The following is a 72,089-nucleotide window of genomic DNA, read 5'->3' as shown; positions in this document are numbered from 1 at the left end:
CACTTCATTGCTTCCTACAATTGTTCATGTTCTCTTGTGATTTTATTTCTGAGTTCTTTAAACGTATACTCATTCTTTTGAGTTCTCTATTTGGAGTGTTATGTATTGCACCCTCACTGGAGGGTACTATGGGGTGGCTATTAATTGTTCAAGGTGTTACATTGTTATCACATTTGAGTTTTTCTATTGAGATGTGTACATTTGGAGTTAATAATTGTTCAATGATTTTATTTCTTTAAAGATTTTGTTTATTTTAGCTTACCTTGTAAGTTTTAGAGCAAGTGTTTGCACTTTTTGTTATATTTGATATTGTTGCTATTTTTAACCTATCTATCTATCTATCTATCTATCTATCATCTATCTATCTATCTATCTATCTATCTATCTATCTATCTCCATAGTGTTACTAATGTTCCAGGCATTTGACAAATATTTGGTTAGATTTAATTAGTGAAAAAGAAATCCTTTTGCGTCTCCTTGTCACAGTTCTTCTGAGTGCTAGCATCTGATTCAGCACAAAGATGTCAATACAGCATTGACTTGATTCTGTTCTAAATCAAGTCAAACACTACATGGTGTCAGATGGAATTCAGTAGAATAGAGCTTGGCATGAATGAGTTGCAGGCCTGCAAAGAGGCTTTCTACCAGGCAGCCTCAATAAGTTAGCTTCAGATTAGCACACAGTAAAGATGTTCTTCCACATTCACCATCTTGATAGCTTCAGCTTCAGTGTGCTGCCTGGTACGGATGGTCTTGGCAAATAGGAAGACACCCCAGATTCTGTTGAAGGTGAAACTGTTAGCCATGTCCTTGTCATTCAACTTGAAGGCAAAAACCTGAAAATCCTCATACATGCTGGTTTGTGGTACAGACACAGGGATCACCACCATATTTCTCTGTATATAGAATTGAATCAGAAAAATCAGATCTTGAGATGGAGTACTCTGATACTTTGTAGAAATCTTGTTATTCCTTGAATTATCCAATAATGATGTGACCTCTGATATGGCCTTGTATCTAAATGGAGAGGCCAGGGGGTATAAGCTATACAGGTTATCTCCCTGAAGTAACCATACACGATATGTTTGTCCTGAAAGAGGTCTGAGTGATAAGTTTCAGTCCCGGTCTCACAAAGAGCCATTCAGTCTGGAAGTGGCTGAAGTTGGAGATGCTCAAGAATTTCCCAACATGCACCCAATACATGTGTTCTAACTACCCAGGTGTCCAAGAATATAATTTTACAAGGGAAAAACTTGTCCTTATTGTCTTTGGGAAATAATTCTTTCCTAGTTGGATATAGTTGTCTCCTGTGAGGCTATGCCAGTGCCGGGCAAATACAGAAGTGGATGCTCATAGTCATCTATTGGATGGAATACAGGGTCTCCAATGAAGGAGCTAGAGAAAGTACCCAAGTAGCTGAAGGGTTGTGCAGCCATATCGGAGAAACAACAATACGAACTAACCAGTAGCCCCAGAGCTGTGTCTCTAGCTGCATATGTAGCAGAGGATGGCCTAGTTGACCATCTGTGGGAGGAGGGGCTCTTGTTCCTGTGAAGGTTCCATGCCCCAGTATAGGGGAATGCCAGGGCCTGGAAGCAGAAGTGGATGGGTTGGGGATCAGGGGGAATATAGGGGATTTTTTGGAGAGGAAACTGGGAAAAGGGATAGCATTTGAAATGTAAATGAAGCAAACATCTATTAAAAATAAATATTTCTTTAAAAAAGATGTGATTATCCCAGGCTGAGAGCTGTAAGACTCTTGTGTAAGGCTCCCATCAACAGTTTTCTTTCAAAGAAGCTATACCAAAACTCTCTCATAAAGAGAAGGTGTTCCAACTTCTAGCCTTCTCCTAGATCTTCTAGGAGATGGATTTTCCCCCACTTTATTCTTGTTATAATATGCACATATGCAGTATGTGTGATACTAGCCAGCATCAGTGGCCATCTTCACAACTTCAGCTCCCTTAACATGGTATATGAAAGACTTTCAATTACTCTGGCCCACAATGGATAATTTGGTCTTGGCCGTCAGTTTGATGGAGATTGATATATTTGCTGGATATATGCATAAAAGAAACTGCATGTATGCCTATTCTTAACTGCACTGTTCAAAGGCATGGTGTTATTGTAGATCTGTGGAGTTGTTGAGTTATTTTCCTGTGCTAGAATGGTAATAGGCTCTCAAAGCTTGACTCAGTGTTCTCTGTTTTCAGTTTTATCACCCTGAACTTTATTTGTCATGAATATATTAAATGCTATTTACCAGATAAAACAACTCACACACAGATAAAGCAGGGTAATCACATTGCCCAAGACAGCTACAGGGTTATGACACACAGAAGCTTTACAGTACTGGAGTGGCTAAAAACTGACTGATATTCTATCCTCATCAATGCTATGGGTTAGGCTGGAACACACTACCATACAAAGAATCTTCATGGGTTTTCCAGTGGATCTGAAGCTTAGACAAAGAAATTGAGCTCACAGAGGCAATGGTCTGATGTGGAAATTAACAAATGTACAGTTCTCACCAGAGATATAGGCAGTTTTAAATTCTCATGAATAATCTGCACTGATGTTCTACATTTGATCTGATCCACCAGGGTGACATGCACTGGGCACTGGGTTGAAGGGCAGGAATCTCATTTATAACTTGTATAAACTCTTAGATATGTGTAATAAATTCATGATTTATACTAAAAGAGTATTTATGGTGTATTATAAGCTACTCTATATAAGTAATGTTAAATGGAAATGAAATTAATCAAAATTTTCAAATTAATGAAATGTGGTTATGTTAGTATGAAGTGATTCTATTTTATAGTGGGAAAAGTGAATTGCTAATGCAAAAGACAGTGTGTTGAATTCGTGTATATTTCTGTTTCAATCTGCATGGTACTGATGTTTTGTTTCCATAATTCAATTGGTCAAACAGTGGATATTTTATAGACTTTAGCATAACATATTGGGGAAACATTTTAATAGTTAAAAAATTATGGTGGTATGTATGCATCAAGGACACTTATAGATATAAAGGTTTTTTTTTTTCCTGACTCAAAGCACTAGAAAAGATATGAGCCCTTGATTAATTAGAATATTTCATCAAAGTAAAGTTTAAATCACAAGATTTTTTTTAAAAATATTTTTAATTTGAACTCAAAATTCATTTTCCATAGAAGTAATAATATATAAGTTGGCAATATCCATAGTGTAGCCCACATGGGACTCTTTAACCTACAGTAGAGCTAAAGTGTATTTATAATTCATCTACATAAAGCCATATTCATAATATTGCTATAGGGAATTGAAGGCAGAGTTTGTTTTTAATGGAAACATTACAAAACATGACTCTCAAGGGACTTGAGCCCATGTTCTTTGGTGTTCAGTACAGTATAGATAAATCTATATTAAAATGTGTGTGGCTTTTCAGCCTGTGCCTTCTGTTTGAGCAGATCACCAGCTTCTCTGATCTTCTGAAGACACCACAGTCTGAAGGCATCCCATGAGTATGGCTGCATGCTGGGCAACCTGGTATGGGACCCTCTCAACAGCCACAGCAGCTGGGCATCCTGAAGAGCCCAATGGAATCCTCCTCATTACCCCATAAAAAACATGCCACCTGAATTCCATGGCCCTTCTGTCCTGTGCCTTCTGACATGGCAGATCACCAGCATGTCTGATCCACTGAAGACACCACAGCCTGAAGGCCTCACAGGAGTTCTGCTGCAGACAGGGCAACAGACCCATCAGTCTGAAAGTGTCTCTGGAGTTCAGATGCACACGGGACAGGAGGTTCTGTAGTCTGAAGGCCTCCCTACAGAACAGCTACATGCAGGTCAACAGCTTGTCTGCTCCTCTGAAGACCCAACAGTCTGATGCCCTCCAAAAAGAGCAATTGCAGCCAGGGCAATAGGTCACTGGAATATGCAACCCTCGGAAGACCTCACAGTCTGAAAGTCTCACAGGAAGTCTGCTACAGTCAGGGCCACAGGCCTCCCAGGAGACCTGCAATAACCTGGGACATAGGAAGCAGGCTCCAGACAGAGACACCAAGACCAGCGAACACCAGGGATAACCAGAAAGCTAGAGCCAAGTGCAAGACCATAAGCAACAGAAGCCAATGTACTTTGACATCATGAGAACCCAGTTCTCACACAAAAGAAAGCCTTGGATACTCCAACTCACCTGAAAATCAGGAAGCTGACCTAAAATTCTATCTCATGAATATAATAGAATCCTTAAAGGAGGATATAAATAACATACTGAAAGAAATAAAGAAAATACAGGTAAACAGTTAGAAGTCCTTAATGAGGAAACAAATAAATCACTTAAAGAAATAGAGGAAAACCCAATCAAACAGGTGAAGGAATTGAACAAAGTGGTCCAAAACTAAAAAGTAGAAGTAGAAACAATAAAGAAAACACAAATGGAGGCAACCCTTGAAATGGAAAACCTAGGAAAGAGGACAGGAATTACAGATGTAAGTATCACCAACAGAATACAAGAAATAAAAAACAAAGTCACAGGTGTAAAAGATACTTTAGAAGATATTGACATGGCTGTCAAAGAAATTCAAAACATAAAAAAATCCTAACCCAAAACAGCCAGGAAATCCAGGACACAATGAAAAGACCAAATATAAGGATAATAGGAATAGAGAAGAATGAAGATTCCTAGCTCAAAGAACCCAAAAAAAAAAAAAAGTCTTTGAAAAAAAAAAAAAAAACATAGAAAAAAACTCTCCCAACCTAAAGGAACGGATAGCCATAAATGTACAAGAAGCCTATAGAACACCAAATACATTGGACCAAAAAAAGAAAATTCTCTTGTTACATAAAAATCAAAACACTAAATGCACAGAACAAACGAAGAATTGTAAAATCTGTAAGGGGAAAGGACCAAGTCACATATAAAGACAAACCTATCAGAATTTCACCAGACTTCGCAACAGAGACACTAAAAGTGAGTAGAGCCTAGACAGAGGTCATACAGACCCAAAGATAACACAAATGACAGCCCATGCTACTATACCCAGCAAAACTCTCAATCAACATTCATAAAGACACCAAAATATTCCAGGAGAAAAAAAATTCAAATAATATCTACCAATCTAGCCCTACAGAGGATCCTAGAAGGAAAATGCCAAAACAAGGAGGGTTCCTACACCAAAGAGAAAACAAGATTTTTCTCATGTCAGAATAAAACCAAAAGGAGAGAATCACATACACGTTATATCACATATAACAACAAACATAACAGGAGCTAACAGTCATCTGTCTTTAATATCTCTCAATATAACTGACTTAATTCCTCAGTAAAAAAAAACATAAGCTAACAGATCCTGGATATGCAAACAGTATCCAGCATTTTGCTGCATACAAGAAACACACCAAAATAACAAAGACAGAAACTGCTTCAAACTAAAAGACTGGCAAAAAGGCTTCCAAGCAAATGATCCCAAGAAACAAGCTGTAGTTGCCATCCTAATATCCAATAAAATAGACTTGTAACCAAAAGTGATCAAGTGAGATGGGGTAGGACATTTCATATTCTTCAAAGGAAAAAATCCACAAAAACAAACTCTAATTTCTGAAATCTGGGCCCCAAAAGCAAGAGAACCTGAAAAACAAACAAACAAACACTTTACTAAAGCTCAAAACATGCATTGAACTGCACACAGTAATAGTGAGAGACTTCAACACCTCACTCTCACTAATGGACAGGTCATTTAAACAGAAACTAAACAGAAACACAGTGAAATTAATAGAGGTGAAAAACTAAATGGATTTAACAGATAACTTTAGAACATTTCACACTAAAATAAAATATGTCTTCTTCTCAGCACCTCATGGTACCTTCTCCAAAACTGACCATAGAAAAGGTCACAAAAAAGCCTCAACCAATACAAGAAGATTGATATAATCCCATGTATCCAATCATATCACCATGACCCAAGGCTGGTCTTCAATAACAACAAAGACAACAGAAAACCCATGGAAATTGAACAGCTCTCTATTCAATGATATATTTGTCAGGGAAGACATAAAGAAAGTAATTAAAGACTTCCTGGAGTTCAGTGAAAATGTTGACATAGCATATCCAAATTTGTGGGCCACAATGAAAGCAGAGCTAAGAGGAAAATTCATAGCACTAAGTGCTCTGGTAAAAAATTGGAGAAATCCTACACTACCAACATAACAGTACACCTGAGTGCTCTAGAATAAAAAGAAGCAAACACACCCAAGAGAAGGTGATGCCAGAAAATGGTCAAATCCAGGGCTGAAATCAACAAAGTAGAAACAAAGAGAACTATACAATGATTCAACAAAACCAAAAACTGGTTCTTTGAGAAAATTAACAAGATAGATAAACCCCTAGCCAAACAAACTAGACAGCCCAGAGACAGCATCCAAATGAACAAAATCAGAAATGAAAAGGGAGACATAACAACTGAAAGTGAGGAAATTAAAAAAAAAAAATCAAATCCTACTACAAAAACTTTTGCTCAAGTAATCTAGAAAGTCTAGATGAAATGGATGATTTTCTAGACAGATACCACATTCCAAAGTTATGTCAAGTGCAGCTAAACTATCTATACAGGCCCATATACCCTAAGGAAATGGAGGATTTCATTAAAAACCTCTGAACCAAATAAAGCCCAGGGCCAGATGGCTTTGGTGCAAAATTCTACCATACCTACAAAGAAGAGCTAATACCAATACTCCTCACAATATCCCATAAATTAAAAACAGAAGGAACAATAGTTAATTCATTCTATGAGTCAACAATTACTCTGATACCTAAACCACACAAGAACCCAGCAAAAAAAGAGAACTTCAGACAAATTTTGCTTATGAATATTGATGCAAAAAATAGTCAATAAAATTCTTGCAAACGGAATCCAAGAAAATATCAAAACCATCACTCACCATAATCAAGTAGGCTTCAGTCCAGGAATGCAAGGTTAGTTCAATATATGAAAACCAAATAATGTAATCCACTATATAAAGAAAGTCGAAAAATCACATGACCATCTCATTAGATGTTGAAAAAGCATTTTCCAAAATACAACACCTCATTCATGTTAAAAGTATTGGAGAGGTTGTGAATTCAAGACCCATACCTAAATATAATAAAAGCAATATGCAGCAAACCAACAGCCAATATCAAATTAAATTGACAGATATTTGAATCAATCCCACTAAAATTAGGACAAGGATGCCCTCTCTTCCGATATCTATTCAATATAGTAATTGAAGTTCTAGCTAGACCAATAAGACAACAAAAGGAGATCCAGCATATTCAGATTGACAAAGGAGAAGTCAAATGATCACTATTTGCAAATGATATGATAGTATACATAAGCAATCCCAAAACTGTTACCAGAGAACTTCTATAGCTGATAACAAACTTCAGTAATGTGGCCAAATATAAATGACCTCAAATAAATCAGTAGCCTTCCTTTATACAAATGACAAATGTGCTGAGAAAGAAATTATGTAAATAACACCCTTCACAATAGTCACAAATAATATAAAATATCTTGAAGTAACTCTAACCAAATAAGTGAAAGCTATATATGACAAAAATTCAAGTCTTTCTTGACTCTAGCTGCATATGTATCAAAGGATGGCCTAGTCGCCCATCACTGGAAAGAGAGGCCCACTGGATAGGCAAACTTTATATGCCCCAGTACAGGGGAATGTCAGGGCCAAAAAATGGGAATGGATGGGTAGGGGAGTGGGGGGTGGTGTGGGAGGCTTTTGGGATAGCATTGGAAATGTAATTGAGGAAAATATGTAATAAAAAAAGAGAAAGAAATCAAAGAAAACCTCTGAAAATGGAGAGATCTCTCATGCTTATGGATTGGTAGAATTAACATAGTAAAAATGGTCATCATATCAAAAGCAGTTTATAGATTGAATGAAATCCACAGAAAAATCTCAACAAAATTCTTCAGAGATAAAGACAGAGTAATTCTCAAATTCATATGTGAAAACAAAAAACCCAAAACAGTGAAACAATTCTTAACAATAAAAGAACAGCTGGGGGAATCAACATCCCTGACCTCAAGCTATACTACAGAGCAATAGTGATAAAAACTACATGGTATTGGTACAGAGACAATCATGTTGATCAGTGGAATAGTATTGAAGACCCAGAAATAAAACCACCCACTTTTGGGTTCCACTTGAACCCAAAAATATGCAATGGAAAAAAGAAAGCATCTTCAATAAATGGTCTAACTGGCAATGTGTATTGAGAAAAAAATGAAAATCATTCCATATTTGTCACCTTGGACAAAGCTCAAGTCCAAGTGGAATAAGGACCTCAACATAAAACAAGATACACTGCCTCTAATAGAAAAGAAAGTAGGAAAGAGCCTCAAACTCATTGGCACTGGGGATAGTTTCCTAAACAGAATTCCAATGGCTCAGGCTCTATGATCAAGAATTGATAAACGGGACCTCATGAAACTGGAAAGCTTATGTAAGACAAAGGACATAGTCAATTATTAGGGGCCATATTGGGACAAGCTAATAACTAGCAGGTGATCATCCTGAAATGGCTGCTTCAGATTGTTGTAGAATCTGTGACAGGTGTGTCCTTATTCAGCAAGGCTGTAAGGGATTCATTTTAGGAAAGATTCCGGTTATTAATGTTCTTTTCCTGTTATTATTAAACATATGTAACAATAACTAAGTAGTATCACACCTCTTTGGAGCAGATCTCTACAGATCCATGAAGATCTACTAGCTTGTAGTGATGCTATATAGACAAATAGATGATGTAAGCCTTAATGATTATCCTACAAGAATTCCTAAAACTATATCTGTGATTATTAAGCTCTTTTATAACAGCACTGCTATTAAGTTCTTTTCTGATAGTCAAAGCTTCAATGAGAACTCTGCAAATCTCACAAGTGTCACCAATTAATTGCTCTTAGATAGTAACCAGACTTTATCCTACTCAGAGCATTTTCCAAGAGTTTGTAAAACAGTTAACCAAAGGTCATAAAAATAGAACTAATAATTTACTATAGGTTCTAGGACAGAAGATAAAATAGTGACCGGGTTTATCTATACAAAACTTCACTTATAACTTAGTTATGGTTTTAAATCTTCAGTGAACCTGTGGAGGTGAGACAAGTGATGGATGTTTAACTAGATAATTACTCCTAAATGGATATGCATGTAAACATTCTGTTGTAAACTTCTACTTCAATTTATGATTTTATTTTCTGTGTGAACTTTTGATGAACTTTAGCATGTGATTATGTATTCTGAAAGATGGTTAAGGGCTGAGGACAAAGGCAAGAGTGAGAACTGAGGGAGTGAGGTGAGAGGAATGGAGGTGAGACAAACTGGGCTGAGAAAGGAACTGAGCTGAGAAGAAGATTTTAGAAAGATTTTTTAGATTAGAAGGAGGATGCATAGTGGAATAACTTGAAAACTATAAGTAACATAAAATACTAACAGAGCAATGTGCAGAATGCAGAGGAAAAGAAGAAAAAAGAAGATGCTGCAAGTTTTGGGGGGTTGGGATCAGGAAATAGGATTGAAGCCCTGAGGGTCAGCAAAAAGAATGGAAACAGGCAAACTCTGGATGTAGGAGGTCAGTGAATCCTCTAGAATGTACCAGAGACCTGGGATGTAAGAGGCTCTCCCGACTCAAAGGGAGGGACCATAGATGAAATGCCCTATAATGAGGAGAGGGAACTTGTCGAATCCACCTCCAGTAGAAATACAGGGCATCAAGTGGAGTGGTTTGCCATCCCACAGTCAAAAACCCTGACCCAGAATTGTTGTTGTCTAAAAAAAAAAAAAAAAAAAAAACAGAAGGGAAAAAATGAAGGAAGATGTAGCAAGAATTTCAAAGGTAGGTAGAATTGGAGATAATTTGAAGGGCATAAGGAATCCTAGTGCATTAGAATTTTTTCTATAATATAGGAAGGCCATCCAAAGACGTCTACAAATAGTGAGGTAAAGGGATCCTCTACTGTCTATATCTTGTTACCAAACAAAATTTAAAATGCCAGACCTGGGTTTCACTCACTTGAGTTTTTGGACAAAATGATCCCATGGAAATCCCCCAAACAACCCAAGCTTTTGCCACAGGCTGACAACATAGCTTCATTACTGAAGAAAACACCCACATAATTACTAGAACATGGAAAGCCTGAGTTGGTACTACACAGAAACTTCATCCCCATGTTCTAGTGTTCCTGAAATAAAAAGATATTCTGTAGACTATCAAAACAGAAAATTAGAGATGAACCCTACCACAAAACTTTTGATCTACATTCATCCCTGCCTGAAAAAAACTATTGTAAGGAAATGGGGCACATAGATTGTAGAAGTGATAAACAAATGCCTGTTTTTACTTAAGACCTATTCCATTCAATTGCATCCACACCTTACACTGCTTTGGTGACTAAGAATCAGAGTCATGATCGCTCAGGGTCCTAGGGTAAAACCAGGCTATTGGTCTTAAGCAAAAAATAACAATAAAATTACTCCTAATGATATTCTGCAATACTCACAGATTTGTGTTTATTTATTTTTCAGCCATCATCAGAAAAGGTTTTTCCTGCAGCAGATGGGAACAAATACAGAGACCCACACAAAAACTTTACATACACACATACACACACACATACACACACGCACACACACACACACACACTCACAGAGGCACGCACACACACATGCAAGCACACATGCATGCACGCGTGCACATATTTGTGTATGAGGGAGAGAGATTGAGAGAGATACATAGACAGAGAAACAGAAAGACAGAGAGAGACCTTAAATGTCACTCTATATTAAATGTCTTAATCATATCTCCCCCTCTGAGCTCAGGGAAACATGTGGAATACAGTGCCAGCTGAAGAAGTGGAGAAGATAGAGAGCAGGAAGACACCAGGAGAATAGGTCCTCCAAAACAGCTGACCAGAGTTCAGAGACTGAAACAGCTAGGACAGGGCCTACATACCAGTTGACCAGTTTCTTTGGCATATATATATATATAGCTTTTAATTTAGAATTTTTACAGTACTCCTGAATGCAAACAACTATGTCTCATTCTTGTGCCTTTTCTTGGGGCTCTTTTTTTCCTGTTGTTTTGTCTTATCCAACTTTGATATGATGTCTTTTGTTTTAACTCATTGTATTCTACTTTGTTATACTTTTTTGTTGATTTTTAAAGGCCTATTCTTTTTAAATGAGAGGCAGGGATCAGATCCAGTTGAAGAGAAGTTGGCAGAGAAGGTGGGGAACAACTAGGAGTAAAGAGAGAGGAAATTATATTCAGATTCTATTATATGATAAAAGAATCGATGTTTAATAAAAAGAGGAAAATTAATTATGGGGAAATAAAAAATTCCACCTTCACAAACACATCATTCATACCTTGGATATAGTGAGTGATTATACTGTTCATTTCCTCTGTCTTTTTATTCTTTGTAGAATTTAATCATGAGCTGGACTTACCTGAAGGATATATTCTTCCAATTTTCCATTCACATTGTGCCAATTTAACCTTATGCTCCCTTTGTGGCTCATATCAAGAATTGTGGTTTCCTTGTACTTAAGAGACAACAGGTTATTAGTAAGGACTTGACTCTAATGTTGGACTTCAGAGATTGAAGGAAAAAAAGCCTTCTATCCCACCACACAAGAAACTGAAAAGAACTGTTGAAGATTGAACAAATGAATTTATTTTATCCTGTCCTTTATACTTATTGATCCTCAAAAAGACACATCTCTCTTCTTTTTTTTTTTTCATTATCACATACATTTTACACTGAATGCAGTTTCCCCATCTTATATGATTCACAGGCTTCTTACCTCCCCTTTCACCCAGAACCACATCTCCTGTGATTCTCTTAAGAAAATGACTAGACACCCTATGAATATCAACTGAACATGGCATAACAAATTTCAATAAGACTAGGCACAAACCCTCAAATCAAGGCTGGACAAGACAAACCAGTAGGGGAAGAAGGCATCAAAGCATAGACAAAAGGTCATAAGTAACCACAAATCCCACCCTTAGTCCCATAAGAACACTAAGCTATATAACAACAAAATATATGAAGAGGACCTAACTTAGACCCTTACAAAGTCTGTGATATTCATCTCAGTCACTGTGAGCATCTGTAAGTCCTGCTTAGCTGACTCCATAGTTTATGTGCATGAGTTGTCCTTGAATCCTCTGGCTTCTGAAATCCTTCCTCCCCATCTGTCTTAGTCAGGGTTTGTCTTCCTGCACAAACACATGAACAAGAAGCAGTTGCTGAGGAAATGGTTTATTCAGCTTACATTTCCACATTGCTGTTGATCACCAAAGGAAGTCAGGACTGGAACTCAAGCAGGTGAGGAAGCAGGAGCTGATGCAGAGGCCATGGAGGGATGTTTCTTACTGACTTGCCTCCCCTGGATTGCTCAGCCTGCTCTCTCAAGACTACCAGCCCAGAGATGGCACCACCCTCAAGGGGGCCTCCTCCCTTGTTCACTAATTGAGAAATTGCCTTACAGTTGGATCTCATGGAGGCATTTCCCCAACTGAAGCTTCTTTCTCTGTGATAACTGCAGTCTGTGTCAAGTTAACACAAAACTAGCCAGTACACCATTTTATGTGAGTTCCTCTGGCTCTGCCCAGTGTTTGACTGTGGCTCGCTATATCTCCTCCTATCAATTGCTAGATTATTTCCATGTAATGTCAGTTGTGCTAGGTATCAATCTATGAGTGCAGCAGAGTATCAGCAGGAATTAATTTATTGACTTTCTTTGACAGATGTGTTTGCTTCTATTCAGGATCTCTCACTTGTACAGCATCTGGGACATGGTTATCCAGACTAAGAGAAGTCTGGGCTCCCTCTCATGGCATGAGTCTCAATTTGGACCAGTCACTGGTTGGTCACTCCCACAAGTCCTGTACCACCATTACCCCAGGAGACCTTGCCGGTAGGAGTGATTGTAAGTTTAAGGTTTTGTGGCTGTGTTGTCCCAATGCTGGGAGCCTTGCCTGGTGTCTTAGTCAGAGTTTCTATTCCTGCACAAACATCATTACCAAGAAGCAAGTTGGGGAGGAAAGGGTTTATTCAGCTTACACTTACATACTGCTGTTCATCACCAAGGAAGTCAGGACTGGAACTTAAGCAGGTAAGGAAGCAGAAGATGATGCAGAGGCAATGGAGGGATGTTCTTACTGGCTTGCCTCCCCTGGCTTGCTCAGCTTGCTTTCTTATAAAACCCAAGACTACCAGCCCAGAGATGTCACCACCCACAAGGGGACCACCCTCTTGATCACTAATTAAGAAAATGCCTTACATCTGGATCTCATGGAGGCATTTCCCCAACTGAAGCTCCTTTCTCTGTAACAATTCCAGCTTGGGTCAAGTTGCCACAAAACTAGCCAGTAAAATTGACCCCTTGTCAACTTGACACACAAACACATCACTAGTAAGCCTCAACCCATACTTTCTTTTATATATATATTTTTTTCATTAGGTATTTTCCTCATTTACATTTCCAATGCTATCCCAAAAGTCCTCCAACCCTCCCCCCCACTCCCCTACCCACCAACTCCTAATTTTTTGGCCCTGGCATTCCCCTGTACTGGGGCATATAAAGTTTGCAAGTACAATGGGCCTCTCTCCAGTGATGGCCAACTAGGCCATCTTTTGATACATATGCATCTAGAGTCAAGAGCTCCGGGGTACTGGTTGGTTCATAATGTTGTTCCACCTATAGGGTTGCAGACAACCCATACTTTCTTATTCATGCCCAAGTACTAAATGACTTTAAAAGTCCCACAGTCTTTGCAAATTCTTAAAATTTCAATCTCTCTTAAAATCCAACATCTTTACAATTAAAAGTCTCTTTAACTGTGGGCTCCACTAAAATACTTCCTTCAAGAGGGAAAAATATAAGGGCACAGTCACAATCAAAAATGAAATCAAACTCTAACTGTCCAATGTCTGGGATCCACTCACAATCTTCTGGATTCCTCCAAGGGCTTGGCTCACTTCTTCAACTCTGCCCTTTGTAACATACCCCTTGTCTTCTAGGATCCAGATGTCTGTGTTCCACTGCTGCTTTTCTTGGTGGTCATCTCATAGTACTGGCATCTCCCAAACACCTCTGTCTTCCACTGTAACTAGGCTTCACCAATCACCTCTCATAGGCTCTCTTCATGGTGCAAAGCCTCATATCTTTTGCATGACCCCTTCAGTCCTGGGCCATCAACTACAGCTGAGGCTATACCTTCTCCAATGGCCTTCCATGACCTCTCACAGTGCCAAGCCTCAGTTGTTCTTCAGGACACCTTCATGCCCTCAAAACGAGTACCAACTGAGTGACACTTACACATTACCAAGTCCATCCTCAGCATGAGGTACAACCTTGGCTATATCTGGAACACAGCCTCTGTCCTCTCAGAAAACACTTCCCAAAAATGTCACCTCAATGAGGCTGGTCTCTTCTTAATCACTGCTAATTTCTTAGCTCCAGCTAACCAGCATCAATAGTTGCAGTAATGTAAAGGTTTCACTTTAGTAGTTCTGGTATCTTGTTAATCACAGCTGATTCTTCAGTCCCAGCTAACCAGAACCACAGAATCTTCACAATCAAAATAGCAATGGCCCTGACAAGAGTCTTTAATCTTCCCTCTGAAATTTCACAAGCCAGGCCTCCCTTTTCTGCACTGTTCTCAACATTATATTCCAAGCTCCTACACAACATCTGACAGAGCCCTTAACACTGAATGGATCTTCTAGCTGAAAGTTACAAAGTCCTTCCACAATCCTCCCCAAAACATGGTCAGGTTGTCACAGGAATACCCCACTATGCTGGTACCAATTTGTCTTAGTCAGAATTCCTATGCCTGGACAAAACATGATGACCAAGAAGCAAGTTGGGGAGGAAAGGATTTATTTGCCTCACACTTCCATACTGCTGTTCATCACCAAAGGAAGTCAGGACTGGAACTGAAGCAGGTCAGGAAGCAGGAGCTGATGCAGAGGCCATGGAGGGATGTTCTTTACTGGCTTGCTTCCCCTGGATTTCTCAGCCTGCTTTTTTATAGAACCCAAGACTACCAGCCCAGGGATGGTCCTACCCACAAGGGGTCCTTGCCTCTTGATCACTAATTGAGAAAATGCCTTACAGCTGGATCTTTTGGAGCAATTTCCCCAACTTAAGTTCCTTTCTCTGTGATAACTCCAGCTTTGGTCAAGTTGACACAAAACTACCAGTACACCTGGTTATAGAAGATGACAAGTTCAGGCTGTGTACCTCTACTACCAGCCTGAACTTGTCATCTTCCTCCTCCTCACTGGAGGAGGTTCCACTGCACTGTTTGTACATTGCCTCCCAAATAGCCCTAGTATTATTAAGTATAACCAAATATTACTGTTTATATTTTTATTATTTCTTAAAACATTTTCCACATCATGGTTATAGCTTCTGTCTCCTTAGACAGTGGACTGCTGAAACAAAATAATAATAAAATAAAGCATTAATTACTAGATGTCTTCTCTGAATCAAGCTCATATACTAAATAGTTTAAATGGAATGTATCAGTCCTCATAATACTTTTAGAAAACAACTTATAAAATTTGCCTACCACTTAAGTAATTTCAGAGGACCACACTTAAAAAAATGGCTATGCAAAGTATTTAATCTAAAACATATCTAAATGATGCCATTTGAGTGTCCGTTCCCATACACTGTCATATAAGCCTACCCACATCGTCTGCAAAGTCCATTATTTTCTCCCCTTTTCAGCTCACTGAAGCATGGGAATCTACCATTTCAATTTATCTTTCAATAGCTAATATACAGAGTACAAGTAACTCAGGGAGGTACTAACAGCTCTGAATTGATATCAAATGCTTAATCATTTCTTAAAACATTCTGAGAAATGGAATTGACATATTAAATATAGAATTTTAAATGACTACATATAAGCACGCACTAGAATTATATGGATAAAATAAGATTGTATTGTATTGTTTGTTTGTTTTAATGTATTTTACTTAATTCTTTGAGTATTTAATCAAGTGTATTTGGATAATTTTTAATCTCTCTGTATATAAATCCTCCCAGACATACCTTACCTTCCTACATACCCATAATTTTGTCATTCTTTTAAATTATTTTAAGGATGTGACCCCGATAAATTGACTGTATTCCATTAGACAGTCCTCCTGATACATTGCCTACACTCCAGAGGATAGCCTTCCACATGTGTGGGCAGGACAAATGGGACACAACAGGCTTTAAGTTAGTACTCTTAAGTGTTATATCAAGTGGCTCTGAAAACAAGAAATAAATGATCAACTAGAAGATGGATTTTTATGCTCATTAAAAATTCAATCTATAAAATTTTGTCATTAAATTCAAAATCAGGATAATGTATAAAAGAGCTTATCAAAGGAAGGTTATATCTAACAGAATGCCTTATAATAGGATTGAAATCAAAAGCTGTGCTGTCTCTGGTCCAGAGAGAATTGCAAAGAGTTAATTCATGCTTGTCACATATTAAGTAACAATTAGAATGACAGAGCTATATAAAATTATTTACAGTTTTTACCATAATATAGGATACAGTCTGCCATAAAATACTTGGGTTATTAGAGCAGATGGTAAAGCAAGGATGATTATAGATTACTTCTATATGCACCTCATATATTGATGTGACATTGAAGTCACATAATGATTGTACCTGAAACATTACATATTTATATTAAATTTGATTCATATAAAAGTTACCAAGATACCCATGTCAAATGAGATTACAATTAAATTATATTAAAATTTTATTTTCAAGAATTGCAGCGATCACTGAGAAGCAGATATGAAATGACAAACACAAACATTACTAATGTAAACTTACTGTCCCTTCAACAGTTGGAAGATGTAGTCTTAAATATTGTGAAGATTTTGGAAACTATTATAACACCAAAAAATAAAACTGTTTTTTTTTTTTTAAGCAGAGATATCTCACTTAAAAACTCTTCCATTTAAAGAAAGGTTTCATTAAAGTTAACCTAATTTTACTATTCTGCAGAGAACTATCATTGACCTGCTTCTTATTCCCCCTGGAAAACCAGCAGTTGGCTCCTCTCCCTTAAAATAGAACCATTTTTATACTTGGCAACCATTATGCAATCTCCTCTCATGCACCTTTGATTCAGTTTCAATAATACAAGTTACTCTAACCTATCCTCGGAGGTCAAATTTCCTAGCACTTTAATTATCTCTGTAGCTCTCAATTGTGCACACTTCAATTTGACCACATCCCCATTTTTCTCCTGAGCTCAGATTTGAAGATATTATTCTAATAAAGGTCTGACCAGCACTGAGGATAATGAGGAAATTGTTTTTCAGTAGCAGTGCTACCCTTTATAAGACATACTTGTTCTGTCCATTCACAGTGAGGAGTGACATATTTTAAATTTTAACTCATAACTGACATGTAATATCTCATGACTATGATTTTGTATATTAATTATACATTATTATTATTATTATTAATTATTTTTCTACACCAATAATAGTTTTCTCAACTTCTTAGAAAGAATCCTTGTGTGCTTACTTTTCTTAGTCTTATTTTTGAGCTTTGACATTTATAATATATGTCTTGGTTTTGATGATTTGCAAAAAAATATAATAACTCAAGTAATATTAAAAATAACCCAAGTAGCTAAATGAGTCTACAACCATATAGGAGGAACAACAAAATGAACTAACCAGTACCCCCAGAGCTGTGTCTCTAGTTGCCTATGTAGCAGAGGATGGCCTAATCGGCCATCAATGGAAGGAGAGGCCCTTGGTCATGTGAAAATCATATACCCTAGTACAGGGGAATGCAAGGGCCAGGAAGCAGGAGTGGGAGGGTTGGGGAGCAGGGCAGGGGAGTGTATAGTGGGCTTTGGGGATAGCATTTGAAATGTAAGTGAAGAAAATTTCTAAGTAAAAAATGCCCCCTGCCCCCCCAAAAGAAAGAAAAAGAAAATTTTGAGTAAGAAAAAAAAAAGTTAAAAAAAAAAAAAAACTCTGTACAAGTTTTGGCTTTACCAATTTAACTTTGAAAAAGTCATATTTTGGATCTTTCTGTGGTTTAGGTATCAGAGTAATAGTGGCTTCATAAAATGAGTTGGGTAGAATACCTTCTACTTCTATCTTGTGAAAAAGTTTGTGCAGAACTGGAGTTAGATCTTCTTTGAAGGTCTGATAGAACTCTGCACTAAACCCGTCTGGTCCTGGGCTTTTTTTGGCTGGTAGACTATTAATAACTGCTTCTATTTCTTTAGGGGATATGGGACTGTTTAGAAGGTCAACTTGATCCTGATTCAACTTTGGTACCTGGTATCTGTCCAGAAATTTGTCCATTTCGTCCAGGTTTTCCAGTTTTGTTGAGTATAGCCTTTTGTAGAAGGATCTGATGGTGTTTTGGATTTCTTCAGGATCTGTTGTTATGTCTCCCTTTTCATTTCTGATTTTGTTAATTAGGATTTTGTCCCTGTGCCCTTTAGTGAGTCTAGCTAAGGGTTTATCTATCTTGTTGATTTTCTCAAAGAACCAACTCCTCGTTTGGCCCCTCCTTAGAAGTGGGAACAAAACACCCATGGAAGGAGTTACAGAAACAAAGTATGGAGCTGAGATGAAAGGATGGACCATGTAGAGACTGCCATATCCAGGGATCCACCCCATAATCAGCTTCCAAATGCTGACACCATTGCATACACTAGCAAGATTTTACTGAAAGGACCCAGATGTAGCTGTCTCTTGTGAGACTATGCCGGGGCCTAGCAAACACAGAAGTGGATGCTCACAGTCAGCTAATGGATGGATCACAGGGCTCCCAATGGAGGAGCTAGAGAAAGTACCCAAGGAGCTAAAGGGATCTTCAACCCTATAGGTGGAACAACATTATGAACTAACCAGTACCCCTGAGCTCTTGACTCTAGCTGCATATGTATCAAAAGATGGCCTAGTCGGCCATCACTGGAAAGAGAGGCCCATTGGACACGCAGACTTTGTGTGCCCCGGTACAGGGGAACGCCAGGGCCAAAGGGGGGGAGTGGGTGGGTAGGGGAGTGGGGGTGGGTGGGTAAGGGGGACTTTTGGTATAGCATTGGAAATGTAAATGAGCTAAATACCTAATAAAAAATGGAAAAAAAAATAAAGTGAACAGAAAGCTTAAAAAAAAAAAAAAAAAAAGAAAAAGTCATATTTTTATTTTTAATATTATCTCTACAAAAATATGCACGATGAGATAGCTAAGACTTCAATCACTGCAAATTCTTATGTTTTATAGAAAGTAGTTTCCTCACATAGGATGAATAGTAAACAAAATATAGGCAAAATTCCCATGCCTGTATCTCTAGCACTAGAGAAAATGAGAGTGCATGGGAAAATCACTTTAGTCTACAAGTTTTTTTAAAATATTCACAACGAGTATGTTAGTCTATATCTGTAATCCCAGGACTACAGAGGCTAAATATAAAAGGACTCAGAGGATTGTTGTTTTTGTTGTTATTTATTTTTGAGATTGTAATTTGATTATGTTTATCTATTACCTCCTACCCACCAAATCCTTCAGTCCTGACTCGCCTTCCTGCACTGTATGGCAGCACAGCAGGTGGACTTCTGTGTGCCTACAACCTACCTGAGTTGTGAGGCAGAAGGGAGGTCTCTGAGTGTTCCTTCCCAGCATGGCATGGTAGTGGGCAGGTCTCTGGATGTCTTCCTCCTCCCTTGATTTGCTTGATGGCAGCAGGCCAGGGACTGTGTAACTATAGCCCAACCATCCTGAATGATAGAGGGCAAGATTGTGGGAATATTTCCCTGTCTGTGTTGCTTGGCATAATGGTGGGCAACCCGTTGGCTAATAGGTTTAAGTTCATGCTAGTACTGTGTTTATAAGTGATACATACATACTCCATTCTAATATCTAAACACCTACTTGTGCAGTCTGTTATACAATGGTTGTTAAGATTTGAATTTAGTTGCCGTCCATCTCCTCTCTAGTCATCAAAGAAGACTGCATTGAAATTTGTGAATCAGTTCTAAGAATGTTGGATAAAACTTTTTTAGAATTTTATAGAATTTCATCAGCAGCTTCTACTATTCTTTAAAAGCACATATGGTATATAATACTAATACTGCTATCGATACTTTAGACAGAGGAGACAGACTTTCAAAATGGGTGATAAAAACTGGCCTACAGTAATAATAATAGTACTTAAGGTTTGTTCAATTTTTTATTATTGCTTTTCATGTTACACCTGCTGTGTTCATACTGTGCAGTTCTGAGAGTGCATTAGCTTCAAGCACTGGTACTTCTATACTTCAGTTAACAATGTATTCCAGTCATTGAGGTTCATCAGGCTGAACACAAAGTGTTAAGAAAACAATTATTTAGCAAGGCTAGAGGTGCAAAGTAAATTTCAAGTGAATTGCTGAGAACTCACAAGTCCTATTCCTATTCTTTTGTTGGAAAGATTGCAGTGAGAAAATAAAAGACTTTTTCCGATCCATGTAAGCTTTAAAGGCCAAGCCATTCATGTTAAAGAAGATTCAAGAGTCTTTGTTTCAGTTAAGAAAACAAACATCAAATTCTCATAACCAATTTTCTAGGAACCATCTCAGTCATCATTAACATTTTTTGTTGTCAGCAGACATCCCGAGTCAGCAAAACAGTATAATTTATCACTTTTTATTCATTTACTGTTCATTGTTCCCTTCTTAAATCACTGTATAACTTGTGAACAGCACACACTAAAATGAAATATTTTCTAACCTAAACTTGTCAGAAGAAGTAGGATTCCACTTAATTAATTTTTCTGGTTTAATTAAAGAAAAAAGACAGTTGGCATAAATCACCAAGAATGCTAGACAACATGATAATCTATTAGGTAACAATAATTTACTGAACATATTTTTAATCATTTTATTCTTATTTTCGTGGAATAAAATAAAAGACAAGAACAATTTTCTTTATTCTTTCATCATTTATCCATTGTCTTTTGTTTACTGAATATAGGTCAGGGTTCCTAAACCCTTTTCAGCACTAACATTTTTGCTCTGTCTATGACCATCATAAGGAGCTTCTATGCTTTAATTAAATACAAGGCACATGTGTGGACTTGATGGGCAGATCTTGGACTCAAACCTGTCTGATCTAACAAAGTCAAATTTGTATAAGCTGATTCTATATGCTAACTTTCTAAGTTACCTGTGACTTTTCATTAAATTTCTTATGATAAAACTGTTTAAAATATTGAACTTGATTGGATAATTTAGTATAATTTAGTTAAGAAAGCAAAGTAATTCTTAACCATAAATTATTGTTTTAAGAACCTCTGAATAGGAGAAAGTTTTGATGAAAGGGCGGCAGAGGATATGAAAGCCAGGAGAGCGATTCTAATGAAGCATGAGTACATTTTTGAATATCACACTTTATCCATTAGCTATGGGCAACATTCCTTGAATGTGATGCTGTACTGGTTGGATAACAATATTCTACTGAGCTGCGAGTTTCTAAATTTAAGCACTGTCTTTACCTCATGCATTTAAGACCAGGCATTTCTCCCTGCATCATCTGTCTACTTCTGCTGACCTTATCACTCCTCCCCTTTATGGTTTATCCATAGAACAAGTTTTCTGTAGAAGAACTGCACTATCTGGGCTAACTTGGCCCACAGAACTGTGCAATAGAGTTATGTGCTGAAAAGTGCTGGAAAGCCTTCTGCTTTGTTGACCTTTTGTCCTTGCCAGTTTCTCACAATTTACAACCCTTACCATATGTTTTTAGTCAGTGTGTTCTCCTGTATGTTGAAAATATTCAGAAGTAAATACTAGATAAAATTTGTTTTGTTTGTGTTTGTTCTTGAAACAGGGTTTCTCTGTGTAGCCCTGGCTGTTTTTGAGCTCACTCTGTAGACCAGGCTGGCCTCAAACTCAAAAATCTTCCTGCCTCTGCCTCCCAAGTGCTGGGATTAAAGGTATGTGCCCAGCTTAGACAAATGTTTTTAAATTGTCATTTCTTCTCATTTATAAAAAATATTTATTTGTATATCATTATCTTTTATTGTGTCAGGAATTAAAACAGTTAGTACTTAGCTTACATAAATTCCAAACTAGGTGGTTGTCTAGCCTTCCTCTTTGCTATGCTAGTGAAAATGCATCTTAATGAGAAGAAAATGACCTCATATAGACAATGGTTGTCAACATAAAACTTCACATTTTCCAGTAGTTAAAAAAATAGAACCCAGATGCCCCTCAACAGAGAAATGGATACAGAAAATGTGGTACATTTACACAATGGAGTACTACTCAGCTATTAAAAAGAATGAATTTATGAAATTCCTAGGCAAATGGATGGATCTGGAGGGCATCATCCTGAGTGAGGTAACTCCATCACAAAATAACTCACATGATATGTACTCATTGATGAGTGAATATTAGCCCAGAAACTTGGAATACCCAAGATATAAGATACAATTTGCGAAACATATGAAGCTCAGGAAGAACAAAGACCAAGATGTGGATGCTTTGCCCCTTCTTGGAATTGGGAGCAAGGCACCACTGGAAGGAGTTACAGAGACAGAGTTTGGAGCTGAGACAAAAGGATGGACCATCTAGAGACTTCCATACCCGGGGATCCATCCCATAATCAGCCTCCAAACTCTGACATCATTGCATACACTAGCAAGATTTTGCTGAAAGAACCCTGATATAGCTGTCTCTTGTGAGACTATGCCGGGGACCTAGCAAACACAGAAGTGGAAGCTCACAGTCAGCTATTGGATGGATCACAGGGCCCCCAATGGAGGAGCTGGAGGAAGTACCCAGGGAGCTGGGGGGATCTGCAACACTATAGGTGGAACAATAATTTGAACTAACCAGTAACCCCCCAGAGCTCGTGTCTCTAGCATCATATGTATCAGAAGATGGCCTAGTTGGCCATCAATGGAAAGAGAGGCCCATTGATCGTGCAGACCTTATATGCCTCAGTACAGGGGAATGCCAGGGCCAAGAGGTGGGAGTGTGTGGGTGGAGGAGTGGGTGTGGGAGGGTGGGGGGACTTTTGGGATAGCATTGGGAATGTAAATGAAATAAATACCTAATTAAAAAAACAACAAAAACATTGAATGACATAGAAGCAAAGACAATACTGGAAAAGATTATTGTTCAAACATAAAGTTGAATAGGTCTTTTTGAGAAACAAATGTTTCAATGAAGTCATGAAGGGTTGAGGGAGAAAGCTAAGAGACTATGTGGGAGGTCACAATGGACCCAAGGCATAATGGTGTATTCTCCAGCTAACTAAGAGCCAAATGCACCAAGTGGGCCAGAGTAAGAGAATTGGGAGAAGTACCTTCTACACTCAGTAGAACATAACAGCTTAATGACTTGTAATTATATAAAAGGATACTGGGAGAAATTAGACAGAATGGTAATATAATATAACTTCTATTTTAATAAATCCATTTGGATACTATTTTAAGAGACAGAAAAAAATTCCTCAGAAATACAAAAATAAATGTAAATGAAATGAATACCTAATTAAAAAAATACAAAAATAAATGAAATTATTCTGGAGAAATGCTGGTTTACAATATTGATTGGATGCCTGTTTCTTTTTCTAATTCATACAGAGCCTAGCATGGCTGTCCTCTGAGAAGGTCCTCCCAGCAGCTGATTCAGACAGATGCACAGACTTACATCCAAACATTGTTTGGAACTTGGGGCCTCTTATGAAAGAATAGCAAGAAAAGATAAGGACCCTGAAGGCTATAGGGCTCCATATGAAGACCAACACAGTCAATTAACCTGTACTTTTTGGGGCTCTCAGTGACTGAACCACCAACCAGAGAACATACATTGGCTAGAACTAGGCCTCTGGCCCATATTTAACATATGCAGCTTGGTCTTCATATGGGTCCCGAACAACTGCAGCAGAGGCTATCCCTAAAGTTGTTGCCTGTCTTTGAAATCCAATTCCTTAATTCAGCTGTCTTATCTGACCTCAGTGGGAGAAAATTTGCCTAGTCCTGCAGAGATCTGATGTAACAAGATGGAGGGATACTCACGGGGGTCCTGCACTCACTCAGAAGAGAAGGGGAGTGGGGAGGGACAATGGGAGTGGGCTACCTGGGAAACAGTAATTGGAATGTAATGTTATTAAAAGAAACAAAGCAAAAAACAAAGCAAACAAAGCAACCAACAGAAACTTTAAGAGATTGAAAAAGAACTTGAAGAACACAACAGTAAATGGAAAGAAAACATCTTTTAACAAAAGATATCTACACTTTTAATGTAATGTCCATCAAAATTTCAACACAGTTCTTCACAGAAAGAACAATTTTTGACTTTATATGGAATATAATAAACCTAGAGTCTCGTAAATAATCATAAATAATAAAAGAACAGCTGACGTATCACTGGTTTCAAGCTGCACTACTGAGCTATAGTAATAAAAATAGCATGGTATTGACACAAAACAGACATGCTAATCAATAGAAACAAATGAGAAGACCCACACATATACTGATACAGACACTGACACCTGATTTTTGATAAAGAATCCAAAAATACACACTCAATAAAAGACAACATCTTCAACAAATGGTGTTTTCAAATTTGACTGCTGCATAAGATTTTAAATATGTCTGCAATTATCTCCCTACACAAAATTCAATTCCAAATGGACACTATGGTAAAACCAGATACACCTAACCTTATAGAATAGGAAATGGTGAATACCCTTGAACCCACTGGCACAGGTAATAACTTTCTGAGAAGAAATCCTTTAGCACAAACCCATCAAAAATTAGTAAATGGAACTTCATGCAACTGAAAAGTTTCTATATGGAAAAGGATGCCATCGTTCAGAAAAAGGGGCAGCCTACAGACTTGGAAAGATATATCAACTGCACATTGATTGAATGCTAATATTAAAAATATATAAGGGATTTTAGAAATCAGATATAAAGAAAACAACCGAGTTAGAAATGGGGTATGTAATGAAGTATGAGTATAAACAGAATTCTCAACAGAAGATATAGCTGAGAAATTCTTAATTTCAACATCCTTAGCCATCATGAAAATGCAAATCAAAACTACTCTGAGATTTCATCTTATATCTTATGTCTGAATGTCTAAAGCAATAAAACAAATGATAGCTCATACTAATGGGAATTGTAAGGAAAACATTCAATTGTTGTTGAAGCTGAACTGCTAACTATTACTATGAAAGTCAGAAACTAGTTAGTTCCTTCAGAAGATGGAAATTGATCACCTTAAGATGATGCTATACCACTCTTGGGCACATAGCCAAAGTATACTTCACTCTCCCACAGAGATTCTTGCTTAGCAAAGTTCATTGTCCATATTCATTATATACAGAAATTGAAAACTAGCTACACTTCCCTAAACCAACAAAATAGCGTACATGTATATAATACTAACTCATTAAATTTTTTTCAAGCAAATGGATAAAACTAGAGGGAAAATCACCATGCTGAATGAAGTAACCCAGTCCCCAAAAGAAAAAAAAAAAGATACACAATTGCTTATATATGGATATTAGGTATTAAGTTATTGATAACCAAGCCACAATCCATGATACCTCACTGCATGATATGCTACTGAACTGATGGTCCATAGTTCGTGGGAGTAAGTAATACACATCTGATTGATTTCAGGTACTCTCAATGAGATTTAACCCAATCAGTCACTACTCTGTTGGCCAATAACATGAGAGTAAATAGCATAGCGACCTAAGGTAAAATCAAATACTTCTGTTCTAAACGATTGTGGAAATGACTCCTAATGGCATTCCTCTATACTCATAAATCAGTGACTTGCATAGCCATCATCAGAGAAGTTCCCTCCTGTAGCAGATGGTAACAAATACAAAAAACTCACAGCCAGAAAATATGCAGAGTTTGAGAGATACTGGAACACTCATTCCTAAATGAAATATTTCCATAGAATCCCTGCCCTAAGATGTCAGAGAACACTGTGAAGAGGTGGGAAGAGTGTAAGGACAGATTGGGTGGAGGGTAACAAGAAAGTAACCTCTAAATCAACAGGATCTATGTCCACATGGACTCAGAAACTGAAGCAGCATGCAAAGGGCCTGCACAGGTTTGCATTAGATGGAGTTCTAGAGATGAAAGAAGTGAACTTATGCTCTCACCCTAGTACAGAAGCTAACTCTAATTTATAAACACTTGCAAATAAAATTTGTTTTGATGCATCATTGGCTAGACTCCACCCCCACAGTTACCTAACTATAGCCACTTATGCTCCTCCCCACAGTTACCTGGCAGTAGGAAGTTAGCCCAGCCCACTATAAGAGGGGCTGCTTGGCCCCTCCTTGTTCTCATAAGCTCTCCCCTTTCTTGCTCTCTAGCCCCCCTTCTCTCTTTCCCTTACCACCACTCTCCACATGACCATGTCTGGCCTCTCTCTATCTTCTCTCCTTTTGCCCTGCCTTTCTACAATAAAGCTCTAAAACCATTGACTATCTGATAATTAAGCATGACATGCTTGAACGATGGAGCAGAGTCTAACCTCTCACCAAAAGGCCACCCTGTGCTCTAGCCACGGACCTGACCAAGGACTCTCACCTGCATGGGAACCATCTAGTGCTGCCCGACCCCCACACCCCTGCTCTCTCCTCCCATTATCCTCAGGGCCAAGTGCTTCCCTGGGGCCCCTATTCTGTTCTCAGCTTGTCTGCCTTATCCAGCATGGGATGCAGGAGGCTGAGAACCTAGTATCTGGGGCTGCCCCTTGTCCACCACCTGCCCTATGGGGACAGTGCCTTCACACAGCCACCTGGGGCCATGTAGAAAGCATGTGCAGTCCTCCCATATCCACCAGCCCAGAGCATCAGAACTCGGTGGGACACGGGTGCTCTCCCACTCTCCTCTTTCCCCCACACTCACAGCCCTGCACAATATGGTAGAGTTTTGTATATTTGAAGTGTATCTGTAGAACATGACCACATCTAAAACCAAGAGACTCTATGTCCATGTTGAAAGACATTGCTTCTCTCTCATAACTTATAACCATTCTTTGTGTAAGATAAGGTATATATGTGCATATTTTCAAGATAATCCATCAAAATATCAAGAAAGGAGTTTCTCAAGCATCTCTGGCTATGTTTATTGGATGATATTCAATACACTGCTATTATAAGTATAGTTTTCCTACTGGTAATACACATACTCTTAAGTAAACTCTTTTGCTTTTATTCAGAAAATTATTCTGATACATTTTGAATATGTAAGTTGAAGTATACTAATATGCATTAAAATTGCTTCAACTAAACCCACAGGTATTTATTTATTTATGTCTTATAGCCAGAATATACAGTGTGTGGTGTGCTCAGGAATAGATCCATAACATCTACTTATGGTAGGCCACCAAAAGCAAGGGCAATAGTGCTATTCGAGATACCTCTAAGTCCTCTTCAAGCAAAAACTTCTAGGGAGGTAACCTGTGCCTGCCACAGAAATTTTCATCTAATATATTATTTCTTCTTCTTAGATTCCTTTAAAACACACACAATATAAACTATATTATCTATATAATCCTATAAATTAGTGTGATTTACTATGTCTTCTTAATAAATCTTTAGTTCCAGTTAACTCATTGCCTCTCCATCATTTTCCCAAACCCTGTCCATATTCCAACTTAAATCTTTACCTACCAGTACTCTGTTGTATTCTTTCATATCATGTATATTCATCCATATATATATATACACATGTCTATATATATATATATATATATATAATTTTACATATACATATACATATACATATATACACATACACATATACATATACACATATGCATATATATATAATTATACATATACATATATACACATACATATACATATACACATATGCATATATATAATTATACATATACATATATACACATACACATATACATATACACATATGCATATATATATAATTATACATATACATATAATTATACATATACATATATACACATACACATATACATATACACATATGCATATATATACATATATATATATATATATATATATATATATATATACACATGCATACATACACATACACACGCACACACACCCCTTTCTCCTTTCTCCTCATTTCCACCTCACTCTCACAGGTTAACAATTCTTTGTACATGTGTTAACAGCCCCTACTGTGGAGAACACTTATGAGTGTCTGAGCTGCTAACCCATATGTTTGCACATGTCTTCAGTTTCCCTTTGAGTCACATTGATGTTTTTAGTCTGTTGATCTAACATGAAATATTTGACTTATTTATCTTCTGTGGTAGTTCCTCATCAAAGATGCCACCTGTACTGGGACTGCAGCTGCTGTTCCTGGAAGTCCTGGAGTTTGAAAAAGAGGCTAAGGATAGGTTGAAGAAGGTTGAGTCCTGCCAACATCCTCCCGAAGAGAGGATAGACTTTTCATTGTCTGATTAACACTCATAGCCCGACAGCCACTGTTTTGTTATAGATATCTATTTTCTTTTGCCTACCATGCTTTCATTGGCTGTTTTGTTCTTTAAGTACTGTGAAGGTACATTCTTTGTCCTCTGCTATTTTAAGTCTAATCACCAAATTCCAAGCATTGCTGACATCCTACACATTACTTATTTCTTTGAGTTTATCTCTGTTATGAACAAATGCATGGGAGTCACCATTATGAGTGCCAGAGAAATTAGTCTTAACTTCATCAGAAAGCTTGCCCTGATTGTTTAATTTCACAGAACTATACATACTTTTGAGTGTAGTAAAGATATTAGCAGTCTAACCCAACAGTAGACTTTGTACACTAGATTGCAAACATCAAGGCATGATGTGCTCATTGATATAATAATGCCAAAACTATTTATATGGATAAACAATAGCTCTCTTAATTGCATTTGAATCCTGCTGGAAGATTATACATATGGGAGACCCCATAGATTTTTTTTTTTTTACTGAATAAGTATGTTATCAAAATACTATCTAAATATTTGTTAATTTCTATAGATTTGTGCTCTCCTTTTTGGTTACAGAAGTTTCTATTGCATTGGGTAGTGGTTAATACATAGACTCATTGTTGCTTAAGTGTTAGTTGATACCTAAGCTTCAGGCTGGACGTCCTGTATGAATAACCACACACTAAAGCATCATGGAAGAAGGGGTTGAAAAACATAAGAGCCTAGAGAAAGATGAGATGTTGTATAAATACTGTCCTTTGAATATTACATAGTTGTTGCATTTATGAAGTCAGAACAGCTGTCGTCATATATTCAAGATCTATGCAAAACAAAGCCAGTTTTAAAAGAAAAAAATAAGAGTGCTTGTTTGGAGTATCTAGCAGGGGAGCACAGACTTATCCTTGGAAAAGAACACACCTAGTGAGAAGAAGGGAAGGCTTGCTTAGCCAGCCAGATCAGCCAAATCAACTCTGGCAATCAACTGAGTGACAGCTGCCACAAACCTCAGCTTGGTGTTTTTGGTTTTTTTGGGGTTTTTTTTTTCTTTCTTCCTTCCTTCCTTCCTTCCTTCCTTCCTTCCTTCCTTCCTTCCTTCCTTCCTTCCTCCCTCCCTCCCTCCCTCCCTCCCTTCCTTCCTTCCTTCCTTTCTTTCATTCTTTTTTTAAACTTTTTTTAATTAGGTATTTTCCTCATTTACATTTCCAATGCTATCCCAAAAGTCCCCCATACCCTCCCCCCCACCTCCCTACACACCAACTCCAACTTTTTGGCCCTGGCATTCCCCTGTACTAGGGCATATAAAGTTTGCAAGTCCAATGGGCCTCTCTTTCCAGTGATGGCTGACTAGGCCATCTTTTGATACATATGCAGCTAGAGTCAAAAGCTCCGGGGTACTGGTTAGTTCATAATGTTGTTGTGAGCATCCACTTATGTGTTTGCTAGGCCCTGGCATAGTCTCACTAGAGACTGCTATATCAGGGTCCTATCAGCACAAACTTGCTAGTGTATGCAATGGTTTCAGCATTTGGAGGCTGATTATGGGATGGATCCCTGGATATGGCAGTCTCTAGATGGTCCATCCTTTTGTCTCAGCTCTAAACTTTGTCTCTGTAACTTCTTCCATGGGTGTTTTGTTCCCAATTCTAAGAAGGGGCAAAGAGTCCACGCTTTGGTCTTCGTTCTTCTTGAGTTTCATGTGTTTTGCAAATTGTATCTTATATCTTGTGTATTCTAAGTTTCTGGGCTAATATCTACTTATCAGTGAGTACATATCATTTGAGTTCTTTTGTGATTGGGTTACCTCACTCAGGATAATGCCCTCCAGATCCAACCATTTGCCTAGGAATTTTATAAATTCATTCTTTTTAATAGCTGAGTAGTACTCCATTGTGTAAATGTACCACATTTTTTGAATCCATTCCTCTGTTGAGGGGCATCAGGGTTCTTTCCAGCTTCTGGCTATTATAAATAAGGCTGCTATGAACATAGTGGAGCATGTTTCTTTCTTACTAGTTGGAACATCTTCTGGATATATGCCCAGGAGAGGTATTGCGGGATCCTCCGGTAGTACCATGTCCAATTTTCTGAGAAACTGCCAGACTGATTTCCAGAGTGGTTGTACAAGCTTGCAATCCCAACAATAGTGGAGGAGTGTTCCTCTTTCTCCACATCCTCGCCAGCATCTGCTGTCACCTGAATTTTTAATTTTAGCCATTCTGACTGGTGTGAGATGGAATCTCAGGGTTGTTTTGATTTGCATTTCCTTGTTGATTAAGGATGCTGAACATTGTTTTCAGGTGTTTCTCCTGGGTAGGGGCTATCTGTGATTCCTTTGCCTTTCTATGGAACCATTTCCCTCCTGCTATATTGCCTTAATATGGCCAGCCTTATATGAGAGTATGCATCTCATCTTATTGTAACTTGATATTCCCGGTTTGGTTGATATCAATGAGAATGCCTACCCTTTTCTTAAAGGAAACAAGAAAAGTGTAACTGGGACAGTGAGGAAGAGGTGAGGAACAGCGAGAAGAGAATGAAGGAGAAACTGTGGTGGGGGATGTAATATATGAGAGAAGAATAAACTTAAAAGGAAAAAAGTTCAGAATGGTTCCCAAACCCTGTCTCTACCATAGGAGCTATTAGCAGCTGACAGTTGACAGGGGATGAAAAACCACTTTTATTCAGGAACGTGGACACTGATACATTGTTCATCCCCTGGATGAAAATCCTATACTTTTGTACATATGAGGCAATAGTAATTTCACCCATTTGGTTCAATATAAAAGTAGTAAAAAGCAAAACAAAATGAAATATTAATTTTATTTATGTGTACATAAATGTCTTTGTGTATGCATGCAGGTGTGTAAATACACACTGAGACTAAAAGAGAGCATTGACTACTCTGAAGGCGGAGTCATAAACAGTTGTGAGCTGTCTAACTTGGGTTCCATGAACTTAATTTCAGACCTCTGAATATCAGCAAGCTTTCTAATTTGCTGAGCCATCTTAGTCTTCCTAAATGATGATCATATGGTTGTGTATATACATCTATGCAGAAAACAAAACATTTCCCTTAGGCATGATTTTTATCCTATAGCTTAGCTCTACTGGTTGAAAAGTCTAAACATGGAAAGGTGTTTTATTTGTAGTAGGAATTTTTGCTACGGAGACAAAGATAATGAGCACAGGAAAGACTAGGGAAGGACTGTCACTGTTGATTTTTCAGAAGGAACATTGATAGTGCCTTGCCAGCAGTTTGCCCATAGCTCACAGCAGAGAGCTGATAGAGTCTCTTAAGGTCAACCCAGAAAGCAGTATGCAAGCAGAGATGGAAGAAGGCTGACAGTCAAGGTCACAGCATTGCTTTTTTTTTTTAGCACTTTGTGACTTTGTAACACAGCAATGGTGCAATCTCACAACATCATCACAAGGAGTTCTCTTTTCATTTTAATGCTTCCTAATTTAAAAATCAATTCAGACATCTTAATAAAATTCTTCAATTCTCCCCAAACCAAGAATATGTTATAGCTGGATTATTTATCAGCTGGCAATTCACATACGGACCTCATATATTTTCCTTTTATATTAAATATGTGAGATTGTTACAAATACATTGCTATTCTTTAAGACACTGACTTTTTCCAACTGATATAGAGTGATTTCCTTTTTAAGTTAATTTTCCTCTTCATATTTTGGCCATTTATTATTTAACTGTTTAAAATCAATATGAAAACTTAAATGTGAATTCTATCTGCTAATATTTTAAATGGAAATGATTGCAAGAAATATTCGAAAAATTTTCTAGTATATCAGAATGAATTAGTTATTTATATGTGATATTTAGAAAAGAAGGAAAGGTGGCTCTTTATTCATTAGTTCTGTAAACTTTATTTAGATGGGTAATTGTCATGACAAAAACAAAAATCAAAAAAACCAAAAAACAAACAAACAAAAAAAAAACCAAAGCAAACCAAACATAAGATACCACCAACAATACAGAAGTGCTAGGGAAAAGTGACTTAGAATTCAAGAGTATAAAATGCTATGCTGCCTACAAAGCTCAAAGTTCAAACTGGAATATCACACACCTAAAATTGAGGAATATTTCCTCAAAAAGTTCAACAGCTCTATAGAACAATTCTCTACCATGGAGTTTAAAATAGAGTAAATGTCCTGAAAGTTATTACTTGTGGGAAATGCTGTTGACTCAACTTGGTTTCTTTATTGAAGGCTCTCCAGGACTGTTTAGGCATCCATGTATGGGAGGGGTGGAACGGAGATGGGAGGGAAAGAGAGGGAAACAGACAAAGACCAACAGAGAAGTTCTTATAGTAATGCCCATGACTGTGACCCAAGACACCATTTGAGAAGTTACAGTTTCTCAAATGATGTAAAACAATGATTATAGCTATTATAAAGGTAATTAGTTGGATTTAATGTTGCTTTGCAATTTGATATAGCCCTCTGGAATTAAAATTCACTTCTCCATTGGCTCATTTGGCTATGTTCTTTGAGTTCTTACCAACTGTTAGCACTTAGAGATACAGGAGCCTATAAAGATGAGCAGGACAGTTAGTGAGAAAACAGTCTGTAGACTACTAGAAGAATAGGCAGCCAAGTACATATGAATGAGGGTATGTTTCACACCAATGACTGCGTTTCAGCTGCCTTATGGTAACTTATTATTGCTCCAAGTTTTTATGTGCTGAGAAAAGAAGCTCAGTTCTGAGGAAATGCTATTAGAAAGGAAAGACAAAAGCAATGCTTATGATACAGGCTGCTTCACAAAAATTGAAGTAAAAACTTGGTTGCATAGATGTTTTGACATAAAGCTAACACAGAGTGTAGATTATAAATTATAAGACATCTGCTCTTGCTTCCAAATCAAATGGAAAACAGAAGATGCATTTTCCTTAATAAGTGAGTACAGCAAGGGACTGCACTGATACCGAGGTAGGATAAGGGTGCCTCTTGCTACATGCATTCTCAAGAAAGAATCCCAGACTTCATACTTGTCAATGCTATTTTTCCAGATGTGTGACAGTGGAAGAGAGATAGCTGTTGTCTGTCACTATTGTGACATTCTTCAACAGGAAATTCTCATCCCTTTGACAACGAATTAAAGATCTGGCAGTGAACATGAGAATAGTTTGCTTTTTTCTCTCTGTAGTACGCCTTGCTGAAAAAGGAGAGTGTCACAGAGCTGAGGATAAAAATTATATTGAGTATCTTTCTTCATAATTTTTAATCCAGACATTTCTTCTATTTTAGAAACCTTAACAGCAGAAAAGAGACACACATTCGAATTTCATGTTATTTCCTGATGTCCGGCTGCCTGTTCGTTCCTTGGACATCAAGTCTGAAAACCTGAAACCTGGACATGGAAGGATATCTCAGTGGTAGAACATACACTTAGTTGGGGGAAAGGTGAATTCAACCACCAGCTTCAAAGAAGAAATGGAATGAACAAAATCAGAAAATGAAAAAAGATGAAAATGAGGATGAAACAAGAGAGTATAAAAGGAAAATATTAAGAAAATGGTTCAATAACAACAGCAAAAATAATGATTAATAAATGCTGGAAAACCTACAGGAGTAAAGAAGATTTGTCATACTGTGTTTTAAAGGCAAATAGTACAACCAAGATGGGCATCAGTAAGGAGGTGCCTTGCAGCAAAATTATGACTACTGTGTAATAGAAAATAATCCTAAGCATATACACGAAGTAAGCAAAATTAACATACTATAGATACTTCTATATTTACTTTGTCATACTTAACATAGCCAAAGCATGTAACTAGCTTGACTACCCATCATCAGAGAAGCAGACACAAAATAGGTGGCATTTATGCATAAACGAATGTTTGAGAGCCATAAAGAAGAATGGAATTATGTCCTCTTGAGAAAAAAAAAAAACTATATGTCACTGGAGATCCTCCTCATATGCATAATTGACAGGATTGGGAAAGACAAGTGCCACTTATGCATCTTCGCTCATATGGAGAACTTTTGTGAGTTCTTATTTTATTTTCTAATTTTTATTAGATTTTTTAAAATTTACATTTCAAATGTTATCCCTTTTCCTCATTTCCCCTCTGAAAACCACTTGCTTATCCCATCCACCCTTTCCCTGTTCACCAACCCAGCCACTTCCCTGTTCTGGCATTCCCCTATAGTGGGGCATAGAGCCTTCATAGGACTAAGGGCCTCTCCTCACACTGATGTACAAAAAAGCCATCCTCTGCTACATACACGGCACAACCCATGGGTCCCTCCAGGTGTACTCTTTGGTCGGATATTTAGTCCATAGGAAACCTGGGAGGTACTGGTTGGTTCACTTCCTATGGAGCTGCAAACCCCTTCAGCTCCTTGGGTCCTTTAGCTCCTCCATTAGGCCCTGTGCTCAGTCTGTGATGACAGCATCCATCTCTGTTTTTGTCAGGCACTGGCAGAACCTCTCAAGAGACAGCTATTTCAGGCTCCTGTCAGCAAGCACTTTTTGGCATCAACAGTAGTGTCTGGGTTTGGTATACGTATAAGGGATGGATCCCCAGGTGGGGCAGTCTCTGGATGGCCTTTCCTCCAGTATCTGCTCCATATTTTGTCTCTGTATCTCCTCCCATGGGTATTTCGTTCCCCCTTTTAAGAAGGACCAAAGTAGCCAAACTGTGGTCTTCCTTCTTGAGCTTTATGTCATCTGTGAATTGTATCTTGGGTATTCTGATCTTCTGGGCTTATCAGTGAGTGTATATCATGTGTGTTTTTGGGGGATTGGATTACCTCACTCAGGATGATATTTTCCAGTTCCGTCCACTTGCCTAAGAATTTCATGAATCCATTGTTTTTAATAGCTGAATTGTACTCCATTATGTAAATGTACCACATTTTCTGTATCCATTTCCCTGTTGATTGACATCTGGATTCTTTCCAACTTCTTGTTATTATAAATAAAGTTGCTATGATCATAGTGGAGTATACGTCCTTATTAAATAAATTGGTATAAGAAAACTGTAAAATGCAGGGCTGTGGTGGCGCATGCCTTTAATCCCAGCAGTTGGGAGACAGAGGCAGGCACTTTTCTGAGTTCGAGGTCAGCCTGGTCTACAGAGTGTGTTCCAGGACAGCCAGGGCTACACAGAGAAATCCTGTGTTGAAAAAACTAAACCAAACCAAAACCAGAAAGAAAGAAGGAAAGAAAGAAAGAAAGAAAGGAAGGAAGGAAGGAAGGTAGGAAGGAAGGAAGGAAGGAAGGAAGGAAAAGAAAACTAGAAATATTTGCTGTCTTGATTAAGGAAATACTTTTCAAGTATGTGGTTTATCATAAATTTTTAAATGGATTGTGAAATTCTTCTTCTGAGTTCATAACTTGCAATGTCTCTACATTATGATTTAAGTTTTACAACTGAGCAGCCGACAGGAGGATGAGCTGGATGCCCATGACCTTCATTGGGTTATTCTTTAAGATACCCTTAAAGTTAACCAGTCCATAGGCTCCATCTTGTAGGTGTACAAAACAAAAGAGGAACAAAAATTTACAAATTAAATAAAATGGCTGTATTTTACTATTTTTGCTTTTCACCAGGATATCTACAATGTACGCAGAGTACAGAGAAATTCTGCATCTTGTCTGTAATAACACCTATTTTTCTGAGTCCTCAAAACTGCTTGTCTTCTCACAATTATCTGGTCCTCTAAGCTTCCACTGGGAAACCCACCCGCTGCTAATATACCTAAGTAGTTCCCCTATCATTAACAGCACTAGAACAAGATTCCATTTTGTGAGTGAATAAATGGCCCCCTAATCAGCACATTTGGGACCTAGTACAAAGAGCTTGAGGCCGTTTTCCCAAACATGTAGGAAATCACCAGACTTCTCTCATTAACTTAAGTAGTTTTTCCCTTGGTCAGATGTTATGAAATGCAGGAGTAAATTATGCCACTGTCTGTTATATAATATTTTTAGGACACATGAGAGAAAGAGGGCTCACTTTCTGGATTCTGTTATACTTGTGCCATAATTTAAAAAGAAGGTGATTTTTTGTCTATTATTTAATTATTATGTAGTCACAATCATATTCTTGAGATTGAGAAATTAACTGGTTTTCTATCCAAAGATATTTCTCTTGAAAAGAATTGAATGATCAATTTCCTGTGATACACAAATTGTCTGTCATTGAATAGAAATTTGTGTGAATTCAGATATCTGTTATTCTTATGTTCCAAATGCCTTAAAGCTGTGCTGTGCCATGATGTTTTGGTACTAAACAGAGAAAATGTCACCTCCCTATGTGGTTTTGTATACTTTTCAATGTTAATGAATGTAAGCATTATAAATGTAAATGAATCAGTGATAGATATCCAAGAGACGGGCTTCATTGAGTATAATGTTCAGTTCAATTACATGATGCATGCTCAAAGTGATTTCCTCACAAATGCCTCCAGCAACACTTATGAGCAGAATAAACAAGCATCATTAAAAAATCGCAAACATGTTTCTGTAGTATATGAATGGTCATCTCATTTTTCTTGTTACTTTGTTTAGAACACCTCCTTTTAAATTACCACAGAACTGTGGCCTAAATTCAGCAGGTTGTTGTAAGTCTATAAACTATGAATTCAGAAGTAAATTTGTAAGCACTGTGGTTTGAAAGACTGGAACCTTTGCAAACATACAAAATGAGCCCTAACAACAAAGTCATCCAATCCCAGCTACTCAGAATACCATTCAAAGATGCAAAGAGTTCAATAAATCATAAGGCAAAATATAATGTCTATAGGCAATACAAAGCTAAGGACTTAGGTTACAACTAGATTTCTTGAAAACCACAAAGGACAGTCTCTGTTTCTCCAAATGGGCCTTGACAGTTTTTGGCTTTAGGTACTTTGGGAAAAACAAGGCTAGGAAGTAATTAATATGTGTGCTACTTCCTATGATTAAGTGGTTGTGTGGAATCAACAAATTTAATGGTCAGTTTCTTTTCTTAAATCATATTTTGTGAATTTTTATTTAGGAAGTGCCTTATCCAATGTGTGCCAATAGAAGTTTTATAATTGAAGTGTGAATTAGAAGCCTTTAGAAATCACCACTGACCTGAAAAATATTCCTTAGTTTTCTTGTATCTTGTGCTGAGGTTTCAGTAATGACAGGAAGTCTGGTTTAAAAGACATTCATTAGGAAACAAATGGAAAGACAAGTAAAACCATTACAGAGCAGCTGAATCATAATCATGTATCTGATGTCAGCAGCGCCCTGTGAGACCTCCCTTGCTTGACTTAAATGCTTTCTACTAGATATTTCGGGCAGCTGGTCTCTAGGTAACTGTGGGGAGCGGGTGTGGCGGCAGTCCCAAAGGCGCCAGGGACTGCAGCTAAGTCATATGACTTGCACCTGACTTCCTCATATAAGACACAAACATCTTGAGTGCTGGGCAGGTGTACCAGGATACAGGTGAATCCAGTCTGATGGAGATTTGCCCCTGCTGCCCTGATTAGCTGAAGCCTCGTGACTGGCGAGGTGGCGTGGCCTGCTGTGCATGGATGGGAACTGAGAGTATAAAAGAGTGAGAGGCCCAGGGTTCGGGGGAGATATAAAAACAAGGGAGATATAAAAACAAGGGAGAGATATAAACAAGGGAGATATAAACAAGGGAGAGATATAAACAAGGGAGATATAGAGAAAGAAGAATCAGGACTGAATAAACATGTGCAGAAGGATCCTGTAGCAGCGTCGTTCTTCCTGGCCTGTTGAGTGTGCGCAAGAAGTGGTGCTGAAACCCGGGAAAAGAAACATCTTCAGGCATGAGTGAAGACCCCCTGCTACAGGGAGGATTCAGAACTGCATCACGGGGAAGGAGTGGTTAATAAAGGTTCCCGTAAAACAGACTGTTGAGAAGGATCCGGCGTGGATTCAGAACTCTTCAGCTGGGGAACGGTACTGATGAAGAGAAAGAAGAAAGATGAGGACGGAATAAACTGCTGTTAGAAGGACTGGTGGTCGCGTCGTTCTTGCTGGTCGAGAGCGGGCGCGACAATTGGTGGCCCGTACGGGGAACCGACTCCCCCACCGAGTTCAGAACTTTCAGCAGTCAGTGGTTGCCGGCAGGGTAAGTTCACGGTGAGTGAAACTTGCGACCCCAGGAGTTTAGGAAGGACCTCGATAAAATAGAGGTGAGCATAAAGTTGCCAGGAAGCAGGCACAAGGTAACGAAAGGTTCCCGGCTTTGGGACAAGTTAAGGTTCCTGGTTTTGGGACAAGTTAAGGTTCCCGGTTTGGGGACAAGTTAAGGAACTATGATAACCTCAGTGTAGTGATCAATAGATCCTCGCTGTGTAGTTATGCTTTTTTCTCCCATTGACCCTTTGTGGGTAGGTCTGATAGTTTTGGTCTTGTTTGTTCTGATATATGGACTCTGTTACTGTTTGAATCAAGAGGCAGTCAAGACAGGTCAGAAAATCCTTATAGAGCAACAAGAAAGTATGTCGGAAAAGAAGGGCTTAAAAAGAAAAAGGAAAAAGAAAGGAGACACAGTGTTATCAGGTGGACAGAAAGGACAAAATAAAAGAGCTGAGGCGGAGGAGGAAGGCGAATTAGCTTTTGCTCCCCCTCCCTATGCCTCCTCGTCAGCCATCTATGGGCAGACCTTCTGTCCGGAGGTCTGGAAAGAGGATAGATTCTCCTTGCTGGGATGTCCTATTTTCACTGATCAAGCTGAATTTGCATGGGATAGAGATATGCTGCTTGATCAAGGTCGATTTGCACAACAACAGACAGGATATCCAGTGCAGGTGTTTAAGCAGGTGAATCAGATTGCCATAAGGGCACGGAAATTATTGCCTAACAGAGGGGAAGCTAGTGAAAACTTGACTCTCATATTGACTCCCCAGATGGACACACAGGTGATTGAGGTTATGGTCTCATCACCACGAGGTATTGTGTCCATCCCCCCTGGGGATCGAGTAGATCAGGTGTTGACGTGGGCGAGAGGGTCTGTTTGTGTGTTTCCACAGGACCAGATGGAACCTCTTTGGGTGCCGGAGAGATTGGTGAGACGCTGCAAGAATGAGGCTCCTGATCCAGTTGCCCCTGTGGATGTGGTGGATGATCCCACAAGCACAAAGGATGGAGCAGAGATGGGAGATCCTTTCGGTATTCCAGAAGCCGATACCAGCTCGACATGACATTCAAATTTTTCCACGCTTTTTGATCCCTGAATTCCCCTTAAAGAGATAGCCCCTCTGGCTATCTATCCCTTGCTTTAGGGAAGATGAGCGGGGGTGAGAGCCCTGGGATGTATGCTTGTTATAGTGTGTGTGTGTGTGTTTTGTGTTTGGCACATGTGTTAGGTGCAGAGTGTGCGGCCCGCACTTTCGCCATGGTAGCGTAGGCTTTTGCTGCAGTGGAGGCGGGACAATCTCCTCAGATTCGGTTTGCCGCTCTAAAAGAAATTATGCTGCATTATGCCGTGGGGTGCGAGGCTAAGCACTGCACAGAGGATAGCTTGCTGTTGGCATCCTGTGGAAGGCACGTCTGATTGCATGAAGGTTCAGTGTCCTAGTTCCCTTCCCCCAGGAAAAACGACACGGGAGCTGGCCAAGACCTCTCTGGGTGATGAGCCTAAGGGATGGTTTTGTGTAGGGCCCCTATGCTTGCACACTGGGGATCAGACCTCTACCTTCACCCATGAGGCTTGCTTGCAGCAATTAAGATCTGGCCATAGATTAATCAACATCCTGGCCTTTTGATGCACCTGCCGCAAGCAAAACACAGTCTCCCCAGGTGTGGCTTGGCATGATTAAGAGGTAGTCAGTGATAAGACTCCCTGGGCATGTCACCAACCTAAGACAGGGATCAAACCAATGCTGTTTGTCTCCCAAAGACGGGTAAGGGGCATGGTTGCGAGGGGCTATCTACAGACATTCTCTCTGCCAAAAAAGAAAAGAGGGGGAATTGTGGGGAGCGGGTGTGGCGGCAGTCCCAAAGGCGCCAGGGACTGCAGCTAAGTCATATGACTTGCACCTGACTTCCTCATATAAGACACAAACATCTTGAGTGCTGGGCAGGTGTACCAGGATACAGGTGAATCCAGTCTGATGGAGATTTGCCCCTGCTGCCCTGATTAGCTGAAGCCTCGTGACTGGCGAGGTGGCGTGGCCTGCTGTGCATGGATGGGAACTGAGAGTATAAAAGAGTGAGAGGCCCAGGGTTCGGGGGAGATATAAAAACAAGGGAGATATAAAAACAAGGGAGAGATATAAACAAGGGAGATATAAACAAGGGAGAGATATAAACAAGGGAGATATAGAGAAAGAAGAATCAGGACTGAATAAACATGTGCAGAAGGATCCTGTAGCAGCGTCGTTCTTCCTGGCCTGTTGAGTGTGCGCAAGAGGTAACCTGCAATGGAACAAAGTGAAAAGATGGTATTCTGAAACCAAGAGTCAGAAAAGAATATAACTGAGTACTTCAAATGACCCAGTCTTAAGATTACATTTAATAAGAAATATTGAACATTGGAAACTGGTGAACAATTTCCCTCAATATTCTTTTGAGTCAACTTAAGTCCAATAGGGCAAGAACAATGCTTGGTGCTTACTTGCCAAAAAAAAAAAAAAAAAAAAAAAAAGTGTTTTTTTTTTTTTTAAATGTCAGTACTTATTTGATGTTAATGGCAAGATTTTGTTCAAATATAGTTCTTTTTTAAATCTATTTTATTTATTTTCATTCCAAATGTTGCCCCTGTTCCTGGCCCCCCTTCCATGAGTTCTATACCCTATCCTCTCCCCCTTTGATTCTGAGAGAGTGTTCCCCCACCCACACACTCCCATGTCACCCTGCAGTCATCCTCCTTCCCTGGGGCATCAAGTTTATACAAGACTAAAATCATCCTTCCCAACTAAGGCCAGACAAAGCAGTCCTCTGCTACATCTGTACCCTGGACAAAAAACCAGACCATGGATACTCTTTGGTTGGTGGCTTGGACTCAAGGAGCTCAAGGAGGTCTGGGTTAGTTGATACTCTAGTTCTTCCTAAGGAGTTGCAATCCCCTTAAGTTCCTTTATTCCTTTCCCTAACTCTTCCATGCACCCCCGCCGACTTCAGTCCAATCATTGGTTGTATGTATCTGTGTGTGTCTCAGTCAGCTGCTAGTAGAGCATCTCAGAGGTCTTCCATGCTAGGATCCTTTCTGCAACCACATGGCATCAGTAATAGTGTCAGGGTTTGGTGCCTGCACATAAGATGGATCCCAAGTTGGGGAGCTGTTTGGATGGCCTTTGCTTTAGTCTCTGCTCCATTTTTGCTCCTCCTCCTGAATTCTTTTAGATAAAAATAATTCTGTATCAAGAATATTGAAGATGGGTGTGTGGCCCCATGCCTCAAATGTGGGCCATGTCTATCTCCTGGATGTAGTCTCTTTAGTCTTCATCTCTCCACTGTTTGGCATTTCAGTGAATGTCATCCCCATTGGGTTGAGGTGCCCTTTCACATCTTTGGTATCTGGGACTTTCTTGAGGGTCCCCAACACCCACCCTACACTGCTGCATATTTCTTTTCATTATCCTGGTCCTCTGGGCTTCTTTCCTGTCTGTCCCTATACCTGACCCTGCCGCGCCCCATTTCCCTCCTCCTTGCCTCTTCCACCCAGGTCTCTCCCTCCCTTGGTCTATTGTGATTATATTGTTCCTACTTCTAAGTGAGATTGAAGTATCCACACTTGTGCCTTTCTTTTTGTTAAGCTTCATAAAGCCTGTGAGTGGTATCACAGGTATTATGACTTTTGGGCTACTATCCCCTTAACAGTGAGTATATACTCTGTAGGTCCTTTTGGGTCTGTGTTACCTCACTCAGGATGATATTTTCTAGATTCATCCATTTACCTGCAAAATACATGATGTTCTTGTTCTTAATAGTTGAATAGTAATTTCGTTGTGAAATGAACCCCATTTTCTGTATTTATTCTTCAGTTTAGGAACATCTGGGTTGTTTCAAGTTCTAGGTATTACAAATAAGGCTACTCTGAACATAGAGGAGAGTGTATCCTTGTGAAATGGTACAGCATCTTATGGTGTAGCATTTTCTGGGTATTTGCCCAGGAGTAGTGTAGCTGGGTCATCTGGTAGAACTATTTCCAATTTTCTGAGAAAGTTCCAGATTGATTCCCAGAGTGGTTGTACCAGTTTGCAATCCCACCAGTAATAGAGAAATGTTCCTCTTTTTTCACACCATTACCAGCATGTGCTGTCCCTTGAGTTTTTTTAACTTAGCCATTCTGATTGGTATAAGGTAGAATCTCAGGGTCATTTTGATTTGCATTTTCCTGATAACTAAGGATTTTAGACATTTTTTAAGTGCTTCTAAGCCATTTGAGATTCCTCTGTTAAGAATTCAGTTTTGCTTTGTACTCCACTTTTTTAAAATATTTTTTATTATTACGTATTTTCCTCAATTACATTTCCAATGCTATCCCAAAAGCCCCCCATCCCCCACCCCCCACTTTCCTACCCACCCATTCCCATTTTTTGGCCCTGGCATTCCCCTGTACTGGGGCATATAAAGTTTGCAAGTCCAATGGGCCTCTCTTTCCAGTGATGGCTGACTAGGCCATCTTTTGATACATATGCAGCTAGAGTCAAGAGCGCCGGGGTACTGGTTAGTTCATAATGTTGTTGCATCTACAGGGTTGCAGATCTCTTTAGCTTCTTGGATACGTTCTCTAGCTCCTCCATTGGGGGCCCTGTGCTCCATCCAATAGCTGACTGTGAGCATCTACTTATGTGTTTGCTAGGCCCCGGCCTAGTCTAACGAAGACCAAAGTGTGGACACTTTGCCCCTTCTTAGAATTGGAAATCACCCATGGAAGGAGTTACAGAGACAAAGTTTGGAGCTGAGACAAAAGGATGGACCATCTATAGTCTGCCATATCCAGAGATCCATCCCATAATTAGCCTCGAAATGATGACACCATTGCATACACTAGCAAGATTTTGCTGAAAGGACCCTGTACTCCACTTTTTTAATTCGGTTATTTGGTTTTCTGGAGTCTAACTTCTTGAGTTCTTTGTAGATTTTGGATATTAGTTCTCTATGGGATATAAGGTTAGTAAAGATCTTTTCTGAATCTTTATGCAGGTTGTTGTTTTGTCCTATTGAGAGTGCCTCTTGCCTTACAGAAGCTTTTCAGTTTCATGAGGGCCCATTTGTCAAACATTGATCTTAGAGCTTAAGCCATTAGTGATCTATTCCCAAAAAATTTCTCTTGTGCCATAGTGTTCAAGACTATTTCCAACTTTGCTTGTACTAGTTTGAGTCTATTTCCCAATTTCTCATCTATTATCTCCAAATAATTCCAAGGAAAATTCTCAAGTTAATTTCATAAACTTCTAAGATAAAAATTGATACAAAATCAATTCATAACAGCAAATATTACTGAGAAGTAAGTTGAGAATACTCATTTTATAATTAAAGCACAAATTATAAAATTACTTAGGGCATATTTAATACAACACACATTTAATTTGTCTGCTTATAAAGGGAAAATTTTAAAGAGATTTAAAAATTTTTTATTTATTAGGTGTTTTCTTCATTTACATTTCCAATGGTATCCCAAAAGTCCCCCATCCCCGCCCCCCCCAACTCTCCTACCCACCCATTGCCCTGGCATTCCCCTGTACTGAGGCATATAAAGTTTACAAGACCAATGGTTCTCTCTATCCAATGATGGCCAACTAGGCCATCTTTTGATAAACATGCAGCTAGAGACATGAGATCTGGGGGCTACTGGTTAGTTCATATTGTTGTTCCAACTATAGGGTTTCAGATCCCTTTAGCTCCTTGATTACTTTCTCTAGCTCCTCCACTGGGGGCCCTGTGATCAATCCAATAGCTGACTGTGAGCATCCACTTCTGTGTTTGCTAGGCCCCGGCATAGCCTCACAAGAGACGGCTATATCTGGGTCCTTTCAGCAAAATCTTGCTAGTGTATGCAATGGTGTCAGCGTTTGGAGGCTGATTATGGGATGGATACCCGGGTACAGCAGTCTCTAGATGGTCCATCTTTTCATCTCAGCTCCAAGCATTGTCTCTGTAACTCCTTCCATGGGTGTTTTGTTCCCAATTCTAAGAAGGGGCAAAGTGTCCACATTTTGGTCTTCGTTCTTCTTGAGTTTCATGTGTTTTGCAAATTGTATCTTGAATCTTGGGTTTTCTAAGTTTCTGGGCTAATATCTACTAATCAGTGAGTATATATTTTGTGAGTTCTTTTGTGATTGGGTTACCTCACTCAGGATGATGCCCTCCAGGCCCATCCATTTGCCTAGGAAATTTATAAATTCATTCTTTTTAATAGCTGAGTAGTATTCCATTGTGCAAATGAACCACATTTTCTGTATCCATTCCTCTGTTGAGGGGCATCTGGGTTCTTTCCAGCTTCTGGCTATTATAAATAAGGCTGCTATGAACATAGTGGAGCATGTGTCCTTCTTACCAGTGGGAACATCTTCTGGATATATGCCCAGGAGAGGTATTGTGGGATCCTCAGGTAGTACTACATCCTATTTTCTGAGGAACCGCCAGACTGATTTCCAGAGTGGTTGTACAAGCTTGCAATCCCACCAACAGTGGAGGAGTGTTCCTCTTTCTCCACATCCTTGCCAACATCTGCTGTCACCTGAATTTTTGATCTTAGCCATTTTGACTGGTGTGAGGTGGAATCTCAGAGTTGTTTTGATTTGCATTTCCTTGATGATTTAAGGATGTTGAACATTTTTTTCAGGTGCTTCTCAGCCATTTGGTATTCCTTCGGTGAGAATTCTTTGTTTAGCTCTGAGCCCCATTTTTAATGGGGTTATATGATTTTCTGGAGTCCACCTTTATATATATTGGATATTAGTCCCCTATCTGATTTAGAATAGGTAAAGATCCTATCCCACTCTTTTGGTGGCCTTATTGTTTTATTGATGGTGTCTTTTGCCTTGCAGAAGCCTGGCAATTTTATGAGTTCCCATTTGTCAATTCTCGATCTTACAACACAAGTCGTTGCTGTTCTATTCAGGAATTTTTTCCCTGTTCCCATATCTTTGAGGCTTTTCCCTACTTTCTCCTCTATAATTTTCAGTGTCTCTGGTTTTATGTGGAGTTCTTTAATCCACTTAGATTTGACCTTAGTACAAGGAGATAGGAATGGATCAATTTGCATTCTTCTACATGATAACCTCCAGCTGTGTCAGCACCATTTGTTGAAGATGTTGCCTTTTTTCCACTGGACGGTTTTTGCTCCCTTGTCAAATATCAAGTGACCATAGGTGTATGGGTTCATCTCTGGGTCTTCAATTCTATTCCATTGGTCTGCTTGTCTGTCGATATACCGGTACCATGCAGTTTTTATCACAATTGCTCTGTAGTACAGCTTTATGTCAGGTGTGGTGATTCGGGGACTAGACAAGGCTGCCTACTTTCTCCCTACCTATTCAACATTGTACTTGAAGTCCTAGCCAGAGCATTCGACCACAAAAGGAAATCAAGGGGATACAAATTGGAAAAGAAGAAGTCAAAATATCACTTTTAGCAGATGATATGATAGTATATATGTGACCCTAAAAATTCCACCAGAGAACTCCTAAACTTGATAAACAGCTTTAATGAAGTAGCTGGATATAAAGTTAACTCAAACAAATCATTGGCCTTTCTGTACACAAAGGATAAACAGGTTGAGAAAGAAATTAGGGAAACAACACCCTTCTCAATAGTCACAAATAATATAAAATACCTTGGCGTGACTCTAACTAAGGAAGTGAAAGATCTGTATGATAAGAACTTCAAGTCTCTAAAGAAAGAAATTAAAGAAGATCTCAGAAGATAGAAAGATCTCCCTTGCTCACGGATTGGCGGGATCAATATAGTAAAAATGGCTATCTTGCCAAGAGCAATCTACAGATTCAATGCAATCCCCATCAAAATTCCAGCTCAATTCTTCAATGAATTAGAAATGGCAATCTGCAAATTCATCTGGCGTAACAAAAGACCTAGGATAGCAAAAACTCTGCTCAAGGATAAACAGATTTTTAAAACACATAAATGAATGAAGGAATAAATTGTGGTTATGGGTAGAAACATTAGATACTTTTAGGATGTTAACTATGATCAAAGTTATATGTGAATATAATGTGATCAAATCTCACTCACCCAGCAAATTTTCTGTAGACATTCCTAATTTAAATCTAAAGTTGCATGAAAATGGAAAGACAAAAAGTTTTTTTTTTAAACTAATGATAATGTTGGAAGAAGTGCATTTCTTGTGGGAAAAAAAGGTAGTAAACAACATGATCTTAGAATAATGATTGATTTTTACAAGTAAAACGTAGTAGGGAATAAAGAAATATATATACACAGATTGCTGTAGCAAGACATTAGGAAATTTGTGGATTTAGGAAACTAAATTTCTGTGACTAGGTATTAATATAGAGATAATGTGATTTTTGAAAATTAGTCTACTTCAGACACAAGTTTAATTGAGATATTTCATAGCTCTAAAAATCCAAGTTAAAGGGAAACGTGATATTTCTGTATTTAAACAGGGTAAGTCTTTAACCCAGTCAAAAATTACTAGGTAGCACAAAAAATAGAATAAACTTTATAACGTTAATAATGACTGGACAGCAAATCTCATTGCAAAGGGCGGTCCAGTCTAAGAGTAAATAGTCACCATCCATACACATCCACAAAGAACCTGGCACCAAATATTTAAGTACCTCTGCAAATATAAAAGTTTGGAAAAACAGTGAAATTAAGGAAAAGGAAATGATTCATTTCTCCTTTTAATGCATGCATTCTTGCATTCTCTCCCTTTTAAATTTCCATAGCAGATAAATCTAAATTTGGAAAACAGTTGATTGTATTGTGCCTAGACATCAACGATATCTAAACGTCTTTCTTGGAGGACACTAGTTTTCAGCAAACCTGACGTTTGTCCATTTATAAATAGAAATGTTAACAATCTGTTGCACAGCACGATAATCTCGAGGTTCAGAGTCTTATATAATGCACTGGCTCCTTCTACTCATAGACTCCATCAGATAAATGGATAAGGTACAAGAGGAAAAATGGAAGAGTAAAGATTAAATTATTGCTTTATTTTAAAGTAATTCAGTTTATGACAACTTCATTTAAAGTTCTGGTCAGCTTGGATAAAGAGGTTAATAAAGGGCTTTATATCCTGCCTAAGCTAAAATTACCTTCAAAACGGCTGTGTGACCCAACACAGCATGGCAATGAAAAATGTTATGGATCTGAAGACATTCTCCGTTTTAAGTTAATGATAAAAAGGTATAGATGATATAGCAGGTTAGCTATCTTAGCAAATGAAAATGTTTGGTGCTGAATCTGATTATCTGAGTGAGACTCCTATAATCCTCATGATAGAAGAGAAACCCAACACTTGCAAGCTGTCCCCTGACCATTATACCCTTGCCATGGCATGTATGCTCATATTTACCCCCTTCAACCCTCCCCCCTTTGTCACTTTCTCACACATGCACACGTGCATATGCATATGCACATGCACACACAAACATATGCACATGGATATAAATTAAGTTTGAGGAGAGAAGAAATAGACTAATGTCAGGAAAAATAAGCATGCAAGACACACTAAGCTACACCTTTATTTTTAGTGACATCCAAATATAGGCTCCAAGACCTAACAGTGTTTCAAATGATGAAAACACCAATGTGAACTGACTACATGATACAGAGGAAACTGAAATATCATCAAATGTAATGGAGTATATCATTAGAGGAGTCCCACCCCCTTCCCCCAGCTGGCATAGTTCTATGATACACATTTGTATCTGAGCAAAGAAAGTAAAAAGAAATTGTTACTAGCTCAAAAATATTCAAACCTCCTTTAGTATGATTCCAAAAAATCTCTAAAATTATGGTAATATTCCCATAATAAATTAAAAAAACGGACATAAATAATATTTTAAATGAATATATATATTTGACATGCATTCTGTGCATACATATTTTAGGGTATAATATAATAATTCACTTGTTATACACTGTACATAATAATCAAATCATTATATTAGTTATTTTTCTCCTTGAACGTTGATCATTTTTACATGTTTAGAAGCTTAGAAGTCTTTTTAGAGTTATTTTGAAGTATATTCTATATCATTACCCAACATATTAACTATATGTTGTACAATGCACTATAATTAATTCCTCCCACTAATTTTATCCTGTTTTACATTATTGGACTCCTTGAAAATCCTACTGCCTCCTATCCTTAATATTGATTTTAGTATGTCATTCTTCTACACAATTCATTGCTTTCATTCTCTGCAAATGAATGATGGAGTTGGGTCTCATGGAACTTCCAGTTTCAGTTTTCAAAAGCTACCTATGCTGTTTCTACAATGACCACACTAACATAAGTTTCAACAAAAAGTATATGTGAATTCCCTTTCTCTGTATCCACACTCTTGCCTAGGCGATGTCCATGTTTTTGTGTCTAGGTAGAGGAGGTAGAGCTCCTCACGATCTCACTCAGCAACCTGAAGAGGTCTCCAGGAATTTTAGAGCTCAACTTGGAACAAGCAGTACTGATGGCTTTGAGATTAAAAAGAATTTTAAATCTATCCAGCTTGTAAAGTTGACTTGAAAAATTTAATTAAGTATTTCAGTACAATCTTAAGCCTGAAAATCAGATTAAAAACAAAATGATTTTGGAAAGCAATGAGCATTCACTGGGGATGTAGTCTAAACAGAAAGGTGGAATTCACAGTTCTTATAATAGTCATATATGCATTAGGGGTTCCCACACTTCATACAGTTATCAATGACTGCATCTGGAAAAGCAATCAATAAAATGACAACCCAATAGGTGAAAGTCTAACGCAAAGACATAAAGAAATACGTGATCCCTTTGCTGAAAATAAACCTTTTGAGATTCCCAGGAACAGTTGAGGGAAGGAGAAGAGGGATTACCCAAGGTCATATGCATTTAGGTCTTAAGAATGGGTCATTGCTATTTTAATATAAGTATATCTAAAAAGAATGCTAACTCTTTTATTTAACATCAGCAATGTTTACAGCTTACAGGAAATGTTAATTTCCCTTGCCTCTCAGTAGCTGACAGGCTATGATCTGACAGTAAGAAGATGGGTTCCTTGTCCCTGTCTTTCTACCCTGCCTCAACTAACAACGGATAAACCAATATGGTGACAAGACAGTAAGAGCTGTTTATTTACTTTCCATGGTGATTATTGCACACTGCATGGTTTTATGTACTTGCTGACTCCTTTTAATGCCTTTCTGGACAGTGTCCATTCAGACCACTAGATCATTTTAAGTCAGATTATTTAGGGCAATTTATGCTCACATTTTTAAAAATCTCATGTATAATCTGAAAAACATTATTTTCTAGTAAATAACATGCAAATTATTTTCACTCTTCCCTATGTTGTTCACAAATATCTCATTGTCTTTTTTCATCTCAGATGCCTATAATCACAAAATCTTTCAAAAATGTTGTCTTCTTTGGTATATTGAGTGAATTTTTTGTTTTACCTTCTACTAGTTCTGGTGGAGATACATGAATTCAGTTATTTTTTAACATGTTAAAGTAGGAATCTAGTTTCACTTATTCCTCCTTCAATCATAATTTTTAGTCCCCATTATCAGGTTTTACTTTGCCCTGTGTGTATGGATTAATTTCTGGAGCACTGTAGTTGCTTCAGTTATCTGTGCCTTGCTTTTTGTAAAAGTTTTGAGCTGTCCTTTTATGATATCTTGACTGTATTTTTGAGATCATGTACCGCAGTGCTTGCATGCTGTCACTGAATGAGATTTCTGTAAAGACCAGAAATCAATGTGTGGTTCCATATGAATTTTGAGGGGCTTCACTTTGTCTATAATTGTAAAAATGTAACTGGCTGACTTTATTAGATGTGTTGTTGTAAGATTATTTTAATAATATTAATTTCAAATATTAGTCTGTTAAACCTATATTTGTGGGACATTGTTTCATTTCTATGTATCCATTGAGCTTTTATATTAATATTTTACAATTTATTTCATTTTAGAGGGCCTTAATTCCTTTAGTTAAATTTCTTCCTAGTTTTCTGCTATGTTTGTACTTATTGGCATTGGTACTGCATGTTTGATTTTTGTTTGTTTAATCAAATTTATTATTGGTGTTAGTGATTTTTTTCTGTGATGACTTTGTATCTTACAACTTTTCTCAATTTATGAATTTGTTAGTGGATTTTTAAAAGAATCTCCAAGTTATTTTACACATAAAATCATAAGATAAATAAACATGAGTAGTTTTTCTGGCTTCTTTCCATCTTGGATACCCTTTTTGTCATATTTCTTTCTCCTAACAAAATGCTCTTGCTATGACTTAAAATACTACCCAAATTATGAAGGTTAAAATGGACATCATTCTCTCCTAATATCTGAGAATCTGCTGCCATAATTTTTGCAATTAGTGTGCTTGTATCTGTTTACTGTTTATAGCCATGGTGTATAGAATCTGTACATTTCACACTTTTTATATTTTATATTGATATATTTGTAGGCAGAAATATTTACTCTTATTGGATACATTTTCTTTAACTGTCAAAATTATCATGTAGTTTTGTTCTAAAAAATTCTGCTTTAATTAATTACTATTTGTGGATATATTCAAGCATCCTACCTGGTCAGGTATCTAATTAATGTAATATTGTACTGTATTTTTGTATTTTACTTGGGATTTTACAATATCAAGAAATGGTATGTAGTTTTTATTTTGGTATGTCTTTGGAATATTTTCCCATTAGACTTTTCACATAAAAAGAGTTTGATATGGTTACTTCTGTTTATAAAATGTTTGAATACTTTCAGAAAATTGTGATTAGTTTTTTTTTTTTTTAATTTGGAGAAATTGTGAGGGCTATTGTTGAATGTAAACTGATCTACATGTGTAATTAAATAAAGCACAAGTGGCTGGATATATCTGTAAGAATTTATTTCTTTATTAAATAATTTGAAGTAAGAAGATTCATTTTTTTGGCATGGCTCCTTTGAGGAAGGAAAATTCACTTTTAATATGAGCCATACCTTCTGCTGGTGCCCTATATAATGGAGATGACAGGAGGAGGCTTTTGTTCTTTGCCTGCTTCCTCTCACTTTCCCTGGCAAGGATATTTTTTCATTGGCATTGAAGACTACTCCAGGATTCATGAGACATCCAGCTCCGGGGAATGAAGAAGAACTACATTCTTATAATCACTGTTGGTAAACCGCCATTGTTCAACTATGTGTCCCACAGCATGCAAGATATTTTAACAACCCACACGTATATCTTTGTGTGTATTTGTGTGTATATATAAAAACATGTATGTGAATATATGAATATATGTGAATATATTATATATATATATCATATACATATATATATGTGTGTGTGTATATGTGTATATATATATATATATATATATATATATATATATATATATATATTCATTCCATCAATCCTGATCATCTAGAGAACACTGGCATACAAAATTGAGACATAAATACATCAAATCCTGGATTTTTTTATACTAAGTCTTAATTATTGATTTCTTCTCATCACTCAGTGTTGGGCTATTCAAATATTCTTGTTTTCCAATTCATTCATAGTAGTTTGTATGAGAATGGCAAAGATATCAGAATAAATGAGTTGATAGTACATATGAGTATTTGCTATTAAACAATATAAATATTTATGTCTTCCATTTAAATATTTATCATTTATCATAATGATTCTAGTTTAGAATGGTAGCATTTACTTAACTTAAATATTTTAACATGTTAATCCTTGTGACCAAAATGTTCAGTGATCATAAATAGAGGACAAAAGAAGTTATTGCTTTCCAGTGCACATTAAAAGGCTTCCTTCAAAAGTGAAATTTGAGATTTCTTTGGAGTAGCCATGACTTTTCTCTCAAAATTTTGAAAGACTTTACATAGCTTGGACAAAAATAATAAACAGTTAATAAAATAAAATATAACAATAAATAGGTGAGGCTTATGCAAATTAAGATAAAGGGAATAGAAGAGTGCAGATATTTAAAGAAAATGGCCTTTTTTTTTTTTTTGCATGAAGAAGGAGATAATCGTAAAAGAAATATTCTGAGACAGTACAAGCTACCTAGGCATTAGAAATCAGAGCAGTATGCAGTTTGATGATGATGATGATGATGATGATGATGATGATGATGATCACTGACTGTGCAATTGTGGCTTATTTATATACCTCAGGCCTATTTAATCTTTTAAAAATGGGCTCCAGCTCAAGAAAGCTCTCTTGGTTGTATCATCACTTTCCCCATTACATTTATAGATTCTTTCCTTTACAGATGCTATGTTCTTATTAATTATACATGGATTCAGAAGGCATAGCTGAGGTAAATTGCTATTAATTTATTCCTGTTGAACCTCTCCAAGTTCTTGGCAAGAACAACATGCAGACTGTGAAAAGAAACCCATTCACTTCCAAGGTTTGTATGAGATCAATTTGATATTTGTCTAGGAATTTGCTGAAGGAAAATACTCTTTTCAAATTAAATGTAGCAATGTTTGACATTTAATGATGATGCATTTTGTCTACACTTAGAAGGAGTCTATGAATCTTCAAGGGATAAACAACTTAGCTCAGTACAAAATAAAAGTGGCCAGTAGCTGCATGGAATTAAAGAAACATATCATCCAGTCATGGGGACTCTATGATGTTATATGTAAAATAATCAAGTGTAGCCAAATGTGGCCTGGGTGGAGAGGGCGCTTCACCACTAAATAATGTCACTTGCACAAAATATGAAATGGTGGCCTGGAGAGAGAAGAGCTTGACAAAGTTACTGAGGAGTATTGCGTTCCGCTCGACCGGCAAGAAAGACGCAACAAACCAGAATCTTCCGCGGCAAAAGCTTTATTGCTTGCTTCTCAGGAAGATCCCAAACCGGGAAAATGGCGCTGCTTTTAGAACCCGCAGTGTGACGTTTCATCACCTGATATGGCGTGACAGCTCCCGATTCGTTGCTTGCTCATCACCCCACTATTACACCCCGAGAATGGGAGTGACTAGGAGTGAATTCACTCTCGCACCTGCGTACAAGGCTTGTTTACTAGTTAGGCACAGCAGAGGCCCGCGCCATCTGATAATGGCGATTGCTCACGGCACACACAGCTCTCCTCAGAGATTACTGGCAGCATGCATGCAATTGCTCACAGCACGGCTCTCCACAGAGGAGGACAGGAAAGGGCTGTGTTTCAGTTAGTGTGGAAGTGGATAAACAAAATGCCAGGGCCAGGATACAGGAATGGATGGGTTGGTGAGCAGGGGGAGGGGAGGGGATAGGACTTTAAGTGGGGGAAATAAGGAAAGGGGATAACATTTAAAATGTAAATAAAAAAAATCTAATAAAAGAAGTGTGTGCTGAAGATAGTCATGGAAACTTGACTAAATATCTGCAGAGAATTACATATTGTTTATGGAGCACAGAGGATTTGAAGGAAACGTAAAAGATGCAAACCTTTTGGTGGAAAAATTTGTAAGCATTTTTTAAAAATAACTAAAAAGACTAATTCTACCATAGAATTTATAAAATATTAGCATCATGGACTCTTGTGAAAGAAACAAGCATTAGTCAATGACAGTCCTACCTTGTAATACTTGGCTGGCTTGCATTGATGGTACTTTCATAAATCGCATTGGTCAAAGCTGTTCAAACACAGAAATGGCTTTCTAATTCCTGCTCATGAGTTTCTTGCCTAATTCAATCTCTTCTTTCAACTGCTCTAAGTTCAGAACAGATTAATTTAAAGGTGCTTTAGTGTTGTTGCTGTAGGTGTTTTCTTTTTTAGTATGTAACAGTGATTTTAATATAAATATACACAGTAAATTAATTCAGCAGCTTTTTTTTCTAGAGAGAGAGAGAGCTACTGGTTATTTTATTTATTTACAATTAAACTGTTACCCCCTTCCCAGTTTCCCCTCCACAACCCCCCATCCTATCCCCTTCCCACTGATTCTATGAGGGAGCTCCCCCATGAAACCATCCACTTCCACCATATTGCCCTAGCATTCCCCAACACTGGAGTATCTAGCCTCCACAAGGCAAAGGGCCTCACTTTCCATTGACTTCAGATAAGGTCATCCTCTGCAACATTATGAAGCTGGAGCCATGGGTCCCTCCATGTTGGTTGGTGGTTTCGTCCCTAGCAGCTCTGGGGGGTGCTGGTTGGTTGATATTGTTGTTATTCCTATGTGGGTACAACCCCTTCATCTCCTTCATCCCTTCCCCTAACTCCTCCACTGGGGTCCCTGTGATCAGGCCGATGGTTGGCTGCAAGCATCCATATCTGTATTGGTCAGGCTCCTCTCAGGAGACGGCTATATAAGGCTTCTGTCAGCAAGCACTTCTAGGCATCAGAAGTAGTGTCTGAGTTTAGTGTCTGCATGAGATGGATCCCCATATGGGCCAATTTCTAGATGGCCTTTCCTTCATTCTCTGCTCCACTCTTTGTTCCTCCACTTCCTTTAGACAGGAACAATTCTGGGTTAATATTTTTGAGATGGGTAAAGGCCCCATCCCTCAACAGGTGCCCTGCCTATCCACTGGATATGGTCTCTACAGGTTCTCTCTCCCCTTTGTTGGATATTTCAGCTAATGCCATCCTATTGGGGCCCGGAAGCTTATTACTCTCCTGGTATTTGTGACTTTGCAATAGCTACCCCTAGTTCCACATCCCTCACTGCTACATACCTCCATTTAATTCTCTGACCCTCTGTACTTCTCCCCAATTTCCCCTATAACTGATCCTGCCTCCTTTTCTTTCCCCTTCTTCTCTCCCTCTCAGATCTTTCCCTTTCTCTAATTCTCATGATTCTTTTGTTCCCCATTCTAAGTAGGACTAAAGCATCCATACTTTGGCCTTCCTTCTTCTTGAGCTTTATATGATCTGTGAGTTGTATCGTGGGTATTTCAAGACTTTTGCCTATTATCCACTTATCAGTGAGTACATATTATATGCTTTATTTTCTGACTGGTTTACCTTACTCAGGATATTTTCTATTTTCATCCATTTGCCTGCAAATTTCATGAATTCATTGTTTTTAATAGCTGAGTAGTATTCCATTGTATAAATGTACCACATTTTCTGTATCCATTACTTTGTTGAGGGACTTCTTTGTTGTTTCCAGCTTCTAGCTATTACAAATAAGTCTGCTATAAACATAGTGCCTTCTGTAACTAACCTGGCCCAGAGTTCACTACTCAGGTCAGTCTTATTCTAACTCAACATTATCATTTGTCCTAAGCATTCCAGGTGCTAGAACCACAGACAAAAGACACTATCTCAGTTTTAAAAGGAATATTACCAGACATAATAAGACTGTCCAAAGATTATTAACTATCTAAAGTCCTGTGTTCTTAAATAACTCTTTGACACTCAAGAACTTTCTACAGTCTCTTCTTTCTTCACATTTCATTCTTCTGTTGCCTCATTGCTTATGCACTGAAGGCTGGACACTACTCACACTTTGTTGGCTGAGATCTCTGTGAGGAGTAGGATGGTTGGGTAGAGGTGTGGGTTTTGCTTTCATTCCAAGACAAGGTCCCACAAGAAGTAAGAAAAAAAACATAGAAGTTTCTCTAGAATGCTTAAATCTGATAAATGACGTGTAGTTGGGATGTGGCAGTGGCATCACACCACATAGAGCTACATGATGCTGGAAAAGAGGGAATCAAAACACAAAGATTCTCTTTATTTGTCCTTGTTCTCAATCTCAGAACTGAATTATAATATACCCTGGTCATTAAAAACTAGAAAAGAATACCCCTGGCATTCCTTACCCACTGCATGAATAGCTCAAGAATTCACTTTCAGAGATGCCTATCCAGGTTTTCCTCATAAACTGATATGTCCTGCAGCATGCTGCTGCATCCCTAGAAGAAAAATGCAGCTCATGATGTAAACATCACATATTCCAATCAGGGCAAACATTAGCTAGACAGCTGCCTTTAGCAGCATTGATTACACCATGAGTCTGCTAGTTCCATCCATCTTCACTGTTCTGCCCAGGGAAATACAAACACAACTCTCTTTACACAGCATGACAAATGGAGGTCTTTGTTCAACATCAATGGGAGGAGTGGCCCTTGGTCCTGTGAAGGCTCAATGCCCAGTGTAGGGGAAAGCCAGGATGGGGATGCAGGAGTGGGTGGGTGAGTAGGGAAACACCCTCATAGAAGCAGGGGAAGGGGGCATGGGTTAGGAGTATTTTGGAGGAGAGACAAGGTAAGGCGATAATATTTGAAATGTAAATAAAGGAAATATCTAATAAAAATTTAAAAAAGAATTACAAGAGTATGTCAGCCATTGTGAGTAAGGTAGTGACTGAGTAATCAAATTAGAGAACAGCTTTAGCTTATTCTGAAGTATGTATGTGTAGAGTGTAATGTAAGTTGTATGGCAAAGTAAACTAATCTGAATATTCCTGAAAGTATTAACAAAGAATCCTTCCTGACTACGGTCAGAATAGAATTTCAAATCAAGGGACAAAATATTTCTGAAAGTAGCTTTGTGTTTTCTGTGACTTATGCACACATACAAATTCAAATAAATTCTAGCATGAGTGCGTGCATGCTTGTGTGTGTGTGTGTGTGTGTGTGTATGTTTATCTGTGTGTCTGTGTCTATGTCTATGTCTGTATGTATAGTCATATACAGACATTTTTATACAGAAACAAGTTTGTATGTTCGTATCGTGTGTTTACTTCTACCCTCAGAATTACTAGAACAGGTAGAAACATGCAGAGGTCTTGCCCCATTTACCATGTCTGCCCAGCACATTTCTATGACTGGGATTTAATGTTGAATCTCATTCTGTAGAATGTGCTCTGAGATCTTTGATATGCCCACTGATTTCCCACTAGAATTCTTTTTAGTGCTTTTGGGAAGAAGCCAATATCATGGTCCTTCATCCTACAGATAGGCATATTCAGAAAAGAAATCTAGTATTTCATGTTTTGAATAAATTTTACATTTAATATAATATGTTCAAATTCTACTAGAACGTTACTCATTTGTATTTATGCTTTAATTTTAAAGGAAAGATTAAAATTTACTTTGTTATTTTAACTATGAGTAGCAAGTCAGTGTTATGCCAGAGTCTCTAAAGCAAAATCTAGAAAAATTATTTTAACTTGTTTCCAAGTATACAACTCAACATTTTTTTTTTTTACTTTTGATGAAGGTTAAATTTTTTAAGAATTAAAACACAACAGTTTCATGGAATTAAAACAGGAAAACCCCTATAGAATGTGCAAGTATTGGCATTCTGAGAAAGATGATATTATATCCACTATGTGAAGAGTGTAGTGACCTGAAATAGGTTGTGCTTGTGTAACTACTAAAATTAAACTGAGTCACAGTTACTATAGAGATTGGCAAGTTCTTTTAAAATTTCCCATGCTTAAATTTTCTCTAATATACAACCCATAAAATATACAACCCATAAAAAGAAGGGATATAAAGAGGTATCAAGTTTCTAGTATACAAAGAACATTTTCATTCTATCTGCTAGTTTTCAAGGTGAAAGTCAACCCACCTTATAGAATACACTACAGATCCTACAGCAAAATGAAAAGTTGGAAGTAAACAGGGGAAGAGTATCTTGAAGCAAGTTAGGCTTTAGTTCAGTGCAGCATTTGATTTAGCTGCACTCACTTAAGATGCTTTGGTGTTCTAACTGTTGGTATTTGTTATGGATTATTTTCTTAAGAATGAATATTCCATCTCCACTTCCACCCTATCCAAAGAAAGTTTTCATGAACCCAGCCAGGACCAGGAAATGTGTTTCTGGTGAATATGGTTAAGTTCCCATGGTAGCAGTTTACAGGTCCTTGGGTGGCAGGGAATGCATCATTTACCTGAACACTATCCTTGGCTGGCTCTGTTTTATTATATAAATGGGAAAGTCAGAACTGTCTTGCAACTAATACTTGAAAATTGGCACAATTTAAGATAGTGGTGTTTACGTTTTAACGAGATTCCTGTTAATTCAGAAAGTATTTGAACTCAAGACCCTTCCCTTTCCAAATGCCATAGTTTTAATGATTATTTCACTTTTAATTAAAGGTTTAAGCAACTTATCCTCAATAAAAATCAACTATTAAGATTAACCATAACTTGTAATAGCTTTTAAATTAACAAGGTCTTTCATTTAACAAATCTTTGTGAGTAGGGCAAAAAATAATTACATTTTATTTCTCTTAAATGTGTTAGTAATTAACATTTCTAATTTTGTATGTGAAATAAATGCTTTGGTTTAAAATATAAAAGAAAATTAATGAAGACTAAATTCTGTAATTTAAACTGAAGTCAGAAAATATAACTATTCATTTGTTAGCATGTAACTTTCCTTTAAGTATTTTGAGACTACTTTATTGTTTCTAAAGTTGATTGGACATTTAAGAAAACACCCAACAAAAATACATTAAAATTCTGATGTGGAAAACTCTGACACAAAGAAAGGAAAATTCAAACTTATGAATATTTGTCTCAAGTAAGTAGATTTGGACAATTTTAAAGTGTTCTTTACACCAATGACCTGAACCCTGTATCCTCTTTAACAGATAAAATACTGATCAACTTGCTAAACTCATTTTAGGTAGTAAAACTACCACATGAATTATAGACAGTTCTACATCCTGTTACTAGCAAGGGTAAAATGTAACTAGTTATCTTTTGGGATTTCAAAACATAGCTGAGAGTAAACTTCTATGCAGAACACTGCACCAAATCAACATTGTGTATTGTAATAATATTAAATATAATTTACTATATGAATTAAAATATTTACTTCCCTAAGTATAAAAATGTACAATAAGTAAAGGAAAAAAATAAATTTACAGGATTTAGCTATTTCTTTTTTTTTTTAATTTTTTTATTAGGTATTTTCCTCCTTTACATTTTCAATGCTATCCCAAAGGTCCCCCATATCCACCCCCCCAATCCCCTACCCACCCACTCCCCCTTTTTGGCCCTGGTGTTCCCCTGTACTGGGGCATCTAAAGTTCGCAAATCCAATGGGCCTCTCTTTGCAGTGATGGCCGACTAGGCCATCTTTTGATGCCTATGCAGCTAGAGACAAGAGCTCCGGGGGTACTGGTTAGTTCATATTGTTGTTACCCCTATAGGGTTGCAGTTCCCTTTAGCTCCTTGGGTAATATCTCTAGCTCCTGCATTGGGGGCCGTGTGATCCATCCAATAGCTGACTGTGATCATCCACTTCTGTGTTTGCTAGGCCCCGGCATAGTCTCACAAGAGAGAGCTATATCTGGGTCCTTTCAGCAAAATTTTGCTAGTGTGTGCAATGGTGTCAGTGTTTGGAAGCTGATTATGGGATGGATCCCTGCATATGGCAATCACTAGATGGTCCATCTTTTTGTCACAGCTCCAAATTTTGTCTCTGTAACTCCTTCCATGGGTGTTTTGTTCCCATTTCTAGGAAGGGGTAAAGTGTCCACACTTTGGACTTCCTTCTTCTTGAATTTCATGCGTTTAGCAAGTTGTATCTTATATCTTGGGTATCCTAAGTTTCTGGGCTAATATCCATTTATCAGTGAGTACATATTGTGTGAGTTCCTTTGTGATTGGGTTACCTCACTCAGGATGATGACCTCCTGGTCCATCCATTTGCCTAGGAATTTCATAAATTCATTTTTTAATAGCTGAGTAGCCAAGGTATTTTATATTATTTGTGACTATTGAGAATGGTGTTGTTTCCCTAATTTCTTTCTCAGCCTGTTTATCCTTTGTGTACAGAAAGGCCATTGACTTGTTTGAGTTAATTTTATATCCGGCTACTTCATTGAAGCTGTTTATCAGGCTTAGGAGTTCTCTGGTGGAATTTTTAGGGTCACTTATGTATACTATCATATCATATGCAAAAAGTGATATTTTGACTTCTTCCTTACTATGATAATTCACTGCCCCTCATTTTAAAGAGCCCAAATCAAAATTATCTGTTTCAGATATCAATGAAATATTCAGAATTTCTGATTTAAATATTCAAAGCATAATAATAATTTTCTAGACTTTTTATTCTTTTTATCAAATAGAATACATTTAAAACAGTAAATAATGATCTATACACCACATTTAACAATTCAGTTATTTCTTATTTTCGTTTCTAAATCAGGCAAAAAGATTTCATTTCTACAGATTAAGTTAAGCATCAGTCAAAATATGAATCACAATGTTTTTTCATAACTTTTGAAAACCATTTAAATAGAAACTAGAACCAGAGTGTAAATGTCATTCTTGTCAACATTTGGCTCATGGACCTATACTGGCTTTACCCAAAACATCTCTTTATTGGCAAAAGAGGAAGAAAGCTCAAATATAAAGTCATGAAGTACTTACCATACACAGGCTACAATGAAGGTAGATTCTAACACACTGGCTGCAACTCTCTACATTTTAAGTAATTCTATTTTTTAAGCTTTAATTTTATTATCTGTAAGTATATGTGGTATTTATCTATGGAGCAGTAGGCACATTTCTGCAGAGGCCCCCAGAGGCTATAGGCATTGGATTCCCTTGGACCAAGAAATTCCAGGCCATTGAAAGCCACCAAGTGTTGGTGCTGGAAATAGACCTCACTTGGTCCACTATAAGAGCAGCTTCCCTTTAAGTGCTGAGCTATCTCTCTGATCACTTAAGTAACTCTCTTAGTGTTTCATTCCAACAAATCCATCACATACCACCAATCTCCTCAGACAATTACTTAAAAGTAAAGGATAATAAAATTATGCCACACTTATCATTTTTTTATCTATCTTTTCTTTGGATAACATCATATCCCCACTCCACACACATACATGATTTGTATGCAGCTCTGTTAAAAAACTCTATCTATTATGAATAGAACCCCCCCTTTTTTGTGAGATCCTTTAACATGCAATGCATAGGCAGGGCAAGCCCTCAGTTAACAATGGGTTTGATTTCCATGGATTATTTCATGACATGTTAGTGAGTTCCTCCCATTATATTGCTGTCTGTCTTTAGAAACAGTGTTACCAAATTCAGGACATCACCTCTACAACAGTAAATTCTGAGAACTATTATAATTGCCTTTGAAATGAATGCCTCTTACCTGAGTACCTTGACCTGCAAGGATTGGCCTTCCTAGGCTTCTGCTTAGCTTGTTTTGTGGTTGGTTCCCATGACCAGTCTTCTCTTTTGTCCACTGATGGTCTCCATGTTTTCATGCCAACTGGAAACTTTGCTTCCATATCAGACTTCGTCATCAGTCAACTTTTAGGTCTTTCTCCATGCATCTCTAGGTACTTCAGATAATGGATGTTTTGGATGGTAAGTAGAGTCAAAAGCCCTTACTGATCTTGTTCGTGGAACATAGGATGTTGAATTTTCTTCCCTATATTGAACATGCTTGGCAAGGCCATCAATGGCCTTCTAGGTACTAAGACTGCAGGCAGGAATGAGTTTCGGGCTTGGATCTTGACAGTTTTCCTGAATAGTTGTGGTTCAAATTTTCAAAAAACTGAGATGTGAAATGTTTTTCTCACTCCATCAGCAAGTAACTTGTAAAGAGAAACTAGAGAGACTCTGAGTGCCTGTTGATTGTGCTGGTTGATAAACATTGCCAAATTGGGTTTGTGTTTGTGTGTGTGTGTGTGTGTTTCCCCAATTGAGGGGTATAAAAGGAGGTGTGATACTGACACACTTGCTGGCTTGGGTCATCAATACTTACAATTCCTGAATAAAAACCCAGCTATTGAGGGGCTATTGACAGACTATCTTTTTTCTTTTTTTGTTTTAAATCTTAACTCCTCCTCCTCCTCAGACTTCTAGAAGTCTCATTTAAATTATTTCTACTACTTTTGGTTGTGAGCCTAGTCTTTAATGGTGGGGTTGAGGAGTGACATAGGAAGAGAATATGGAGAGAGACAACTAAAATTAAGTGGCATTTGGAGGATGATATTGAAACCTATGTGGGTGAGCCTAGTGGGGACTCCTTTTAATGGAAAGTAAAGAGCCTAGTAGTAATTGGTCCAACCAGCTGTATTCTGTTACCAGGTAAAGCTTTCAGTGGTGAGACAAGGACACCAACTCTGCTACAACACCGTTAGCCCCCAACCTGTCCCACATGTAAAGTGACATGAGAGAGGGCCAACCAATGACTGGCATAATTTGAGGTCCAAGCCGCTAGAAGGAGCCCATGTGTGACACCACCTGCATGGCTAGGAACCACAAGCTGGCTAGCCCATTGTCCTAAGGGGGAAAAAGGTCACTGAAATGATTCCTAATGAATCTCTGCTACTTTCATTAATCAGTGCCTAGCCCAATCATCATCAGAAAGGTTTTCCTCAAGCAACCAATGGGACCCACAGCCAAAAATTAAATGGAAGTTAGGGAACTCCACAGAAGAGAATGAGGAAGGCTTGGAGGAGTTAGAGAAATCAAGGAAACCAGGAGAACACAGACCATAGAATCTGTTAAACAAGGCTCATAGCGGCTCATAGAGACTGAAACTTCAGTCTCAGAACTTGCATTGTTCTGGTCCTCAACATAGGTGTTATGGTTGGTAGCTTGGAGGTTTTGTGGAACTCCTATCAGTGTGCATGGTAGGTATCTCAGAGTCTTCTGCATAGTCTTGGAGAGTTTTATCTCTTACTGGGTTGCCTCATACATCCCTGATACCAAGGTTTGTACTTAGTGCTATTGCATCTCATTAGGCCTTGTTTTGATGCTATCCCTGGATGTTCAGCTCTTTTCTGAAAGGAAACAGAAAAACAATGGGACTGGTGGGAAGTGAAGAAAGAGGGTAGCCTGAGAGGAGTGGAAGGATTCAGACTACAGTTGAGAAGTATTTTATGAAAGAAGGATAAAAGGAAAACAAAAGCAAATCTTTTGTCACAGGCAAGGTAGAAGAAAACAAAACAGATTAGATGTATCATAAATAGATAGGCAGGTAAATACATGGATAGATAGATAGAAAGATAGACAGACAGACAGACAGGCAGACATGCATACAGATGACCAAGGCAGGCAGGCAGCCAGATGACAGAGGCAAATGGTCAGACAAACAGACAGACAGACAGACAGACATGTAGACAGATATAATTTCTGCTAAAGCAAAACCTAAGGCTCCAGGAATGTTTCTTATTTCCCACAGACGATCAGTGATGAAGACTCTACATCCTCCAAGACCTCACATTATATATACACTTTATATTTGTGTTGTTATTTTGACAACCTATATTTAAACTGTCAAGGGGATCATGCTAATAAATAAGCTCAAAAGAAGATATATACTAACATGTTTAGAAAGTAAGTATTCTAATCCCATTAATTCCATCAACCTCCCAAGGGCTAATAAAAACTTCTCGAAAATCCACACCACCGAAACCCTTGAGGTGCTCCACATGCTACCTTTCTCCCTCTAATCTCTCTGGTCTAGACAATTCTTTCTTTCACTTATTCAACTCCCCCTTAAAATGTGTCTCTCTGCTTTGTTATTTCCTTCAAGAAAGGAGAAATCAGGAAAAACTTTAAATTAGTGTAAGATGCCCAAACTACTTATGAAAAATTTCATGAATAATTATAGGATGGAGCAAATGAATATTTTATGATGTTCAAGTCAAACTGTTTGAGAGAGAGAGAGAGAGAGAGAGAGAGAGAGAGAGAGAGAGATGTCATGAACAAAATCTCCTAGGATACTATCATGACTGATTTCTTAAAATCTCAGGTTCATATAGTTTATGATTGAAGAAACATTTTGACAATCTTCCCAATACCTATTACTAAACACCATTGACACTTTAAGATTCTAAACTACTAAAAACAATAAGAGTTATTGGAGTGATTGTTTTAACATAGTATTTTGGATAAAGCAGAGGATATTTTTGCCCGTTTTTATATGGGTTTTGAACAACTAAGGCAAGTCATCAAAACAAACAACAAGTCCATTGTCTTAGTAAGAGGACCCCCTATCAGTTCTGTAGAGGTGGCTCACTGGCTAAGAGTACTGATTGCTCTTTCATTGTACCTAATGTCTGTTTCTAGTAGCCACAGAGAAGCTCATTAATGTCTTTAACTCCAGTTCCAGAGGTCCAAATCCCTACTTTTATGACTTTCATGAAAACTAGGAACATGTGTGCAATGCAGACATACATGCAGCCAAACGTTCATATAAAAAAAGACAATTTTATTTGATTTGATTGCATTTCCTTTGCTGGATATGTGAAATACTCATGGATATATGAAAATATTCATGATCTTTGTAAGATTTTTGTTATATTACTTCTCTTATTCTGATGTTAGACTCACTAAACCATCATTCTCAAATTCCCTCAATCCCCCAAGAATGTCATCAAAGTGAGGTAAAATTAACACAAGGAAAATTGGAACCTGAACAAAACTTTTAAATTGGGATAACTTTTGGTTTATTTCAAAGGTTTCAGACATGATGTGAAAGTGGCAGACTCTCTTAAAGGTTTGATGACAGTTCCAACTCAAGTGGCCAAGATGCTGACACAGTGCCTGAACCCACGTGATGTCTGAAAACTCTTCATCTCTACTCAAACTTCATTGTTCTTGAAGTCACAGAGCACCTGTCCGCTGTATCTGATATACTCAAACTTAATTTCTTACATCTGCTTCCTTATTAAAGGCGTTGGCTGTTATACCAAATGTTGAGCTTTGCACATATTACTCACTTTAGAGTGAAAAATGAAGGGCACACTGCTTTGTTGATTATTGCACCAAAATCCTCTCATGGACTTCCAATATTTGACCTCTCTCATATCTGATCTCTTCAGATGGAAACAGCCTCTTTCCTCCTTGACCTGATCTGAGTAGAGCTTTCATTTTCTTCAAATCCTATCTGATGAATGTAGAAAACATGTCAATAGCTTTTAAGCTTCTAGAGTTCTCATATGCTCCTTTGCCCTTTTGTGTAGTTAAAATAAGATTTCCCCTTGATATGCATGTGCTCTTCAGTTTTCATGTCTTTCTGGTACTTTAATATTATTTATGAAGTGATACTGAAGTCTTTCTCTTTCCCATTGTAAAGAAAACTTACCGTGCTTCACTGGTATTGTATTACTTATGGAGGATCTGCTTCATGTATATTAGATTCCTGTAGCCACTTTGTTCTCATTTCCATGATATTTCATTTCATTCAAATTCTCTCATCTACTAAGTTGTTCTCATGCTTTATAAAATAAACGTATATAGAAATTAACTGTATTGCTAACCAAGTGTTAAATGGTGTTGAAATTTTACAGCTTAGAGACTTGTGATTTGTTATATTTTAATAACTACTTTTACTAATATTGATAGATTTTTCTTGCATTTTCTCTTCTATGCTTTGAATCTAGACAGTCAGTTTAATGAATTGATCTGTAAATTATTTTCCTTTGTCTTTTTTAATAAATCTTGAATAAATAAGTATAAATTATGTTTTTAATACTGTTTTGTGTAATCACAATTATCAATGTCTAAATCTAGTCTTTGATATAGAAGCTGCTGACCCCTGTGGTTGGTTGAATTAGGGGAACGATGGAAGAAGCTGAGAAGTAGAGCAACTCTGTAGGAGGACCAGCAGTGTCAATTAACCAGGAGTCCTGAGCTCTCTCAGACATTGGACTACCACTGGCAGCATACACCAGTTGATATAAGGCCCCCAACACATATACAGAAGAGGACTGACAGGTCTGGGTTTAGTCAGAGAAGATGCACCTAACCCTCAAGAGACTGGAGGCCCAGGGAGTTTAGAGGTCTGGTTGGATGGGGTGTGGGGGTGAGGACATCCTTGTGGAAGCAGGGTAGTGGGGAGGATGTATGGGATGTGGAACGGTCAGAGGCTGGACAGGGAGGGGAATAAAATCTGGAGTTTAAAATACATAAATAAATAAATGAATAAATAAATAAATAATTTTTCATTAAATACAAAACTTTTTTTAAGAAAAGCAAATAAATTCTCCCTTACATTTCTTTTGAATATATTTTCTATGTTTGTTGCTTAAAATCTCATTTTTTGTTGAAAATAAATTATTTTCTGATACACTACATTCCAATCAAAGGTTCTCCTCCTGTGATGTTCCCCCACTTCTTTCACTCCCCAAACCACTTTCCCTCCATTTTCACTTCAGAAAAAAAGCAGGTCTCCAAGAGACAACAGGCAGGCCAAACAAGGTATAATAAATCAAGGCAAAAGCTCCCAAGGCTACAAAAGGCAATCCAATAAGAGGAAGAGTCTCAAGAGCACTCAAGAGAGCCATAGATAGACCAAGTTCCTCTGTTGGAGTCTCAGAACAAGCCCTCATGATAAACCAGACATTGTTTGGCCATTCTCATATGTTCTGTGCCGCTATTTCTCCATGATATGATGCTGGCACGACAGGACAGATTGTAGATGGAGGGTTTTGTGGCTGGGTTGCTGTCCAGGTTTCTCTTTCTAAAGCCTGGAGAGTACCTTCTAGTTACTAGAACTTAGGGGTAAAGGGCCCAAGCATGTACCAGGTACACCTTTCAAAGTTTAATGAGCTAAATGGAAATTGTCCTTTCTCTATTCAGGGAAACCTACTGTCTTAATATCAGTCTAACACAGAGATCTTTAGAGATCTTCACAGGATGCCCTGGGCAAACAAATCAATTAATGACACCAAATCCACCACTGGCAAACTTGCCTACCTATAATAGGTGGCCAGTTCAGACTATGTTAGCTTCCATTATTAGAAATCCTAACTAGAGTCACCCTCATTGACTCCAAGAAGTTTCTGCTGCAGGAGGTTCCACACTGTTCCCTAATTGACCCTGAATTGTAGAAGTCTCTCCCTATACCCTCTCCCTCCCTCAATAATCCCCAACATGTCATGTGGCCTGCTCCAGTCCCCATCAGCCACCAATCCATCTGTAGAATCTAGTCTATTTCTCCAACCCAGGTGAATACATACTTTCTGACAGTAAGTCTTCTCTTTACCTAATCTCTCTGGGTTTTGCATTTTAGCATGAATATCAACTACTTAGCAGCTAATGCCTACTTAGAAGTGAATTTATAATGTATTAATCTTTCCAGGTCTGGGTTACCTAACACAGAATTATTTTTTTCTAGTTGCATCCATTTGCCAACAAATTTCATGATATCAATTTTAAAGCCCTGACTAAAATTCCATTGAGCAAATGATCAACAATTTATCTGTTCTCCAGTTAAGGGACATCGAGATTGTTTCCAATCTCAGGTTATTATGAATTAATTCAAAATGAACATAGTTGAGCAAGTGCCCTTGTGGTAGGATGGAATATCTTATGGGGATATACTCAAGTGGGGTATATCTAGATCTTGAAATAGATATACCAGTTTTGTGGGGATCCATCATCTTGCTTTATATAATGGCTGAACAAGTTTATCCTCCCATAATCAATGGAAGAGTTTTCCCCTTGCTCAAAATCTCCATCAGCATGAGCTGTAACTTAAGGTACTGATCTTACCTATTCACAGGTGTGAGATGGAATTCAAAGTAGTTTGATTTAAATTCCCTGGATGGATAATGATATAAAAAATTTCTTTAGTGTTTCTCAGGCATTTGAGATTCCTCTATTAATAATTCTCTGTTTGAATCTATACCCTATTTTAATTATATTGTTTGTTTTTTAACATCGAAGTTCTTCAATTCTCTCAGATGTAGAGTTGGTAAAAATATTTTTCCCATTCTGTAGACTGCCTCATTATCCTATTGATGGCTCCCTTTGGATTACAGAAACTTTTCAGTTTCAAGAGTTCCCACTTAATTTTTGATCTTAGTGTCTAAACTATTATGATGCTCAGAAAATTGTCTCTCCTGCCAATGTATTCAAGACTGTTTCCCATTCTTTATTCTATCAGTTCACCCTGTATGGTTTTGTATTGAGGTCATTGATCCACATGGACTTGAGTTTGGGTTGGTGATAAATATAAATCTATTTACATTTTCTGCATACTAACATCTAGTTTGACTAGTACTATTTGTTGAAGATGTATTCTTTTTTTTTCCCCAGTGTGTATTTCTGGCTTCTTTATCAAGATATGGGTGTCAATAAGTGTATGGATTAATATCTTGGCCTTCAATTCTCTTCCATTGACCTATTTTTCTATCCTTGATGCCAATAACTTTAAGTTTTGTTTTGTTTTGTTTTGTTTTGTTTTTTAAACTTAAAAACTTTGTCATAATACATGCAAGCCAGGATGGGAGTATCTTCAGCAGTTCTCATATTGTTCAGGATTTGTTTGGCAATCATTAATTTTTGTTGTTGTTTTACTATATAAAGCTAAGAATTGTCCATTCAATATCTGTAAAGAATTATGTTGGAATTTTAATGGGTGTTGTGTTGAATGTGTAGATTGCCATTTTAGGATAGCAATTTTTACTGTGTAAATCCTGTCAATCTAGGAGCATAGCAGATCTTTCTAGCTTCTGATATCTTCTTCAGTTTCTGTCTTCAAAGACATGAAATTTCACACTTTCTTAGTTAGAATAACCACCAAAATATTTTGTATTATTTTCAAATATTGTGAAGAGTTTTGTTTTCTTCCTAAACTCATTTATAATTTGTATATAGGAGGGCAAGTTATTTTATTTAGTTAATCCAGTAAGTTTGCTGATAGTGTTTAGCACTGGTAGAAATTATTAGGTAGAATTTTTCGAGTCAATTATGTATACTATCTTATTACCTACAAATAATGATATGTAGACTTCTTCCTATCTGACCTGTATCCTCTTGGTTTCCCTCAGTTGCTCTAACTAGTATATCAAGTATTGTTTGAATTGATATGGAAAGAATATATAACCCTGTTTTGTTCCTGATTTTTCTGGAATTGCTTTGAGTTTCTCTCATGTTGCAGAATTTTAAAACAGCAACATGACTGCTCAGGCAAGAGATCACAGCCAAGGACCCTTTAAGTCTGCGTGATTTTGTGGAACACAAACAAGCAATACACATTTAATATCTCTGTCTGGAATACAGACATAACTTTAATACTTGCCTTTAATCCCAAATAATGAATGTAAAGTTGGTTTGTAGACAGATGCAGCCATGTTTGACAATAGCACCTAATTGAGGGGCAGGCAAAGAGTTGAATCAGAGAAAGATGAGATAGATTGAGTCAGAAGTAGCATATACCCAATCCTCAGGAGAATAGACAGATATGAGAGGCTAGTTAAAGGCTGTGCAGGAAGAGAAAGCAGTTCAGTTTGGGCAAGATCAGATTGTCAGTTTCAGAGGCAGTTTTTCAAAGCATAGCAATGTAGTGAGAAACAGAAAGAAGCCAGTTTGAATCAGTCAGACTGGAGAGGAGTTTTCAGCTGGAACAGCTCAGTTAACTCAGCCAGCTGGAGTTCAGAAAGAACTAGAAATGGTGAGCTAATTCAGCAGTAAGCCTCTAAGATGACAACTACATCTGGTGTGAATTAATGGGTTTTTTAGACTTTCCATTTAATTTGATACTGGCTATAGGCTTGCAATAAATAACATTTATTATGTTTAGGTAGTCCCTATATATCCTTAGACTCTCAAGCTCTCTTATCATGAAGGGGTATTGTATTTTCTAAAAGGATTTTTCTGACATCTAATGAGAAGATCATGTGGGAGGTTTTTTTTTTTTTTTCTATCAGTTTATTTATATGGTAGATTACATTGATTGTGGGTTTTTTTTGTTGTTGTTGTTTTCTTTTCGTTTGGTTTGGTTTGGTTTGGTTTTTGCCATGTTTTTGTTTTTGTTTTTTATTTATTTATTTATTTTGTTTGTTTCTTTTTATGTTGAACGATCACTTCATCTCTGAGATGAAGCCTACCTGATCTTGGTGGATGATCTTTCTTATGTATTCTTGAATTTCATTTGTGAACAATTTAGTATCTACATTCAAAAGAAAAATTGGTTTATAATTGTCTTTCTTTGTTGAGTCTTTATGTGGTTTTCAGTTTTGTTAGAGCCTAGATAAAATATTAAGGCCTGGATGGAATGTTAAGGCCTAGGTAACATGTTAAGTTGTAGGTAATTGCTACTAGGAAATTTTCTAATGCAAAAAATGATTACATATTTTGTAATGGTCTGTGTCCTTGGAAAACAGTCACAATAGAAGTCAGTAGAACTATTTTGTGTAGTTACCCACAATAAGGTTGGATCTGAACCAACCATCCAAAGGCACTTCCTTAACCCATGTATATGGTATGTATCATATAACCTTCCCTTGAGATGGACCCTAACATAAGAGACACCTGCACCAATATAAGAAAATATTTGGTATAAGGCTTCCATTTTGGGTAGTGGTTCACTAAAGTTTAATTTCTCAAGACCTTCCTGGGAAAGGACATCCTATTTTGCTGAAAGAGCCATGTACGCATGGCATATGGTTGACAAGTTTAGACATGGATGCTAGACAAGAAAAGCCCCATGCTGGTAGGCGAGTTAAGACATGAATTATAGTGAAGGTAAGTTTCCTGCCACAGATGTATACCCCAACTAATCGAAGCAGAATAAATCTACTATGAAAGACATCTTCCTAAGGAAATCCCTTATCCCTAAATCCTGATTGATAAAATAACTCAGCATAGATGTTTGTTGATTTTAGACCTAAATACCCTGTAGAATCTCAATTCAAGGTCATGGTTTAATTCCTGAATCTGGACTATGTCCTGGGTTGATCAATGCTGGGGCTTATGTTCCATAAACAATCTGTATCTGAAATCGGTGTTTGTGTGGTTTGTGAGGCAATTTCTTAACCCTAACAAGTATCAGGGTAACTGTGGTCTCATGAAATAAATTTAGTGAGGTTTCTTCTATTTTCATTTTATGAAATAATTTAGGGGTATTGGTATTAACTGTTCTGTGATATTCTGATGGAACTCTGTGCTACAACTGTCTGGCCCTGTTTTTTTTCTTTGTTTGTTTGATTGATTGATTTAATTGGAAAATTCTGATGATTTTTTAAGGGTTATAAGTCTGTTTAAATTGTTTGTGTAATATCAATTTAACTTTGGTAAGTGGTACTTATCAAGAAAACTATGCATTTCTTTTTGATTTTTCCAATTTGGTTGAGTGCAAATTTTTAAAGTTTGTCATTATAATTCTTTGAATTTCTTTGATGCCTGTTGTTATGTCCTTCATTACATTTCTGATTTTACTAATTTGGATCAGAGCACTGAGGGGGTCCTCATGTCTAGACCCTGTATTACACAGAGACCACACCCAACACCAATTTCCAACACCATAAGATGCTTTATTAAGCAAAGAGTCAAGATGCCTGAAAGTGAATCTGGCAGAAACAGAAGAAAATAGATATGTAGATGTGATAAGAAAAGGGGAGATCTATGATAGAATGACCTAGGATGGGTTGGTGATTTCTTAATAGTTATGATAATTAAGATAGTCAAATTTTACTTGTTGGTTCTTCAACCATGACTTATTTGTGAGAAAATGTCTAAATTTTCTAAAAATAAGATTTTTCTGTTATGTTCTTGATG

This window comes from Mus musculus, chromosome 4, assembly GCF_000001635.26.
Source record: "Mus musculus strain C57BL/6J chromosome 4, GRCm38.p6 C57BL/6J".
Taxonomy (NCBI): domain Eukaryota; kingdom Metazoa; phylum Chordata; class Mammalia; order Rodentia; family Muridae; genus Mus; species Mus musculus.
The sequence above is the reverse complement of the archived record's forward strand: the minus strand, read 5'-3'. Positions refer to the sequence as shown.